Source organism: Arvicola amphibius, chromosome 9, assembly GCF_903992535.2.
Source record: "Arvicola amphibius chromosome 9, mArvAmp1.2, whole genome shotgun sequence".
NCBI lineage: Eukaryota > Metazoa > Chordata > Mammalia > Rodentia > Cricetidae > Arvicola > Arvicola amphibius.
The window spans coordinates 117,267,516-117,330,564 of record NC_052055.2 but is presented as its reverse complement, the minus strand read 5'-3'; the positions used below and the strand labels follow the sequence as shown (position 1 = coordinate 117,330,564).

General features: G+C 49.0%; 2 protein-coding genes across 4 annotated transcripts; both read right to left on the bottom strand.

Moving 5' to 3' along the window:
- Positions 1-23,332: 23,332 nt before the first annotated feature.
- On the bottom strand, positions 23,333-47,469 carry Ube2g2 (ubiquitin conjugating enzyme E2 G2). Of its 3 annotated transcripts, none has more exons than XM_038341745.1 (7): positions 47,337-47,440; positions 41,284-41,395; positions 39,481-39,516; positions 39,343-39,388; positions 27,603-27,721; positions 25,586-25,726; positions 23,333-23,999 (listed from the first exon to the last, which is right to left on the bottom strand). In XM_038341745.1, exons 4-7 carry the CDS (start codon positions 39,381-39,383, stop codon positions 23,887-23,889), a joined length of 414 nt encoding a protein of 137 aa, XP_038197673.1. In that variant the 5' UTR covers positions 39,384-39,388; positions 39,481-39,516; positions 41,284-41,395; positions 47,337-47,440; the 3' UTR covers positions 23,333-23,886. The 3 variants fall into 3 exon arrangements, with proteins under 3 accessions (XP_038197673.1, XP_038197671.1, XP_038197672.1); XM_038341744.1 differs by lacking the exon at positions 41,284-41,395 and adding an exon at positions 25,283-25,419 and having other exon boundaries at positions 23,863-23,999; positions 47,337-47,469; XM_038341743.1 differs by lacking the exon at positions 41,284-41,395 and having other exon boundaries at positions 47,337-47,461.
- A 4,679-nt stretch (positions 47,470-52,148) lies between these two features.
- Positions 52,149-62,790, bottom strand: Sumo3 (small ubiquitin like modifier 3). Its single transcript, XM_038343887.2, has 4 exons — positions 62,618-62,790; positions 59,150-59,278; positions 55,017-55,088; positions 52,149-53,396 (listed from the first exon to the last, which is right to left on the bottom strand). Exons 1-4 carry the CDS (start codon positions 62,636-62,638, stop codon positions 53,286-53,288), a joined length of 333 nt encoding a protein of 110 aa, XP_038199815.1. The 5' UTR covers positions 62,639-62,790; the 3' UTR covers positions 52,149-53,285.
- Positions 62,791-63,049: the final 259 nt, after the last annotated feature.

The following is a 63,049-nucleotide window of genomic DNA, read 5'->3' as shown; positions in this document are numbered from 1 at the left end:
CTAGACTCAACCTGGCGGATAAATCTCTGGGCATATCTGTGAGGGTATGAGGCCTACCCTGCATGTGGGAAGCCGTCTTCTGTGGCTTGGGGTCCTATACTGCATAAACAGGAGAAATCTAAGAGAAACCCAGCGTTCATCATGTGCTGATTCTTGACTGCCAATGTGTATGACCAGCTGCCTCAGTTTCTTGCCAGCATAGCTTCATACCACCATGGACTGCATATTCTAAACTGTAGCCAAGGTGAACTTTCCTTCCTTAAGTTGCATGTGCCTAGTTCGTTATCACAGCAAACAAACAAACAAACAAAAAAACACTAATATACCAGTCATGGTTGATCAAGGCCATGGCAACAACCACGTCATACCTAGTATGGTAACATCCAGAAGGTCTGTGGGCTCACAACTTCAACTTGGAAATTGGGGGGGGGGGGGGGGGGGGGGGGGGTATATGATACAGTGCAGCCCATTTAAACCATGGTCATAACAAAGAAATGCAAAGAAACCATTTAGGGTAGTAGTGGGTGGGTGAGAGCCAGCCATGGCATCTGCCCTGTGTACGGCATCAGGAATCAAATCTGCAACTTGAAAACTGTGGGTTTCACAGCCATACCGTGACAGGGAGGCAGGTCAGTGAGGATGGGGGCCCTGGGCTGACCGCATCTCATCACATCTAGGAATGCCGGTCACTGGCAACCATACGAAAGATACCAGTCACACTGTCCTTTTGGCGGGTGCTCTTGTCTTAGGTGGCGCTGTGAAACTGCAGCCACAATCCATGTCTGTGTTGCTGGCTGGCAATGAGCGCCTGTGTGACTTGTGCAATTTGCTAAAGTGACAATGGCGGGCCACGGAGCACTCGAATCTCATCCCTGCTGACAGATTGGAGGTGCACTGTCAGCCATGAAGCCTTCCCAGTGGTCTGTGACAGCTCCCAGCTGTCATACTCAGCAAATATATTACATCACTTAGCCAAACACTGGCTTTTAAATATAATCGTATTTTTTATTACACAATAATAGACCCATTGTTGAAGCCTCATCTCATACCTGATGTCAAAAAGAAGGAAATGAAAGCTAACCTAAGCTCCTTCCGAGGCTGCCATTTAGTGCCCTGGTACACTGCAGCAAAAATGGTCACCGACACACACATCTGTAAAATGTGGGTGTGACCCTATGCACAATATACATGGAGATATGCTTGCACCCCATGGCCTCTTGCTAGTCACCAACATAACTGACAGGACCGGCAATGTCAACACCAAGAAGCACTTTCTCTGACTCCCGCTGAGGACATTCTACCCAACCCTACTCTACTCTACCCCTTCCCTAAAGGGAGCTGGGGAGGGGAGGGGCCCAGAGCCAGCTGAGTAGGCCTGATGAGCTTACCAAGGTGGCTAGTCCCGACCCCTGCTGCCGGTTGTTCCACTTTCACTGAGGTCAGAGAGTCTCACGGATGTTCCATACCTGGACCCAGCGGTCCAGATGTGCTCAGATTACCAAAACAGCAGGCAGGGGCAGGTGCCATCGCCACCAGACCTAGTCTGGATCTGAGAGGGCAGCTCCACCCAGCTCACCTGCTTCCTCCAACAGCACCATCCAAGCCTATGCCTGCCTCAGGGGAGCCCACAGGATATGTCGAGGCACCCTTCCAAGATCAAGATTGGCACCCTGGCCAGTCCCAGCTGCATGCAGGCCTGAGCCACAAATAGAGGACAGCAAGGAAGAAAGTTGAGTTTCCTGCACAGGGCAAGGAGCATGACCCAACAGCATGGGAGCCATGGGGCAAGAGGGAACAGACACTAAGGACTCAGGCTATGTCCACGGAGACTGAGTTCTTTGATATCTCTGTAGCTCCATGGGCACCTGGCTGATTCTATCATAGGACACATCAAATGTGTCTGGACAATTTCCTGAACACTAAGCAGCCGTCTACTTACACATTGGCTTCCCGGTGACTTCAAGCTGGCTGGTATGGCTATGACAAACCACCACTCACCAGGGACTGGAACACTAGGCGCATTGCTCATAGCCTCCAAGTCCAAGGCTAGATGCAGCAGCAGCAGTCTCTGAGGAGGCCTCGCTTGGGTTCCAGAGAGCTGTGTTCTCTGCACATCCATATGGGACAGAGCACAGCAGCAAACCCTCTGGGGTCTCTTCTAATGGGGCACTAACAACACTCCTGGGGCCCCACCCTCACCAGAGAGTCACCTCCAAAGGTCTCACCCACATTAGGGGTTAGTTTTCGACTCTGTTCACGCAAGCATTTCAGTCCTTAACATTATATCCCACAGTCCCTAAAAATCTATGTCCTAGGAGGCAAAACAAATTCCAAACCCCAAGGTCCAGCATCAGCTCTAAAGTTCAAAGCCTCATCTAAAAAGCCTGAAAAAGGATGTGGGTGAGACTCCTGATGCACTTCCCCCAGGCTGTGTTTCTGGGAAATCAGGCAAGCTGTGGGCTCCCGAAACAGAGGTGGGATAGTAGATGCAAGTCAGGCACTCCATTCCCATCGTCACTGCCACCCTGGGGGAAACCAGTGTGGGACTTCAGGCTGCAGGCTGGCAGGACATAATGAAGAGAGGTGGCAAGGCTGTGACAATGGCAGCGGCAGCAAGGGGACCTGACCAGAGCCTGGGAGTCAGGGCTGTGACAGCCGATTGTGGCTATGTGCAAGCAAGTAGCTGGGCAGCCAGACATGGGTATCCTTCAGGCTCTGCTTTCCCCTGAATGGACAAGTTCTTCCTCTTCACTTTAAGATAGGGAAATTGTGTCTCCAGTCCTATCAATCTTCCAGTCCCATGCATATGACACTGTCTGGGTAGATGACAACCAACTCAATTGTGACCCCATGCCTGGGGTCAGCACAGCAAGCACAGGTTCAGAGACCAGTCCGACTGTGCCCGCAGGGGTGTCAGGGGAGCCAGGGCTCTGGGTGCAGGAGAGGGAAGATGCAAGGCAGTGCCTCGTGGCCAGGAGAAGGAGCCTGGGTTGGGAACAGTGGGTATCAGGCATGCTGATGCAGGGCAGTGTGAGCCGAGCCCTAGGGAAAGCAGACCTGGGCAAAGACAGACGCAGGAGCACACAGGAGGACAAGGCACAAAAGAGACACATTTTCCAGGTAGACGGTGCTGCAGAGGGAGAAATACAGATGTAAACGTAGAAGTCAGGCAGCCCCTACATGTTCCCATTGAAGGAGGGACCAAGGCCAGGGACAGAATCAGGGGCAGGACCACCGCTTTCTTCTGTGTGTCAAAACTTACAGGTGACTATGGACTTGGGTTGGAGGGGGCTAAAAGAAATCAAACTCCAGATGATGCATGTCGAACAACAAAGGCAGAGATATTGCCACTGATGAGGGAAAGAAGCTATCCTCTGAAGTCCCCAGCCCAGCACAGAGGCCTGCCTCCATGAGCCAGAGGTGGCCCCACTGCAGCAAAGCAACCATGAAGAACGGAGGAGCTCTGGATGGGCTTCCTGGAAGTGGGGACGGAATTCCCAAGAAGAGTAATACAGCATGATGGGGCCATCCTTCCCTTGTGGTCCTGGGTCCCTGGTGTTGGACTCAAGCTGCCAGGTTTGGGACAGCCCTTCAGACACAGTAGGCCCAGGTCCACATAGTCCACCTGGGAGCGAGCCTTACCGCCTCTGAGTGTCCACTGGTCAGCTCTACTCCGTGCCATCGTCTTGACCAAACTCTTCATGCAACAGAACACAATGTCACTTCCAGTTTGGGAGTCACTCAGCAGTTATCAAAATGCTCACCCCAGACTCTTCACTCCTCTGAGCTCCACCTCAATCCATCGGCCAGTTCCACGCCAGTGACAGACTTGTCTCAAAAAAAAAAAAAAAAATGGTGGCAGAGTCTAGGAACAACATCTAACCACTACATACACAGGCATCTGCACACACAAGTGTGTGTGTGTGTGTGTGTGTGTGTGTGTGTGAGAGAGAGAGAGAGAGAGAGAACTCATGTGTAGCCTGATTTTTTTACTTAAGATTTTAGAAAAAAAATTATGTGTATGTATGTTTTGTCTATCTGTATGTCTACATGCACACAGTACCCGAGGAGATCAGAAGAAGGCATCAGATCTCCTGAGACTAGAATTACAGACACCTGTGAGCCACCATGTGGATGTTGGGAATTGAACCCCCGTCTTCAGAAAGAGCAGCCAGTGCTTTTCATCACTGAGCCATCTCTCCAGTCATTAAACTCTAATTTTAATTTATATCTCTACCTTAGTTGCAGAAATAATGACAAGTGACAAAACTTTCCAGGGCTGGAGAGATGGCTCAGCAGTTAAGAGCACTGGCTGCTCTTACAGAGGACACTGTTCCGATTCCCAGCACCCACATGATGGTGCACAACCCTCTGTAACCCTAGTCCAGGGAATTTGATGCCATCTTCTGACCTCCCTGGGCAACAGGCATGCATGTTGTACACATACATACATGAAAACAAAACACCTGAATACATTTTAATTATTTTATTTTATTTTATTTTAAAAAGGCTTTCCAGTCCTGAGGGTTCCAGCCCTACTGTCCCAGCCAGCAGACACAGAGACATCTTGTATGGTGGGGGCTGGCTGGTCTCTGGCACGCCAGCCACTCCTGAGTCAGACTGCAGCCCCAGGCAGCTCCTCTACTAAGCGCCAGCAGGTGCTTCTACCTGGTGCCAAGGCTGGAAACTCTGCTGGGACGGAGCCTCCTGAGGCTTTGGGACAGCCCCAGGGGCAGCACCTGGGAGCTCATTAGGAATGCAGATACCCAGGCCCCACCCAGCCCTGGGACCAGAGAGGCCTGGCATCTTTGCTGCAAGAAGTCAGCTGATGCACCCAGCTGGGGGAGCCATGCCAGGACGGAGGCTACATTAGGTCAGCCCTGATGGGATGGAAACATTAGGAATGAAATTAATTATAGTCTTGAATGTGGCCTTGACCCTCAGATACAAGGAGGTGATGGCCTGTAGTCACAGATCTGCTAAAAACAGAAGGTGTTGAGGACAGGGTAAGGTAAGAGATCCCTCCCCAGCCCATGGTTCCCCTGGATCCCTGAGGTTGGTCCTAGGGCCCACCTAGCATCCTGACCACAGTGAAGGAAAATACTGTGACATCCAGCTGGAGAGACTGGGAGCATCTCAGAAACACTGTGCCCTGTCTTCAGGTGTCCTCAGAGGAGACACTAACTGTCCACCCTTGCTAGGACTGCTTGTGACCGGAGCATGCTTCCACAGGCATTTTGCCACAGCCATAGTAATTGACTAACCCAGGATGCTATGCCCGCAGGAGACTTGAAGACGGGCAGCTGCCATGGGAAAGTCAGAGTTTGGGACCATCGCTCTGGAGCAAGTTTGTCATAGGCCTGCAGTGTCAGAACCACAGAGGAACAGACATGTGTCTTTCCACGATGTCAGAATGTATTAACCATGATAAATCTACCAAGTACGGAGCTTTGCTTGGCAGCGATCTGTCAAGTAGTCACAGCAAGTATGCAAACATGGGTTCTTTGATTTCGATCTTAATTACTAAAACTAACTCTCAGCGCACACATTAAACATCCCACGGTAAGAAAATACTCTGACTAGCAGGCTGTGGAGGTGGCTCAGTGGGTAAAGGCACTTGCTGCACAATCCTAACAACCAACTTCAGTTTGTTCCTCAGAACCCATGTAAATGTAGAAGGAAGAGAACAGACCACAAAATTGTCCTTCAATCTCTGCATACATGCACCATGGTCCATGCACACAAAGAGACATACACACACACCAAGCACACATACAAAATAACAATAAATCATGTTCTTGTTCTTAATGCTCTGACCAAAATGCTCTTCCACTTTGGGGAAGGAAAGTGTTTATTTGGTTTGTATTTCTAGGTCACAGTTCATCACTGAGAGGCCAAGGCAAGAACTTAAAGGCAAAAGCCATGGAGGAACACTGCTGGCTCAGTCTCAGGCTCATACTCAAATGGCTTTTTTATATATATATATACACTCCAGAATCACCTGCCCAGGGAATGGTGCCACCCACAGTGGACTATGCCCTCCAATATCAACTAACAAGCAAGACAATATCCCCCAAAGACATGCCCACAAGCTTTTCTGATCTAGACAGCCCCTCAATTGAGACTCCATTCTTAAAATGATTCAAGGCTTGGTCAAGTTGAAAGTTAAAGCTTAACTAGAACAATATCTCTATATCCGCCTCTCTATTCTATGTTTATATCATCTGTCAGTTATAGGCAGATATGGCGATAAAAAAAGAGACCATAGCAGAATCCAAGGAGTTTCAAAATGGCCTTACAGAGGTAAAGTAGGAAGCTGACAGAATGGAGAAGCATCTCTTCAAGGGTCAGTAACCAGCCCTTCTGCAGACCTGCTGCAAGCAGGGCTGAGCTGTGGCGCCGGGGGGTGCGGTGAGGTGGGGGAGAGATACAAGGCAATAGAAGCTGTAGAAGAGACAGGCAAGCCTGGGTCTGAATGGACAGACAAGTGGATAGACAGCAGGTCCAGAGAGACAAGCAGATGGACAGACAAGACAGCAATCTAAGTAGGCTACCTCAACAGAGAGAAACGGGTTGGACTGAAGCCCGTGAGACAGTTAGGTGTTCTCTGCCTGTCTGTCACATTCACAGTCAGGTGACAGGTTGCTGAGGATGTGGCCATTCCATGTTGACCCTTTAGTCTGCTGTGTTTAATAAGTTCGTGGGCCTGGTTTTCCTAATATGCTCTTAGTACAACCATATGCTCCTAGTCATGATTTGCTTTGGTAAATTCAGAGTGACGCTTTTAGGACTAAGGTATTTGTGAGCTATTTGTGCCTCCTCAGCAGTGCTGGACAGATGCTACCATTTGCACGTGCATCCAATTTGCACACTCATCCTCCACCCCCAAAATAGTTAAAAGCTGCCGGTAAAATGGAGTCTCTCAGAACAAAGCAAAACCTGTAAAGACACGGTTTTCATAACCTGGAGTCTCTCAGAGCACACGCGGCCCGATCTCAGTGAAACCCACATGGTGATTGCTTGTGGAGGCTCACAGACCCCCCCCATTTTGACCCAGTAGCCTCCCACAGTCCTGTTGCCCTGGTTGCTTGACGATGCTGAAGCCATGAGCTTCTTTCTCTCTTCTGTGTGTTGGAGGCCAGGAAAGGGCTTCCTGGCAACTCATTCGCTGGTACGGAGTTGGATGAACTGAGATCTCTGGATGGGGCCCCAGTGCTGAACCCTGCAGCCATGCAGGCAGCCCTGAGCTGGATGAAGGCCCAGACCTCCTCCTTAGCCACCCTCCCCAAGCTGGCTCAGATAACAGCCAAATTTGAGGCAAGGTAGACCAGAAAGGATGGCTAGATGTCCCTGATTCTCTTGCCAGGTATTGTCTCTCCCAGTCTCTCTAGACAATAGACATTGGCCTTGACCCCTCGGTCATCCCACACTGGTCCTGTGGCCAACACTGTGCCAGCCTCACCCTGACACCCGCACCCCTGCCCACTAGTCAGTGTGAGCAGTCTCCGCAGACTGGGGGAATGTGCCCTCCACTTCCTCAGACCGCCCGCATTATTTAGGAACAAAACTTCCCCTCGGGCTGGCAGCTGAGTCCTCAAAGGCTGTGCCCAGAGGAGGGTAGACAATTCTTTTCTGCCCGTGGGAGGAAGAATTTTAGTAAATCTTTCACAAATCAGGCATCTTGGTCTCAGTTTGACCCATAGGGAGGCTAAGCGGAGTGGACATTGAAGGTAAATGAATGAACGAATGTCCTCTTTGCTGCTGAGAAGTCGTAGATACCAGGGGTGGGTGGGACCTCTTGAACCCCCTCCCCCAAAGCCTCACAGCAGCCTTGCTGAGCCCCTGCATCCCCGGGATCCCTGTTGGGGTATAGAGGGAGGGGACCTAGCAAGGGAAGTCGGGCTTCTCGGTCACCCAACCCAGCAGGCCATCAGGAGCCAGGCCGGCTTCCAGTGCCAGCAAAGACACTTTCACCCAGTCTAGTCTGTGACATGTCTAATTGCTGGCAACTTGGGAATGCAACAGAGATAGCTTGGCATTGGCCTGGGAATACACCCCACACTTCACCTACGCGCGCGCACACACACACACACACACACACACACACACACAAACACAGAGCATTGTTTGTACAGTGGCACGCGCAGTTCTCTGACTTCTTGTCCCAGGACTGGAGTATGCCACTAAAGCAAATTAATTCTTCCATCCACTGCGGCTGGGCGGGTTTTGTAAACAGGAGACTTAAACTCCAGGTGTGTGCACAGGCAGCCAAGCCAAGGACACACGGAACAGCTGTTGCGAGGGACAAGGAGTGAAATGATGGCAGAGACCAACAGAGATGACCAAATTGCTGGAGTCAGACCAACCTGTGCTGTTCCTTCTGGCTCACACCGGCCCTGGCACAGCAGGCGCTGCATGGGGGTAGAGCCTGGCAGGAAGCCTACCTGGAATTCACCGGAAACTTTAGGTGCCAATTACAGTGAGCATCAAACCCAGGAATGCCCCCATGTGTGCCAGGCCCTCTACAGGGTGAACTCACCCACTCAAACGTTCTCCCTGGAATCTGCCCTGCACCCTGGGGTCACCCTCGGACTCCTGACGCACGTTCTATGCTCTTGGTGAGAGGCGAGTGATTGGGCCTTCAGGTGCAGAGAACAGAACCCACCTGGGGTGGTCCAGTCATGGAGTTGCAGGACACCCCACCCGGTCCAGTAGAGGACATCACAGGGTGAAGACTGCACCACACCCACCAAGGCTTCCCATTGGTGACAAACACCTGGGCTCTAGTCTCAGGGTGCCATCCTAGAAGGTACACCCTAGTGGCTAAGCCATGGATCAGACTTCCCTTGTCCCACCCCCACTGTGCACGATGAGGAAATTGGGAGGCATCTACCAAGGGTCAGACTTCCCTTGTCCCACCCCCACTGTGCACCATGAGGAAATTGGGAGGCATCTACCAAGAGTCAGACTTCCCTTGTCCCACCCCCACTGTGCACCATGAGGAAATTGGGAGGCATCTACCAAGACTAGAGGGAAAGTACTGGGACCCAAACAAGCAAACATAGACAACAGGACTTCCTCTTGACCGCTACCCATCCCCACAGGCTCTAGCCAACAAAGCCGCCACATCCTCCTCTCTCACCCATTGGCAAGTCCTGCCCGATTCACTGAAGCCCTTTCCTAATACTACAGGCTCCACCTTCACCACATCCCAACACCCTAGCTATCAGCCCAGCCACCAGTCTCTGACCTCTACCCACCCCATCCCGCCAACCGCACATCCAAATGAGGGTGTCTGCTGCCCAAAGGATGACATTCCCACTCTCCCCGTGACCCCATAGGACACTAGCCTAACCCTGGTCTGCAGCTTTTCCTGGGAGATGCTGTGCTGGATGGAGGCCTCCTCCCCGATCTGCTTTAGGATCCCTAACCCTCCTGCCCTGCTCAGCTCTCTGCTTCCAAGACTGTCCCCCAGACAGCCCTTCTACCCTCTACCTGTTGTCTCCTCAGTCCCTTTCCTTGGATGATGCCTTCACCTTCCTTTCCTTATTTAAGCCCCCCTACCCCAAATACAAGGGTGTTACCCTTGCACCAAGCACAGTGCCTGGCACCTGGTGAGTGATGAGCTAAAAGAATGAGAAAATGAGGGGCCTTCAACCTTCCTGTTAATTGTTACATGAAGGTGTGAAGAACTCTTGCACACAGCAAGGACTTGGGTATTCACAAGGCCTAACAGTTACAACGGCCTCAACTTTCCCTGCAGCATCACCATGCAGGGGCTGGAACATGTGTGTGTGTGTACATGTGCATGCCGATAAGTGTGTATGTCTGCATGTATGCACGGTGTATGCATGCACATATCTGTAAGTGCATGAGCATGCTTGTGTATGTGCATGTCTGCATGTGTAGGTATGTGCCTATATATCTAAGAGGACTCTCATGAGATATATGCATGTATGGGTGTACATGGACATGTACAAGCCTGCATTGTGTGCATGAGTATAGGTGCAGGAGTGTGTATATATGTGGTATGTGCACGCATGTGTCTATATGTGAAAGAGCATGTGTTGCATGTGTGTGTGCAATGCTACATGTGTGGTACATGCATATAATTGTCTATATATATGAGTGTACATGTACGTGTTTATATGTGTAAGAATATATGTGTGTGCAGATAACCGCATGTGTGTGGGGTATGTGTACATGTCTACGTGTATGAGAGTGTGGTACATACATACATATGTGGTGTGTGTACTTATGTACATATCTATATGTGATCATGCCTATGTGTATGTATACATGACTGCATGTATGTGTACTTATACATGTCCCCATATACATGAGTGTGGGGGGGTGTCTGCATGTGTGAGGTATGTGTGCACAAATGTGGGCTATTTAAGCAGCAGAGCAACAGCCTCATTAGACCCTGGGCCCCATGAGTCACCTCCCCACAGGTAATTAATTCAGGGAGCCCCCAAATGGGAAGATAGGATCTCGCCAGATCAGTCAGTGATTGCATCTCCAGGTGGCTGCAGGGGAGGAAGCTGGACAGGTTCCGAGTGTGACTCCTGGGTTTTCGAGTGTGCAACAGCGAGGTGACGCCAGTGGTGTGGTTGCTAATGAGGCAGCTGGCGACTGGTCTCAACCTGCATCTTGGCCCGTAAAAGATGAAAGCAGAGAAGCTGTGGGGTATTGCACCCCGTGCCTGGCTTCCCCATGTGCTGGGTTTGAGGCCAGGACTGTGTGCTCATCTGGGAAGAGGCTCATGCACCCCCAACTTCAGGGCCTCCTGCAGGACCTGGGACAGCTGTGGGCTGGTAAAGGTGAAGCTGATAAGCAGAGTATGCTACTGAGGGACTGCTCTGTGTCATACAGCCCATGTGACACATTGGGAGTCTCTGCCAGGTCTACCTGACCCGAAATCCCAAGTGTTTATCCAGCTCCCCTGCTACCGCAGCAAGTCTTAAGGATGAGGAATGCTGGCCTCAGGGTAACTGTGGCAAGCCAGGGTCAGTACTTATTAATCTATATTTACCATTGGCACTTCTGCAGTGGCCTCCTGGGGACCTAGGGCACATGGAACTGAATGCCTGTAACCCTGGTAGAAACATGCAGCCTCTGCATGCCAACAGTGCACAGAATCAGAGAAGCACCATGAACAAATGTCCCTCTAACCTGAGCACAGGCCAGCTATCCACTGCCCGTGGATTGGAACATTTGAAATTCGTTAGCATTGTCAAAGCAAGCTGTAAGTGTGACGGAAGACAGAAGGTAAGAACCCACGTAGCACCAGAGTCATCTATGCTTGGTGGGTTGAGGAGCCACCTGCCAGCCTGCAGGGAGTGCAGTAGTTGAGCTGAGTCTCCCCAGGCCTGGCTGGCAGGAGCTAGAGTCTACCCCACAGATGTGGACAGGGCCTCTGCTTCACCTCAGACCCAGACAGAATGAGCTCTAAGGGCAGAGTGGGAAGAGCCAGCAAGCCCTGTGCTGCCTGCAGTCCAAGAGCCAGACAGCCTAGGAATTAGTAAGACCAGGAAACGTCCCAAATGCTAGTGTCTACAGACACCTAGCAGAAATGATTGATACTTGCTTTTATTATTTTCATTATTATTGTTATTATTATTATTATTATTACTATGACTACTACTGCTGCTTTTTGAGACAGAATCTCACTTTGTAGCCCAGGCTGGCCTTAACCTCAATCCTTCTGCCTCAGTTTCCCAAGAACTGGGATTATAGGCATAAGCTACCGCATATGACTGGAAGTAATTTTTAAAATCCTATTGGGGAGCAATAACCTCATCTAAATGCCATTTTGATCTATTTTTGTTTGTTTGTATATTTGTTTATTGGTTTTTGAGACATGGTTTCTCTGTGTAGCTTTGGCTGTCCTGGAACTCACTTTGTAGACCAGGCTGGTCTTGTACTCACAGATATTTACCTGCCTCTGCCTCCCAAATACTGAGATTAAAGGCGTGCACTACCATTGCCCAGCTGCTTCTTTATTTTTGTTTTGTTGTCTGTTTGTTTCGAGACATGGTTTCTTTGTGTAGCCCTATTTGTCCTGGGACTTTCTCTGTAGACCAAGCTGGTCTTAAACTCACAGAGATCCACCTGCCTCTGCCTCATGAGTGTTGGAATTAAAAGCATGTGCCACCACCAACTTTTCAGACAAAATATTCAGCATTCGAAGGCCACCAAGAACACAGGGACACAAAGTCCCATGAACAGAAGCTGAGCTGGCACAGGAAGCAGAATCTCTAAAACATGGCTATGGATTGTCTAGACAGCAGTGCAAAAATCTAGGAAAGCCTGCCATCTGGAGCAGGATTTTAGGAGCTGTGATGTGTGAAATTTATATACTTCAAACAAAAAAAAAATGATGCAGTTAAAATCATGGTAACGACTGGGTGGTGGTGGCACACGCCTTTAATCCCAGCACTCAGGAGACAGAGGCAGGTAGATCTCTGTGAGTTTGAGGCCAGCCTGGTCTACAAGAGCTAGTTTCAGAACAGGCTCCAAAGCTAGAGTAAAACCCTGTCTTGAAAAACCAAAATGAAATAAAATAAAAAGTCATGGCAATGCCATTTGCTCTGTGCTGCTGACACAAAGTCACAAACTCACAGACATGAGATCCTGCAACTCCTCTACATCAGTGGTTCCCAACCTTTCTAATGCTGTGACCCTTTAATACAGCCTTTCATGTTGGAGTGACTCCCCAACCATAAAATTATTTTCGTTGCTACATCATAACTGTAATTTTGCTATTGTTATGAATTATAAAGTAAATTTCTAATAGGTGATCCCTCAAAGGAGTCTCGACCCACAAGTTGAGAATTCTACAGCCTCCAGGCCAGATGCCCAGCACGGGCCTCTCTGCTTTGATCTAGGTCTTGAGAAAGAACCAACCGTTCCCAGGTCCCACGTGATCTTGAGCTCCTTGGCTTGCCGCGTGTCTCCGAATCTCCTAACAAAGGCGAGCCTCCCCATCCCTGTCCCAACCACACCTACAGGGTGCTTTTTGCCAGACCATGTAACCAGATACCAGAGTCCAGGTCAGGATGTGGACATCCTTGGGAGCCACCGTTCTACCTGTTCTAGAACCACCATGGCTGGGTGGATTTAACAGACCTAAGTCAACCCAATAAGAAGTGATACCATTGAGAAAAAGAGGAGACCTGAACAGCTATGTCCAGGAAGGCTCGGGTGACAAAGGAACGGGAATAACAGAAAGAGGGATAAACCCAGAGGACACAGTGAGAGAGTCCTGGAGGGAGGGGGGACACTGAGAGAGTCTTGGCGGGAGGGGACGGAGAAGCAGTTTGAGGGTCTCTCCTCAAACTGTTCAGAAGTATCAATACACAGGTTCAACACCAGCAAAGACAAGCTGGGTAAATCAACAGAAACACAGGAGAGCAGGACAGGGGAGCCGCAGAACTTCGATGGAGGAAGATATTGGTGTCGCCCTTGTTGGGGGAGGGGCCCAGGGGCCCAGTACAGCCACAAGTTCAGCTCTTTGGTCACAGCAAAAGATCTGCCAGCCCAGTGCCCACTGCACATGCGCTCAGGTGCTCTTCAGGGGTTAACACACAAAGACACCCTGAGTCCTGCACCAGAAGGCCCCGCGTACCTCACAGCTGTCCTAGGTGGGCCACTTGTCACTGGTTGAATCCACTCTGTGGGCAGAAAGACAGAAGGACAAGCGTGGCCATGTACTTGAGGAGGGGCTGGTTCTGGAACAGATTTTGGGCTCAGGTGAGAGCAGCAAGTGGATCCCGGAGAGGCCTGAAACATACAAGGGAATTGAGTATTTGAAGAGGATACAACCAGCACAAAGGTCCTGGGGCATGAAATCCTCTAGGGAGGGTGCCAAGAAACTCAAAAGACCCTTCAATCAAAACTCAAATTATGCCGACGTTTTTAAATGTACTGGAGAAGTGGTGGAGGAGGGGGTTATGCGTACTCAAGCTCAGGAAGGCAAGAAGGTTCTTCAACACCAATGGTGAGAATCTGACACTGGATCTTTTCTTTGTTCTATTTTTTCTGTATGTGCTTTTTGCATGGTATATATGTGTCTTAGTTCAGGTTCCTATTGTTTGAGGAGACACCATGACCACAGCAACTCTTATAAAGGAAAACATTTAATTGGGGGTGGCTTACGGTTTGAGGTTTAACCCATTATTATCAGAGCAAGACATGGCGGCCTGCAGGCAGACATGGTGCTGGAGAAGGAGCTGAGGGTTCTACATCTTGGTCCACAGGCAGCAGAAGCAACTGTGGCACCAGGCATAGCTTGAGCACAGGAGACCGCGAAGCCTGCCAACGCCCCCCCCCCACAGTGACACACCTACTCCAACAAGGCCACACCTCCTAACAGTGTCACACCCTATGGGGATCATTTTCTTTCAAACCACCACATTGTGTGTGGTACCACATGTGTGTAAGCTCATCCACCCTTACACAGAAGCTAGCGGAGGCCGTCAGGGGCCCTGCTCTATCACGCTTCATTGCACTCCCTTGAGTCAGAGACTCTCGCTGAACTCAGAGCAAGGCTGGCTGATGGCCAGCAAACCCTAGCAATCCCCTTCCCCACACAGTGCTGCTGTTACAGGCATGCACAGACACAGCATGCTTTTTATATGGGTACTGAGGATTTGAACTCAGGTCCTCATGCTTATGAAGAAAGCTCATGGTAAGATCTACCCAGCCCCTAATCTTTCCAAAATGATCACAACCTAATGTTTGCACTAAGGTTTGAATAATTTTATTTTTTCATAATGGCCATGGATATGTTTCAGGTGAAAGCCAACAGGGATGGAGAGGGGGCAGTGAGACTCAGCAGAACATGGGACATGTGCTCAGGAGCTGACCCATAAGCAGCATGGGGATCCCCATCTGATGGTGTGTCCAGACTACCAACATAAGGAATTAGAGATCTATCCACAGCAACAGCTGAGCCCACTGGTCTTGAACAGGATGGGGGTGCAGAGAGCCTGAGGATGCAAGTGCCCTGGAGAAAGCCATGAGGAAGATGAAGCCCAAGGGAGAGACGACCAAACAGATTCCCAAGGGTGCTTCACACCTAAGAGGCAGCGGGGGCAGGCATCCAAGGAAGAGGCAACAAAATCACAGGGGAGAACTAGTCTACAGTGAGGTCACAGACCTCTATATGAGGGCAGGGCTGGTGGGGGACTGGACACAATCAGAAACAAACATCCCACAAAGCAGCAGCAACCCATCCCTGCCAGGCCCTCCAAACACCGCCTGCAGGTAGCTGACAGAAACACCATGGCCTTGGATAGACTGTAGGTGTGCTGGCTCCGGCCCTCAGGGTTGATAGAATAGACGGCTGGTCACAGAGACAAATCTGCAGGGCTCCGCTCTCTGGTTTGCAGTTTCAAGGGTGCTGACAATGGCTTCAGCCCCCAAGGACAGCTGGCTGCTGTTGGCTGACAGGGTAACCTCCCATATCATGGGCACTGAAGCGGACCACGCCAAGTCCCTGAGGATGACCCTGTCCCCTGATGTGCAGTACAGGGACCCCATAGCTCCCCTGGAGGATGTTCACCTGGTAGTCAAACATGTGTAGGCTGGTAGATCACAGGTGATTCATGCGGCTAATTTATTTATGACAATCAGGCTAAATTTAGGTTAATTACTTTTTAATCATTGTCTTGAGGGTACATGAAAATACTTGAAGCTAGCCCACGAACACGGAGCTGCTGGGTAAGCAAAACACTATCTGATAGACCAGCTGCCAGCCCTGCTGGGAGAGGCTTGGGGAGGGTGGTTCAGGGGCTGGAGGCTGTGAGCTTACACATCAGGAGGGCTCAGCTGCCATAACTCCATGGTCTGCAAGCTGAGGGCCACCACATTGTATGGACTGCTGCCCTGTGTTGGCCACCCAGGCTGGCCCAAGGTCGCTCCTTCTCGATTTCCCCACCTACCCTGTTGGTTCCCCCAGAACAGTACAATGAACTTTCCAGAAGATAAAATTGGAACTCTGGCTGGCAGGGCCCTCCCCAAGCCTACTCTTGGGATCCTTTTCTACTTCCAGAAGTCTCTGCTCCCTACCACAGAAGTCCACCTGCTCCTTTGCTAAAATGCAGTTTTCTGACGCCGGGCAGTGGTGGCGCACGCCTTTAATCCCAGAGGCAGAGGCAGAAGGATCTCTGTGAGTTCGAGACCAGCTTGGTCTACAAGAAAGAGCTAGTTCCAGGATAGGCTCCAAAGCTACAGAGAAACCCTGTCTCGAAAAACAAAAACAAAAAACCAAACAAACAAAAAAGATGCAGAGTTTTCTGCATTACCTAGCCTGCTACGCTCTCCAGGACACCCTGTTCATTTGGTCACCATATTGTTGGCAGGTCCTCCAATAGGCAGGGCACCTGGCTAAGGCAGTAAGGCAGACACCCCCTCCTTCTGAATGTTTCTGATGCCACGTCAGCCCTACTGCCCTACTACTGCCCTAGGGCTCCCCTTGTGAACTCCAGTAGTCAGTAATCACTGAAAACCCATGTTCTAAAGGACTGGGGCTCCTGGGCGGCCTTGTTCCCAGGGACAGTGCATACCCAGTAGCCACCCTCAGCTTCAGCTCAGGCATGGAGGCTCCTATTCCCCTGACCCGTTAAAGACTGGTGCTAAGTCTACTTATGCAAACAAGGCTGCAAGCCCCAGTGAAACCTAGAACCGAGCACAGCTGGAACAGGTGCCACAGCCATCTGCTAAGGCAAAGACCTGAAGTCAAAAGGAACAGGGTTCATTTTCACAGCCCCTTCCTACAGCTCCATCTTGCCACCACAAGGGCCCAGGTTGGAGGAATGTTTCCCACCTGACAGGCTGAGTGTCATCATCAGCTCAATGCCCCAAGCAAGGCCTCCTTCATATCTGCAAAGGCCAAGGTCTGACCTCAGCTCTGTGTTTTCTCACACTATAAAACACAACATAATCATGTTGGTTTCACAAGGGGATACATAAAAAAGACAAACGGCAGTTACTCCTGGATTATACCAGTCCTGGAAGTCCACATCTGGGTGCACATAGGCTTGCGTCCGCAGGAAGCTAAGGACTGATGCAGACAGCACAGCTGGAAGAATGCGACAAGAGAATGTCCCAAGAACTAAAGCTCCTTGAGCAGGGAGATTCCCACAGCTGGCCTTTGGGCAGGGGGAGGAGAGCAGGCCCTATGCCTAGAGTTGGAGACCAGAGCCAGACAGCTGAAGCCATGCACAGGGCAGCCTCAGAAGCTCGGAGATAGGGCCCCCTGACCCAGGTTAGGGCTGTCTGCACTCACCCCACCTGAGTGTGTGGGAAATGATGGGGAGATGCTGCTCTGGACACAAGGGGAGCAAACAGATGTAGGGGTTCCTGCTGAGCAAGTATGGAAACTCCTACAGGCACCAGCTGAGGACACAGATGGAAGAGGGGATGGTGGTCCCTTAGGAGGGGTCTGGCTGTGTCCATGTGACCAAACCTGAGTTAGGTCCTGGCAGGAGCAATCATGAGGAAACTCCAGCTACAGGGATCTAAGAAGCACTGATATTTCTCAGCTCCAACCTGAGAGCCCGAAACAAGAGGTTCTGATTCAGGATGACTGACTCAAGGTTTTTTTGATTGGTTGATTGGTTTTGGTTTTTCGAGACAGGGTTTCTCTGTAGCTTTGGAGCCTGTCCTGGAACTAACTCTCTCTGTATACCAGGCTGTCCTAGAACTCACAGAGACCCACTTGTCTCTGCCTCCTGAGTGCCTTCTGGATTAAAGGTGTGTACCATTACCACCCAACCTGGCTCAACTCTTGGTGGTCAGCTGAATGAAAACTAGACATTCCAGTCACAAGTTTAACACGCAAATAAAGAACTGCTCAATTTGGGCCAAGGATGGGGAAACCAGCAGAGATAAAAAAAAAAAAAAGAAAGAAAGAAAGAAAAAAAAAAAGAGCCAGTCCCCAAACGACCCTGATGTTGGATTTGTCAAAGACCCTGATGCAGAAATTGCATATAAGTGAAGAAAGGGAAATACAAGATTAAAAAGAAACATGGGAACTAGGGGCAGCTTTGAGCTCGGGAAGTAGCTCAGTGACTTGTTTATTTAGTGTGCACAAGGCCCCAGGTTCAACCCCCACCACTGTAAAAAGAAAGAAACAAAAATACACAAAGTGTCAGGTCACAACCGAGGGAATCCCAGCCACATCCGCCACATCCCGATGCCACCTGCAGTCCATGGTTCATTAGAAGCTCTCTCCTTGCAAACTGATTGATAGAAACTAACATATCTGCTGGGTGGTGGTAGCGCACGCCTTTAATCCCAGAACTCAGGAGGCAGAAGTAGGCAGATCTCTGTGAGTTCGAGGCCAGCCTGGTTTACAGAGTGAGCTCCAGGATAACCAGGGCAACACAGAGAAACCCTGTTTCTAAAGCAAAGAAAAAAAAAAAAATCAAAAAACAAAAAGAAAAAAAGAAATAAAGAAAAAGAAAAGAAATAAACTAATATATCTTAAGGGGGGAAAGAAAATTAATTATGCCTGGGGACAGTTATCTGCTCTGACTCACACGCAGCTGGTGTCCTTGACAGATGGGCAATGAGAAGAACATACAGAAGTTAAGACTTCACACCCAAACCTCAGGAGGCGTCCGATAAATACAAGGACACAGTCAAACTGCAGAGAACCAAGCAGAGAAAATCCTAAAAGCAAACAGAGCTACGCAGCTCTGTGTGAAGAGACAGAAACCAGAAGCCAGGGTAAGATGTCGGAATCTCTAAAAGAAAAAGACATCTATCTATATATCACATCATGAACCGTGAGTGTGAACATGTGGAATACATGTGCAACCATACGGTCAGGGGGAGATGTGAGCATACGCAGGTCCATGAGCACGCGTGTGTGTTTGTGCTGGCATGTGGACATGCAATTGTGTGAAGTCTGTCACTGTGTAGATTGTGACCACTTGCAAGTGTGGAAACCCAGCTAGCCTGGAAAAGCGAAGGGAGGAAGCCGCATCACAGGAGCTCCCGGACCCCGCTAGGCCTCACTGTCTCCAAAGCACTTGAGTCTCACGCAAAGCCTAGCTCTGGCTCTCCTGGAGCAACAAATCAGGTGACCCTGAGCGAGCACAGATGAGGCCTGCTATGGGGGTGCTGCACCTGGACGTGACTAGGCTGCACCTGGCCCGTACACAGAAGCCAGCAGTACACGCATGCCCCCATGTCAGCAGACACCACCACGTGGGGAAGGACAGCCTTGGGGGTTAGGATGGTTGAGATACATACAGAACTGGGGCTGGATTAGGGACAAGAACTCGAAGAATGGTACAGGCACTGGCCAAGCTGACTTCAGACTTCTGACTGGAATTCCATCCCCCCTGCCCCACCCCCGCCCCAATGCACTATCAACCTTAACTAGGCCTCGACAGTCGACAGCCACGTTCGGTAGTTAAGGACCAGTTTCAGGTTCCCTTGTGAAGCTTCTCAGATTTTGGCAAAAGCCCACTTGCACGGACCGTCACAGAACAGCCACACAGTGGGCAACGGCTGGGGAGGAAAGCCTACAGCTGAAGAGGCAGAGGCTTTAGCCACCACTCTGACTCACTGGGGACCTAGCTCCAAGGCTCAGAGAGGACAGGTCCTGGAGGCTCTGTAGACATGCTCAGGAGTGACATTCTTAGGCCATGTCTGTCTTGGTCCAAACCCATTGTTTACCATGGTTGGGGTCGTGCCACACCCACATCCCAGCAGCCCCTGGAGGAGGAAAGAGCTACAGGCTCCCACAGTGGACTCCAAATACGCTATGGGGGAGGGGTAAGAGGAGGAGACATTTAACAGAGCACCTGTTGGCCCTGTTCAGTCACATCTCTGCCTTTTTCCTCTTGTGGGCCAGGCCCTGGGGGCCCAGGCTGAGGGTAACAGGACTCCATTGCTTCCTCCGGATTCCACCTCCACAGTGGAATTGGTACGTGCAGCAGGGTCCATGGAGTAGCCCAGGTATATGAGGAGGATGGGGACACAAGAGACAAAGCAAGCTGCCCAAAACAGGTTCTCATCCTGGGACATTCGACCAACATCCCCACAGCACGGGTTCACATAGCAGTGCTTTCTCACTCATGTGCTCACGTGCCACACTTGGGGAGTCAGTGCTCAGAGGACCCACATTGATGCTTAGCGAGGAGAGCCCGGGCTGGGTTAAGAACCCACTGATGGGGCATCTGGGATCGGGTAGCAGCCTTGTTGCTGCCAGCTGCTCTACTAGCTGGGAACCAGTCCAAGAGGGAGAACCCATGAGGAGCCTGAGTCGGCTGGGCTGTCAGGGCTGCTGTCGTTTCATGTGGTTCCAGCTCGCGAGTGTGATCCCAGATTTCAAAGGTTCATCAGCAAAGGAGGGCCCTGCATGTCTGCCTCCACCCAAGCCAGCTCCAGTGTCAGGTCCTCTGCCAGAAAGCTAAAGGCACATGCACACAACACACGCAACGAGAGGAGCTGCCGTTACACTTTCTCCACCAGCCAGCCCTCAGCAACAGAGCAGTTCTGGAGCCGCGGAGAATGCCACCCTACCCCCAAGCACAGCTGGGCCGTGCCCATGGTGGGTTGTTCGGGTTATTCCAGAAGTTCCATTGGCCCCACCTCTGCGGGGCTTTTGGACAGGCCTGAGGGGGATACACAGGAACTTCACTGCTGACTGCTGCCAAGCCTCAGGTGGCCTGGGGATGGAATGCCATGAGATCCCCTTACGCCCCTGGAGACAACACACAGGCCCACTGCCACCCAGGGTGTTCAGAGAATAAGACAATGGAAAGCTTAGGCACAGAATGGGCCCAGAAAGTCCTGAGCCAGGAGATGGTCCTTGATCAGAGGAGATGGGCACTCAGGGCAAGAACAGCTGCTTTAATAGAGAAAGCCAGCTGCTAGCCCCTTCCCAGCAGACCAGGCACTGAGTGGTCACTGAGTACTGGGTGGAGCAGCCTTCACCCCCATTTCCAGACTGGAAAACAAAGGCTCAGAAAGGCTGCCATCCAGCAGCTGGAGTCTAAGCCAGGTCAAGTGCCAGAGCCACCCCAACGATCCCACACTGGGCCAGCAGCATGGGACTTGACATCTCAGCCAGTCACTGAAAAGCAACTTCTCTCATACGGGGTGAGCTTGCAGGGTTTTCTTCCTCTTAACATATGCTGCCCCCTCCTGACACCAGATAGCCAGCATAGGCCAACAGTGGGGGCAAGGGCTCTGGGTGGGTGGATGAGTGAACACTTCCTAGGTTCCTGCTTCTGTAAGGAGGCTCACAGTATGTGAATCTTTGATCAGTGTGAACCCTGCCCAGGGTCAGGCACAGCTCACAGGTGCCTCTGGTCCTACAAACTCAGCCAGAACCACACCTAACACCACTCTATCTGACGGGTTGCCATCCTGCCAGCATGAAGGGCTGGCCTTCTAAGAAAGAGTCCAGGCCACCAGACTACCTCACCCAAGCCATGCTAACTCATGTGCCCCACCCCACCCCATCGGACAAGATTTCCACAACTGTATCTTATAGGCGGCTCTGGTGCATGGATGTGGGCATCAATAGCCCAGCTATGCCCCGAGATCAGGCTGTGCCTGTGACAGGTTGAACCAAGTCACCAAGTCACATCTCCAGACATCACTCTGGAAGAAGACATGGCTGCTGTTGGTGACCCTGCCTGGGAAGCTGAGCAGGAATAACTGAAACCACTGGGAGGTGTGGGGGGTGCAGGGATGCAGGGGAGAAGGGACTATGGGACCCAGGAAAGGAATGGCAGCATCATGTGGAGTCAAACCCAGGCCCGATCAGTGGCTGGGAGCTACCTCCCCAGGTAGAAAGGCTGCAAGCCTCTACCCACAGCAGCATTCTCCCAGGAAGAGAGTGAAGGGAAACTGAGGCTGACCCTTAGCAGGCTCTACCAGAGGACTACGGTTTGTTAACTAACTTGATTTTTGAGGCAGTTCAACATCGACTGTACCTCTGCAGCACTGCTTCAAGAGTACGCTACAACGCCAGGCGCAGTGACGAGTGCCTTTAATCCCAGTGTTTAGGAGGCAGAGGCAGGCAGATCTAGTCATGTCCAGCCAGGGCTACACAGGGAGAGCCTGGGATGATACGGCAAGGATAAGCTATGTGAACCTGCAGCACAGTACCGTCGGCTATCTGCTAGTGGCCACCTGGACCCCTCACTCACAGACTGCTCCAGTTATGAAACCCCACACCTCCAATTCATAGGCTCCTGAATCCTGCCACAGATCCGAGCAGAGAACCTCCAGTCCTGGAGAGACCAAAGAGGAGGAAAGAGATGGGAGACAGAAGGAAACAGGAGCCTGCAGAGAGCACCTGGTACCCACAGAGTTGCCTCCAACCAACTCCAGAAGGGGACCCAGGCTCAGGCTCCCAAAGAGTCTATGAGAACAGCAGAGGAAAACGCTGTGGGGGTGGCATATACACTTTTATTTAACAGCAGTTAAAGTCCACCACAGAAGAGGGACACCAGAGGATTCTTTTTTTCATTTAATAAATACAAATGAATAAAAATACTTTTGTTTTGTAAAGAGAATGCCTGTCTTCCCCCACTTGCCAGGGAGGCCAAAGGGTGGGGACATGCCCTGGGGCCACTCTGCATGTGTTCATGTTCACAGGCCACTTCTTTTCAGAGAGGGCTTCATCTCTGTGGCCTACAAATACTATTTCGGTACAATTCCCTTCTCCTGGACTCCCAACACCAGACTCTGCTGCATCTCAAACAGAAACGGCCTCCCTTGGGAGAAAGAAAGCATGAGGTCCTCACAGGTCCCCAGTGGGAGCCCCAGAGCTGGGCACTACTAACACCATGAGACATGCACAGTGCCAGCCACTGCTGGGACCACACGTGGGCGGGGAAAAGAGGATCGTGTGCAGGGAGAACTGCGCACCCACAGATGAGCGGCACTTTAAAAATAGAAACTCATTGTAAATATAACCTGTTTAGAAAAGGCCAACATCCGCCCATACTGAAGATGTTATTGCTTGTGGGGCCTGCTCGGGCACTGCTGCTCAGCATGGTCCTGCTGTGTGAGACCCTCCACCCCGGCCTGCACCACAGGCATTCCCCAGCTCGTCTAGTTCAAAATGTGCACCTCTGCTGAGCACCTAGTGGCAGATTCCCTTCCAACCCTGACAGTGAAGAACAGTTTGATCCTAGAGCTAAACCTGGTGCAACCGCATGTATATCTACAGAACCCCCCCCCCCCGCGGCGAGAACCCCACTAAAGCCCTGGCGGTCCCCGCCTGCTCTCAAGTGCACCAGTAACTCAGACATGGATACAACTGGAAGAACAGCAGTCCTGGTGACCACTGGTGACCACTGTCCCCTCTTCTCATAAACCCATTTACAAAACAGCCCCTGAAGGGGGCTACGGTGACATGTGATACACACAGCAAGCCTCTGTCACCATGCCAAAGGCAGCCTAGGCTTGTAAGTGCAAAGTGTCAAAAGAAGCTCAGAATGCCTCCTGGGACACCTAGGAACTGAGAGGCAGGGACAGCAGGCTCCACTGCTTTCTCCAAGGCCCCATGTCCTCAGAAGAAGCAGCATTGGTATCCCCAGTCCCTGGTAGATGACAGAGGCAGGTCCTCAGCACTGCAGGAAGGAGCAGAGCTGAGCACCCCGTGGCTGGGAGAGGTAGTGAGGACGGCCTGGACCCCTCTCTGAGGCGCAGCAGGAGGAGTCCTTAGCAACGCAGCCACTGTCATTATTCCAGTCATGATTTAGGGGAGCTGCCTGTCTGGGATGGAAAGGAAGGAAGAATAGGTGCCGTGGCTCCACAGTTGCCTGTGTTGGTGTCGGCACGGCAGCACTGTGGCGAGTGTTCTGGAGGACAGCGCTGACTGCTCGTCGTGCGCAGGGTGTGGCCTTAGAGCCCCAGAGACTTCTGTACGATCTGCTTGGCGATTTTGTAGAACTGCTCACGGTCATCCCGCCACATCTTGGAGGCATCTACATTCGCTCCACTCTCGTCATTGGGCTCTGAAAAGACAGGCAACTGAGAATGAAAGGGCGGGCACTCACCACAGCCTCCTTCATCCAGACCACGGCCTCCCTCATCCAGACCACGGCCTCCCTCATCCAGACCACGGCCTCCCTCATCCAGACCACGGGCCTGGACCTTTCCTGGACCGTTCCAGGAGCCAAGCGAACTTCCAACATGAACCAGGGCCTTGTGCCTGAGGAGGGGAGGCGGGAGATTGGCACAAGTAGGGCACTGAGTCTCAGGTCGGCAGGCCCCTCACCACCAGCAATCTGTAGACGCTCCCTCAGGGGACAGGAACCCCCTTCTTGTTGTGGGACAATGGTCTGTACCCTGTCACTTGTATTTTAAATAAACGCTGATTGGCCAGTAGCCAGGCAGGAAGTACAGGTGGGGCAACAAGAATTCTGAGAAGAAGAAAAGTTTCAGTCTGCAGTCTTCCACCCAGAGAGAGAGGAAGCCAGACACAGAGCAAGCAAGATGTGACTGCCTCACCAAAAAAGGTACCAAGCCACAAGCCTAACACAGACAAGAATTATGGGCTTATATAAGTTATAAGAGTTAATAAGAAGCCTGAGCTAGCCAGGCAGTGGTGGCACATGCCTTTAATCCCAGCACTTGGGAGACAGAGGCAGGCAGATCTCTGTGAGTTCGAGACCAGCCTAGTCTACAAGGGCCAGTTCCAGGACAGGCTCCAAAAGCTACAGAGAAACCCTGTCTCGAAAAACCAAAAAGGAAAAAAGAAAAAAAGAAAAAAGAAGCCTGAGCTAATAGGCCAATCATTTTATAATTAATGTAGACCTCTGTGTGTTTACTTGGGACTGAATGACTACAGGACCAGGTGGGACAGGAACCCCACCCCCACCCTGGTCAACCCGGTCAACACCTTTTCCCACACACCCCAACTTCCCTTGACTGAATCCTATTGCTTTGAACCTCCCTGGACCCTAGTAAGCAATACAAGCCTTCATACACCAAGGGAAGTCTGAAAGCCTGCACTCTCCAGCCCCTCTAAATCCACCCATTCTCTTGGCCAGGAGTATACAAATGTTTAAATATCAGACTGAGCAGTCAAAAGCATTGCTCCTATCCCAATCCCTGCACCCACCAGCTCCACACAGATGGTCTTTCTAAGGCAAAACTGCAGGATGGAGCAACCAATGCAACTCCCAGGGCTGCCCACTAGGCTTAGTCCCAGAGCTCCTGTCCCTGTCAGCTGCTCCTCAGTCCCAAATGCCTTTCCTTCCCATCTCCCTTGTCAACTCCTAGTGTCCCAACTTACCGCAGAGAGGCCTAGAGAAGTGTTTCTGCAGTCAGGTTACCACACTGGGCGGTAACTGTCAATGGGTTTGCGAGTTCCTTGAAAGTACGGGGACCTCTCATTGGGAAATCTGTTGTCCTGAGCATTATACCCCTGTACTATGGCACACAGAGGAGTCCCAATAAATGAAAATGCCAAAGATCAGAGAACAGCAAACTGTCAACAATCCAGCAAGTCCTATATAGTCTGTAATCATGGAAGTATGCTCACACTTGGAAAAGTACAGGCCTGCTACAGTAACAGAAAACAGAATTCACAGCTCACCTGCCAGCATGCTCACCACCGAAAGCAGGATCTTCTCTACACTTTGCACAGGGCTCCACCGCTCAGCACTGCTCTCATAGCCCATGGGATCATCGCCTGGGGCATGCAAGATGGAGATGCAGACTCTCCCGTCAGGATAGACTGTAAAAAGGCAGAGGCAGCCACATGAGCCCAGATATGGTGCCACTGTGCTGGGGAGGCTTTGCAGACAGAAGCCTAGCTATTCGTACAGCAGTGACAGGACACTTCCTAGTGGCACAAATCCCAGAAAGGCCTACCAGCAGTAGGCCAGACCTATTGGGGATTGACAAGGGGGCTTAGGACCAGGTCTACCTAGCATTAACCAGTCACAACTAGCTGGATTCCACCTTGCTATGGATTTCTATGAGCATTCCCATCAAAAGAGGTGAAAGGTGAGTGGACAAAAATTCCAAGATGCAAGTACCCAGAAGCCAAGACTCTTCACAGGCCTCTGCAGAGCAGGATTTAGACATTCCTAGCTCAACTGACAGGACCCCCTCCACGCCCCCATCTATGTCCATGTGGCTAGAGTAGAGGCAAGGCAACTGAATTACTTAAGTGCAGAGAAGATGTGGACATTTAGCAACACACCCACTTCAAAATTATTTTTACAAAATAAAAAAAAAACATCTATTTGGGTTGGAGAGGCAGTTCAGTGGTTAAGAGCATTGACTGCTTTTCCAAAGGACCAGGGTTCCTCAGAACCATCCTTGACTCTAATTTCAGAGAATCTGACTCAAGTCTTCTGGCTTCTGTGGGTGCCATGAACATGTTACACAGACATACATGCAGGCAAAATACCCAAATACATAAAATTGAAATAAACTTAAAAACAAACAAACAAACAAAAAAACTGGTGTCAAACAGGTATTATTTTTTTTTTTTTACAAAATAGAATATCCTACTTGAATTTCTGCTCCAGGATCAGATCTTTAAGATCGGGATTATTTGTGGCAATAAAAATCATTTACAAGAAGGAACATGGCTCTCAAAGCCACCACTCAAAATACAGCACATTGCCCCCTTTCTCTTATGTAAGCTGGGCACAGGAACACATGCGTGGAATCTAGTACCTAGGAGACGTAGTCAGGAGAATCAGGAGTTCAAGATCATCCTGTGCAATGTGATCCCTATAGCAAGCACCTCACCCCTCAAATCTCTTATATATAATACCAGAAATGAAGTAAATAAATAAATAATCTGAATCAGAATAGTTACTGGCAGTAATATTGTGAAATAAAGTAAATAAATAAATAATCCCAATCAGAATAGTTACTGGCAGTAATATTGTGCCCCTTACCACACATACTCACACAAATTGTTTTCTGAAGACTAAACTCTGACCATTATTGGGTACTGGCTTACTTCCCAGTCAACAATAAGCTTGAATGCATCACCATGTCACCTCTATGAATTCTTAAGGCTTCTTCAGTGTCTGCATCCCGTCTAACTAGAGCATTCCCTTAGCACTGCTATAGGAAGACTAGTCTGGCTCCAACTTCTTGTTTTGCTGTGTATGTGTCTGTGTACCACAAGAGAAGCCTGCAGAGGGCATCAGATTCCCTGGAGCCTTGGCTGTGAGCTGGGAATCAAATCTGAGTTCCCGACAAGAGCAGCAAGTGCTTTCAACCACTAAGCCATCTCTCTAGCCCAATGTTCTACCATTAAAAATGATTGTGACAAAGGCCAATGCAGGCTACAAAGCTCTCAAGGCCTGAAAGCTGTAGTAAGCCCATCAACGTAGGATGGCTAGACTGAACAGCTAGTGTTAACTTCAAACGTTTTTTGCTTCTCTACATTAAGCTGACCTTCAAAATGGAAATGCTGGTGTTCACACCATAACTGATTTGCTAGTTTGGAACCTACCAGCCATTTAGAAATGTACGTACAGAAACGTGGTATTGGCGTGTTGCATCCCATGTGCCTGCAGGAGCCCTGCCTCCTGCTAACACAGCACCATTCTGTTGCCCTGTTAACCACATTCAGACGCACTTACTGTTGGGATGGAACATCTCACAGGTGAATCTCATCTTCGGAGGACTCAAGGGGTAGTCAAGTGGGAAACTCAGGATGGCAGGAAAAACACCAAACTCAAAGCAAGTGTCTTCGGGGCCCCTAAAAATGAGGAAATAAACACAACCACAAAGCCTGCCATGACTCAGAAGTGGGAGAAGGATACCATCACTGCTTAAAAAAGAACATGGAGAACCTAAACAAACTGCCGCTCTTCTGAGAGCTGTTTCAGCTGTTTGGGACCTGAGGCGTAAACATAAGGCTAAGCATAGGCAGCAGAGCGTCGCATAATAATTGCACCACAGAGAAACTCAAGCACACTGCAGTCCTAGTTAGGTGACTGTTGGCAGAGGTCCAGCTCCTGTGAGGATCAAGGTGTGAATTGTGGCACAGAATAATCAGGAGTCTCTATACACAGAGATGAGGAGTAAGGAATGTATTTCAAAGGATATTTTCAATTTTCCAATGTGATGTGATTTTGTACCCATCAAACAAAAAGGGCACACATGTGATCCTCCACTAATGCTCAACAGAAAAGAAGCCTAGGCCACAGCAAACCCACCTGGCCCTAAGACTCCAACTTGCGCCCAGTCAACTCTTAGTATGTAAATAGCAGAATTAGAGCAAGCCATTATAGGAGTCCTGTTCAAATCCTAGAGCCTTGGATGAGGACTGAGACCTGAAGGCAGGGAAACAGGAGAGGGGTACTGCCAAAGACCAACTCCTCCTTCCAAAGCTCACTAATACAACCTGTATCAACAGTTCCAAAGACTGTGGACATTCTCCACTACATAAACTTAGTAAGGCAGAAGTGCTGGCTGACAGCTTCCAATGCTAGCATGGGAGAGGTCACCTTGGAACAGCCAGCACACCAGTAAAAAACAAGTCCTGTACTATTCATACCCTGTCTCAAATAACTAACTAACTAACTAAATAACTAACTAACTAACTAACTAACTAAATAAATAAATAAATAAATAAATAAATAAATAAAACACAAACTTAGCTGGATGTAGTGGTGCCTAATGTCTAGTGCAATCTGGTCCACATAAGATTTTGTCTCAAAACAACAACAAAAAGAACAAAGGGTGGGGTGGGGAGGGTGGCTTGGCAGTTAACACGTATTGCTCTTCCAAAGGACCCAAGTTTGATTCTCTGCACCTCACTGGGCAGCTTGCCATCACCAGGAATTTCAGCTACAGGGGGATCCAACTCCTCTGGCTTCTGGGGGCACTTGTATTTATGACTCGAGCACCCTCACACACATAAAAGTAAGAAAAATAAATCTGGGGGAGCAAACCAGGGGTGGGTAGAACGCTCAGGATATAAAGAGCCTGCTGTGTGAGCCTGAGACCCAGGACACAGGCTCCAGAGCTCAGGTAAACAGGCAGGTGCGTCACACCTGCCTTCGGTGCCTTTGACCCAAGCACTGGGGAGATGAGCTGGGGGATCCCCTAGGCTCACTGGTCAGCTAGCCTCACCAAATCAGCAAATCCCAGGTCAATGAAAGACCCCTGTCTCAAAACACAAGCTTTCCTGATGAACATTTGAAGTTGCTCTCTTGCCTCCACATGTATGTGGCACAGATATGCATCTGCATACACACATATATACACGGACACATATTGTTCCCACAGATAAAACACAACAAAAAACAATACGAATATGTTTAAAGTTTTGATAGCGTTCTTTTTAGATACACAGTGATACACAGATCTGTACAATACCAGCTGCACTATTTTAGCTCCACAATTAAGAGAGCAAGGGAAAAAACCCTTTAATTTCATGTGCAGTCACACCCAGGGCTTCGAAAGAACAATGCAGTGTCTTGTTAAGCCAAGTTTTTCCTTCAGTGACAAGCCTTGACTCTGGAAAGCGATCCTGTGCTACTTCAAAAACAAGAGTGAAGAGCTCTTCTCCTTGGAGGGATGACATGCTGCCTGACAGTCCCCTGGGGTCCTGGCACCAGGCCAGGGCAGAGGAAGCAGCAGCACAGTCACCTTCACAGGATGTGGTCCAGCTGAGTTTTCCTCTCTCATGTTGCAGGGGCCTGGATGGACCCCTGAGGACCCTTCTCTCCTGAGTCAGATCTGTCTAGCACTATGGAGGTGGTTGCCACCTTTCAGCAATCCCCATCCTTCTCAGTTAAGGGGGTCAAGGGAATTACTGCTATTTTACTAGTAGCAAAGCTGGGAGATGCACAATGGAGTCCTTAAAACTGCAGTCAGAAGGTCAGACAAACAAAGACACCATCTCAGAAGTAATCCTGCTAGCCAGGCGTGGTGGTGCATGCTATTAGCCCAGCACTCAGGAGGCAGAGGCAGGCGGATCTCTGATCTATGTGGAGAGTTCCAGGCCAGTCAAGGATACATAACAGAGAAACCCTGTCTCAAAAGGAGAGAGACAGATACAGACAGACAGACAAGACTGAGACAGAAGGTAGCCTGTAGGGCCTCACTATGGCTGGCACCTCTGAGTCTAGAGTGAGAAAAAACTGGGTAGTGCCCTTGGAATGAGTTGCATGGCATTTGCTCAATGCTTTGATAACAGGTCTTTGTTTCTCATAATAGGGCTTTCTTTAAAAAAAAAAAAAAAAGTCTACTGGGTTGTTTGTAGCATTAAAGCATGACCCAACATTTCCTCAAGTGCGCCCACATCTTAAATAGCAAAGCTGTTTGCGCATACCCAGGCTTACTGCTGGTTTAAACTGAGGTTTCTTTCTCTTTTCCAGCATGCCTGCCACTTGAACAGATATGCAGGTGGCAAACTGTGCAGGGACATGCCAGCCAAAGGTGGGAAATGCCATAGAAAAGCTTCCTGCCCAGGACAGAGAAACAGAACCAACAGCTTTTGGACAAGTTTCATTCCACGCTTCTGGGAGTAAAGACTCTCACCTCGCAGACAGGAAAGGACACCCAGTGGTGCCTACAAACAACTTCCATCTACTGACTGCAAAGACTGGCCTAACTTACAATTCCCCAGCATACCGTTAGAGTGTGTGCTGTAACTGCTGCCCTTAGGGAATGCCTTCTTAAAGGCCTCCCTGGCTTCTTGTCTGCAAGAGACTAAACTGGAAGAATGACCAATGACTGTCATTCCTGCCCTGGATGACTGCCTAGCCCAGCCTGTCCTCCAAAGCTGACTCAGACCACATCAGCAACACACCTGTAAACACGGAACTCCACCGGAAGCTTGTCTTTCATTTTTGGATGCTGCAAGGTGGAGAAGCCTAAGGAGGAGAAGCCTGTGCCTGGACAGCAGAGGGTCAGAGCAGCCTCCTTCCGGATGCTGTAGCTGCTCAGCCCCACCTGCCACTCATCCAAGGGCCGGAGAATGTTAGAGAAGCAGCTCTGCTGTTCTCTTTATGAAGGGTCTTGACAGATGGTAGATTGTCTTACACTATAACAGGTGTTAAAATAAAAGACTACCCCTCTCTCTGGAACTCAGAACCAGGGATGAATTACTAAAGATTGCTAATCTCCACAGTACGGCTGGCTAGATACACAGCATACAAAAAAGGTGGGAAAACCCACAAACAACCTCCCCCACCGCCCACAGACCCTGCAGGAGTGTTCCACTCCACAGCTCAACAAAGGCTTCTCCAGCTGCTCCACCTCCGCAGGGCCCAGACCATATGAGGGAAGAGGGCTGCATGCACGACACACCTGGCCACACGCTGCGCTGATGTGAGTCGCTGGCTAGGCAGCAGGGATCATCAGAGACTGTGTGCTGCCACCTAGTTGGCAATAGACACCACAGTAGGAAGCTGTGAGTAGGAAAAAGGTACACAGGTACCTTTGCTGTCCCAGCAACTTGGATAGACAGGGACACCCTGATTCTTTTGTGGAAGTCAAAAGATCCCTCCATTGTCAGAAGCCGGGTAGTAACAGAGTTTGTTCAACATTGTAACTTCAGGTCAACTCTGTCCAAAGGAGACACAGCCACACCCTAACGTTTTGCGAGAGACATTGCTAAAACCCATAAACGCACCCTCACTCTGAAGGGAGCTAAGAACTGCAGGTTGCATTCTAACACACAGACCACCTGTCTAACAAGTGCTAACCTTACTCATGTTTAAAAATTGCCAAATACAGAAAAATGTAAGCAAAAAAAGCTAGCAGCACTTCCTCCTTCAGCATCGAGGTTCTGCAGGCCTTCCTGCGTGTGTACATACACACACTCTGGCAACAAAAGGGGATCATGTTAAGAGTTAAAATTATACCATGCTGTATGAGTGATGGGAATGACATCCTCATGGCTGAGATTGTGAAAAGCCTAAATAAACAAACGCCCCACACTACAGAGCGGAGCACAATGTTATTCAGATGGCCACACACAAACAGATCTGAGGACTCCACAACCCCAGCAGGAATACTGCAGAAAATAACATGTGCATGGAGAGTCATGGCACCTGGAACAGGCAGAAGTCTAACAGAAAGAACAAGGCTAAAGGACACATATTTGCCAACTGTAAAACCACAGCTACAACAACCAGATCGTGTGGTGCATGGCAGAAGGACAGGCACAGATCAGTGAACTAGGAAGTCTAAAACTAAGGCCCTGAATCATGGTTTATATTGATTTTTGACAAAGATGCCACGATTACTGAATGGGCAAATTCAAGAAAAGGTTCTGAGGCAAGTGGAGGCCACAGGCAGAGTGAAGGTTGACTCCTACACTTCATTCCTTATAGAAAACTAACTGGAAAGGATCCAAGGTGGAAGTGTAGAGAGCTAGAAGCTACTGGGACAGTTGGCACTGCTTGTCAACCTGACAAAATCTATAATCACCTAGCATCACCTCTGGTCTGCTTCCCAGTGAGGGACTATCTGGATTAGTTTAGCTGAGATGGGAGACCTACCCTAACTGCCAAATAAATAAAAGAGGGAGTCAAGAGCACTTGTTGCTCTTCCAGGACCCAGGTTCAATTCCCAGCACCCACATAGTGGCTAACAATTGCCCTAACTCTAGTCAAGAGTACCAAGTTGAATCAAGTGAGCCCTGGCTTCAACTGTACCACATATGGTACACATGCATACATGCAGTCAAAACACTCATACATATAAACAAATCTTCAAAAGGGGAGTGGTTAGACATGAGCGTTCATCACTCTGCCTCCTGACCATGGGTTCAATGTGACCAGCTGTTACATTCCTGCTGCCACAACCTGCCACCATAATGGACTATACCCTCAAACTGCGAGTCAAAAATAAACTCTCTCTGCTCCTTGGCACCTTCTCTCTGCTGCCCTGGCTGTCCTAGAACTCACTCTGTAGACCAGACTGGCCTCAAACTCAGAGCTCCGCCTGTCTCAGCCTCCTGAGTGCTGGGAGTAAAGGTGTGCGCCTTCTCTCTTACATTGCTTTTGTCGGGGCGTTTGATCACAGCAATGGAAGAGTAATACAATCATTGAACTTCCTTTGCTTCTATATGGTGTTAAAGCACGGTTCATTACAGAAAGCAGCTAAAGCAGCTAGAAAGGCCGTTCACTGACTAAAAGCACTTGCTAGTCTTGCAGAGGACTGAGCTCAGTTCTAAGAGTCCACGCTGGGCAGCTCATCACTCTCTGTAACACCAGCTCCAGAGAACCTGAAGTGTCCCCCAGGATCCTGGACTCAAAGTGTGGTCACAAGAACCTGACTTTGCAAACTCTGTTTTAAAGAAGGGGCTTCATCTTAAGCCATATAATGAGCAAGGGGCCAATCTCAGCTCCAGAAATCTGTGTGATAGCAGAATTTGAACAGATATCTTAAAATAGCCAATTAAGGAGCTAAGGAGTAGGGCCATAAAATTTAACAAGGTCCAGATGTTCTTGGGAGGCATCCTGTCCTTGATGACACCTTGTCAGTTATTAATGGCTCTTTGTTAGGTTTTCATGCCCAAAAACTGACCAATGGTTTCAGAAACTACCTTACCCCCTATGCCCTCCTTACCCAATCCCAAGTCAACAGGGCATGAACGCCCCTGATTATAGCATTTCCCTTTAAAAGTTCTACCCTCGGGGCTGGAGAGATGGCTCAGAGCTTAAGAGCATTGCCTGCTCTTCCAAAGGTCCTGAGTTCAATTCCCAGCAACCACATGGTGGCTCACAACCATCCGTACTGGGGTCTGGTGCCCTCTTCTGACCTGCAGACATACACACAGACAGAATATTGTACACATAATAAATAAATAAATATTTTTTAAAAAAAGTTCTACCCTCCCAGGGTTCCCTGCCATACTTTCTGCATCCGCCATGCATGGGCGCTGGAAAAGTGTTGGTCCAAACTTGAGCTTGAATATTAAAAACCCTTACGTAATTTGTATCGGAAATCTGACTCTGTGGATTCATTTGGGGACAGAAACTCGGGCACAACAGTGGTACACAGAAGTGACTGGGTCACCAGGCTGTTACTGCATGAACTGCGTTTTGGTGTCAGCTGAATAGGCTGTTAGAGGGTGGGGCTTGTTTGGAGGAAATGGGTCACGGGGTGCTTTTCAAGGGTGTGTCTTGTCCCTGGCTAGTCCTCTCCTCCCTTCCTGCTTCCTGGTCACCCTGAGATGAGCAGCTTCCTCCAGCACAGCTCTCATCAACGTGACAGTCTACTTCACCTCAACTCCAAACACAGTGAGCCCCGGGACCATAAACTGCGGACTAAATGACTCTCCTCCTCCTTAGCTGCTTTCTCGGTACTTAGTCACCATGACAGCATAGCCAACGACATAGCTGCATCTGCACATGAGGGCCCAGTTACCAAAGCCCTCAGTGCTTGTTCCAAGCACAGATCAAAAGAGGCCTTGAAGAAAGTCAGCAGTGTCAGGCTTCCATGAGGCAAGCAGAGTCCAAAACTACCAGGGACAGAGGAGGCCGTAGAAACCAGCAAGATTCTGAGGGAGGAAAGGCCCCCAGTCAGTCAGCTCTCTGCCAAAACAGCAGGGTGAGACAGAGGCACAGGAGGACAGTTAATCCCTCGATAGATGTTTTAAGAACATTTGTAAACGGCCTCTTGTTTGTGAAGGGTCTGGAACAGGACCAAAACCCACAAAGTCACTACATCTTGAAGCAGGGGAATTCCACACTAATGCAAAAGCCTTATTCAAACACAAACGTGCTCTCCTGAAAATCAGTTGTAATTACTTTTTAAGACAGGTTTTCAAAATATTTGTTTAACTTTATACTGTTTATCTAAAATTAGTAATAGTTAACTCAACAGACTTTTAACAATGCGCTTTTTAAAATCCATACTAGAGAGCTCAACTGTTCTCTAATGAGCTTCTAAGCACATCTACTGTGAACACACATGAGCCAAGAACTTCTAAATGTCCCAGGATCATCGGTGCTCTGACCTCTGCAGCCTCCTAACAACTGCTGCTCTACAGCTGGCGTGCTGCCGTGAGGGCATGTGAGCAAGCGCAGGTGTGTCTGTGTTGACACAGGACATGGCAGATGAAACAAACAGGTCACACATCAGTTCACACACATGATCACCTGCTTCTTTAAAAAGCAAACAATGCCTGGGGAAATGGCTGGAGGCCCAGAGTTTGATCCCCAGCACTGTAAAGTAAGTGAAACCAAAGTAAACAGACTCCACCTGACATGCCCCCCAGCAATGACCTAGCTAGGGGCAGCAATGGCCACAGGCCTGTATCACCTCACCTAAAAGCAACAGAATCCTCCATCTGACATGGCTTCACCAACATCTAATGTTAACAATCAGCAAGTTCCAGAAATGACTCCTAAGTTTTAAATAACTTGCATTATAGGATACTGTTAATTTTTGTTTGTTTTTGGTTATTGTTTGGTTGGTTTTTCAAGACAGGGTTTCTCTCTATACAGCCCTGGCTCCCCTGGAACTCACACAGTAGACTGTAGTTGGTACTTTTACTCTTTGGGGGCCGCCACCCAGCTTCCAAATAAATGCACAGAGGCTTATTCTTACTTATTCTTAAGCCCGCCCTTAGCTTGGCTTGTTTCTAGCCAGCTCTTCTAACTTAAATATCCCATTGCTCTTTAACTACCTCTTGTCTGGGCTTTTTACCTTTCTTTATTCTATATATCTTTCTTTCCTTCTTACTCCCTAGTTGGCTATGTTTCTGTGTGTCTGTGTGTCTGGCCCATGGCATCCTCCTCTCCTCCTTTTCTCACTTCTCCCTCTTTTTTCCTCTTCTAGACTTCTATTTATTTATTCTCTCTGTCTGGCAGCCCAGCCCATTTCTGCTATTGATCATTTGGCTCTTTATTAGACCAATCAGGTGTTTTAGACAGGCAAAGTAACAGTTTTATAGAGTTACACAAATGCAACATAAAAGAATGCAACACATCTTTGCATCATTAAACAAATGTTCCGTATAAACAAATGTAACACATCTTAAACTAAATTCCACAACAGTAGACCAGGCAGCTCTTGAACTCAAGAGATCTACCTATCTCTGCCTCCTGAGTGCTGGAATTAAAGGCGTGTGCCATCACCATACAGGCCAATTTCTCCACTTTACCAGTTCTTGTTATTACTGTTACAGCCCAAGGTTTCCAGAGTCCACCAGAGACTTGGAACAGATCCCTCAAGTACACAAGGCTCTAGTGTACCACGGTGCACACAGACTCCAGAAAATTTACAAAAATGTGACACAGCTCAAGCAATTAAGGTCTGACAAGCATCACGTCTGCTGGTCTTTCTCTAGATAGTGTTTATGGATGACTTAAATAAAATCAAAACCCCTCACTTTCACTCAGATTTCATGCACAGCCTAATCTTCACAGGCAAAAATTACCAGTCATTTTCCTAGGCCAACTTGTAGATCTTTAGGAACTAATGTGGTAGGCCTATAGCAGCTCAGCAAGCTGAGGAAAAGGATCAAAAGTTCAAGGCCTTTCCTGAACCACAAGAGTGAGTTCAAGACCAACCTTGTGAATTTAGCAAAACCCTGTCTCAAAATTAAAGATAAAAAGGCTTGGTTATAGGTGTTCTTGGTTATAGGTGATGCCGTGTTCTGATAGCATGTTCAGGGCTCTGAGCACTGGGGGTGGGATGGACACACTGATGGGACACAGCCCCAATGTGCTATAAGCACAGGCACAAACGAATCCTGCCTTGCTCAGAGCTCACACCAGGTAGGGTGGCCAAACTTCTCTCCCCACCCTGCCCCCCAGAGTGCTTCTCAACCAACAAAGTCCAACCTGAAACACTAGTTAACTGGAAATGATTATTGACTGAGAGACTGATTACAGGGTGTGGCTTTCTCAGTTTAACCTAACTTTATTTTCTCGCACATCTAAAGTAGGAAAAAGAATGCTAAACAGGCTGAGTATGGACCAGAGAAGAGAACACTCTAGCTAGACTCAGGGCCCCTCTGCTGCTCTAACATGACTAAAAGTTAAATATCACAAAATCGAGACGGGGCATAGGAGCCACAAGCTCACTTTGGTATAAGCTGCATCGTACTCAGGACCAGGAACAGTGGACGGCCTGCAAGCCAGAGAAGGCAAACAGAAAAATGAGAACCAGAAGTGGGGTGGGAAGGAGAAGGAGGAAGAAACAGAGGCCCTGGTTTTTCAGGTCTAATGTTGCTCTGGGAGGTCCCTTTGGTCACCTACTACTTTAAGGACCTTTTTCCTACTAGAAAAGCCACCCACACTATTGGACGCAAATCCATCACAACTACTGCAAATTATGGGATATAAATATTGAAGGGACACTAGCCCACACAAGAATGTGGCTCTGGCAGGCCCTGTCCTTCTCCCCACTTCCCTCAGCCTTGCTAAAAACCATTATATTACATTCCTAAGGCAAGCTAGACCCAAAGGTCTATTCCCTTATTTGGCCACTTCCTCTTCCTAAGGCTGACTACCAAGGTCCAGCTATCAAAGTATTGAAGTCTAGCATCAAAAGCCCCTAATTTAGTTTGGCTCACCTAATTAACATGCCCAATTAAAATGAAGCACCTCATCCTGACCTGGGGTTTCCCCTTGTACCTTCATAAACTGCCATCTTCCTATGCACCATATCTATCTCCTCTCTATCCAGACGCAGTCCCTTGTCCTCTGGGACAAATACCATGCCCCTCATTTGTTGGGGACTATTATTTTCAGGTGTGTGACTTTTGTTTACGCTGCATTTGTTTAATTCTGTGAAGCTGTTACTGTGGCTGTCTAAAACACCTGATGGTCCTAATAAAGAGGTGACCGGCCAATAGCAAGGCAGGGGCAAGGATAGGCGGGGTTATCAGGCAGAGAGGATAAATAGAAGGAGACCGAGGCACAAGAGAAGGAGGGGACATCCGGCCAGTCACCCAGCAAGCCAAGGAGAAAGCAGTAGAGAAAGGTATACAGAAATAGACAAAGATAAGCCCAGAGGCAAAAGGTATTCGGGATAATATAAGTTAAGAAAAGCTGGCAAGAAACAAGCCAAACTAAGGCTGGGCATTCGAAACTAAGAATAAGCCTCTGTGTGTGATTTATTTGGGAACTGGGTGGTGGGGCCCCAAAAGAACCTAAAAAGCCAAAAGAGCAAAAAATTAACACAACACTCATTTCCTTTCCCTTCTCTCTCATCCTCTAAGCTCCTGTTTTTGTCTCTTATCCCCTGCCCTCTGTCCCCCTGGGAAAATAAATCTTTGTGCTGAGAACCTGGTCTTGGGGGCCCTGAGCTGATACTGTTCCTTTCAGATATATATTGATAAATACACACATACATTGTTTTGTTTAGCTTCTGACCATGGTTTCTGGTTTCTAAGTCATTCTTTCGGGTCAGGCCTTCAGCATTTATACAAACTGCCCAAGCCAGATCGTAAAGAAATTCCCTGACTTAACTTTCCCCATGACAGGTGCTAAGACCCTCCTCCTTCCAGAAGGGTCTAGGTTTGAGAAAGTAATGCATAAAGGGAGGTCAAGAAAGCTGACTAGACAGGTCCAGCTGGGCTTCCATGCAGGTTATCAGAGTTATATATGCCATCAGGGAAAGAAGACAGTGGCATTACAGGATGGGGCTGGAGCCTGTGGCCAGCCCATGTGTGGCAGCTCACAGGAGGAACAAGAACTCACCATGTGCTATGAAGTACCTGTGCTCGCAACTGTCTATAACTCTAGTTCCAGAGAATCTGACACCCCTTTTTAACCGTCACAGGCACCAGGCATACATGTAGACAAAACACTCATACTTCAAAAACCAAACCCAAAAGGACTCTGTAAGAGACTGAGTGAAGTGTCTCGCTTTCAGGGGCTGCTATAATGTTGAGTCACATGAACCCCGACGGCTAGCTAGTCAGAAGCTCCAGACACTCAGACTTAAGACGAGGCCTAAAGAGAGGCTGTCCTGGGGACAGAAACCTCAGCCTGGGGACCTGGCACTCTCCAGATAGACGGTGTCATGACCGCACTGCATCAGAGCACCCTGGATGCTGCTCTGGTGGGGAGAAACCCCACAGCTAGGGCACACGGAAACTTTCTGTGTGTCTATGGTGTGAAAGCAAAGAGCTAAGTAAGGGAATGCTGCTTTCTAAGAAGATTGTTTCTCCCTAAGAAGTTTCAAGATGGCATAAAAAATTGCAATCTTGAAACTATCCAGAGCTAATATTCAGAACTAAATGTTTTTTTATTGGTGCTGAAAGAACACCGCCCTCTCGTTTGGATCCGTGTTCACCTGGATTCTGCCCAGAGAACAAGGCCTGCCTGGACCCACTCAACACATCAGAGTAGAGACTCTTGGGCCTGGTTTCCAGTACAGCATGAAAAATAATTAACTTACATGATCAATGCCTCCCATTCAAAAAAATTCTCTTCATTCATGGGGCCTACAGGGAAAGAAAAAAAATTCCACATCTTAATTAGAAGGCCACTTTGACAACTGAAAGAAAATCATAATGAAGTCACTTGAGGTCCTTACCTGCCACAATTCCTTCTGGAGGATTCAGGGTTAATTCTGTAAAGTTAAAGAGCAGAGCCATTACCAGACAGAATATGTTACACTGTCACTTAGCAAAGCACTTTCATGAGTCATATGAACCAGATTACAGCATACATGTCTTCCAAGAGGGCAGCTCTCTGCTCCCAAATAAATGCCCAGCACCGAAACCAACTCTGGCTCTGAGTAGTCCTTTACATCAGTAAGAAGTAAAAACAATGGGGTACAGACTGTACCCCGTCATGCTCCTGCCAGCTCCTCTGACAAACACAATCTAAAATGGGCTATTTCCTAATTAAATGGCATTTCCTATCATTTAAGAGCACAAACCTTCCTGAAGGTGACAGAGCAGAAGGAGGAGACCAAGCTGAGGTGGCAGGGAGAGGCATAATCAAATCTATCACTCTCCAGGTCAGTGTTCTTGGCCACCACCCTGCAGAAGTGCAGGTGCCCACCATGAAGATGACAATGGAAGACAGGCCTACTCCAGAGTCCCAGCCACTTAAGGCCAGGAGCTGAAGACGACCAGATGACCAGCTCTGCCACCATGTGGCATGTCAATTCTTGGCATCATGGTTTTTTATCTAGGTCATGTTCCAGTCTGGGGTGTGTCCCTAAGAGTCAAGTGTTGAAAGCAGGTTAGCAGTACTGGGGTGGGGAAGACCTTAGGAGGTAGGGTCATGTGTGACACTGGCTACATACATGACTCTGGGGTGGTTACAGAAGCGGCTTGCTGCTCTCTAGCTTCCTGTGCCAGGCGTGATCACATTGTCACATACAATCCCGCACTCAAACCACTACAGTCACCACAATGTTGGCCACCCATTGTCACCCCACAGACCCTTGTACTCTGCACTCCAAAGATGTGAGCTAAAAAAAATTTAAGCCAGAGTGTCTGTCACCTGTAAAACCTGGACTGGCCTGGAACTCACTATGTTCCCGGCTGGCCTCAAACTTGCAGCGACCCTCTGGCCTCTGCCTTGCAAGAAAGATTTGTGTGTGTGCACCACTGTGCCCAAATGAACATTTCTGCCTAATAAAGTCACTCACATTAGCTATTTCTGTGGTAATGACCTACAGATGAATACAACCTATCTTAACAGACACCAAACCTGCGACGCACTTGAAAAACAGTGAATGGAAGGAGGACAAGTCACACAGTAAGGAACCCAGCAGAGTACACTCTACCAACTGAGGGCCAACGCAATCAAGACGCCCGACAGCAAGCATACAGAAGGCCTGAAGAGCCACATGATGACCTCTAAAACACAGAAATTAGTAACCCTGCTAAATAAGATTAAGGCAAAAACGGCCAGAAACAAAGAATGGAAACGATCATCCAAAGAAATCTAAAGCCAATAAGAAATGGTGAGATGCTCAAAGTTGCTATGAGGTCAACATCCATATGTGTGGTTATAAAGTGGGTTTCTTAGGAGAGAACACATGGCCACAGAGACATGAAAACACTAACAGAACCACACTTGACAAGTGGGGCTGTCTTGGTCTTCACAAAATAAACTTAACTCCACTTTAACGCTTCAGGGCACGGAACACTTCTTACTGCCCACCCTGCTGCCCTTGCCATATACTACACCCAGGAAGTGAGGAGAGGGGAGAGGAAGAGAAAGGGGAGAGGAGGAGGGAGAGCATGTCCAACACAGCACAAGCACACCTGTCATGGACACATTCACAGGACAGACACCACAGCAGACATTGTTGCCAAAGCTTTCTTTGGTTAGGGCTGTACACAATCTCAAAGGTGATTCGAGGTCCCATAGCACAAACCTCTCCAGTCCACCAGGGACACATCATGCAGGCTTTATTCATGTAACGGTAAGCAATCCATTCCCCAGGGTTGACGTGGCCTCGTTTCCCACAGGCTGAACTGTAGAAAAACCTGCAAAGGCAAAACAGCGCTAGACCATCTTGGGGGCCTCTATCTATCACTCCAGAAAAGGAAAAGGGGGATAAGTTGGAAAATACACAACAGAGGACACTATTAAGAAAAGGTTGGGCCGCTGACGGTTCTGTCTGCCAAGTCTGGTGACTTGGGTTTGAAGCCCAGGACCCACATGACAGAAAGAGACTGATCCACCAGCTGTCCTCTGACATCCACATGAATGTCATATTATGTGCACAGCCACACCCCCAACACACACAAGTAAATGTAACTAAAAACACTGGTAGGGAAACGTGAATAAGGGACTAGAAAGAGGGCTCAGTGGCTAAGAGAACTCACTGCTCATACAGGGACCCAGCACCTACATGGCGGCTAACAACTGTCAGTAATCCCAGTTTCAGGGGATTTAACAGCCTCGTCTAGTCTCTGTAGCACTGTATATATGCAGTGCACTTTAATACATGCAGGCAAATGCTTATAAACACAAAGTAGCAATAAAGATTTTTGTTTACAGTGAAAAAGAGAGACAGAAGATAATAAGGAGAGGCCAGGCAAGAAGGAACAAGAGGCTGGGCTGCCAGATGTGCACACACTTAAAGGAGGTAAGAAGACAGACGAAGAGGCCAAGTAGCAGGACGGATAGAGGGAGCACTTCCCAACAACACAGTCTACAGTCTCCCTCTTTATCTCTATCACAGGAACAGATCGGGATAAAGTACAGAACCAGCTTGCCAAGGCTTTACACGCCCCGTCATCTGAAATCTAGTCGTCACCCCTGATGAAACAAAAACACTTAAAAAGAGGCTGCTAAAATACGGGGCTGAGGAAGAGGCACAATGCATGGAACAAAGGTCACCTAGCGCAAACCACAGCAGAGCTGTATTCTTTGTAGGAGTTTCCTCAGAACCTTCCTGAGACACCACTTTTCCCTTAGAGAGACGGGGAGGTCAAGCCTGCGGCTGAAGACCAGCAATGCTGTAGACCCAGGCTCTGCGCAGCCAGCACCATCCCATCCACTTCGCTATCCAGCAGTGACACCTGCTGGTCAGGGATGAATTGCAGTCAACGACAACACAGGAAACCACAGTTCCATGTTTACTGATAAACATAAATTCTAGAAGAGAAACAATTACTAACCATATCAGAAAACGTCAAAGACTATTCCTTGAAAATGGTAATTTGTTTTAAAAAAAGAAGTAGCCACTACACAAACAAAATACAAATTTGTTCAATAATTCCGTTTCTAGAAGCCTATCACACTGATACACTGGGAAGAACAAGAAAGACGGCTGCAGAGGCTACTCTTTCAAGAAACTGAGGAAGCACAAAAGCCCCAAAGTCTACAGTGGAAAACCAGGGAAAGCCAGGGGTCACATTGGCATGTTCTACACACTGCACAGGACATGCTGAACAGAGACAACCAGTTCAAGTGGGGTCACTGGGCCAGGTCCTAATCCAACCTGCCTGAGTCCTCGCCAAGGCCAGGTAGACAGGCCTGTTCCGCACCCTAACTCTGGAGGTCTTGCCTTCAGAGCTGCAAGAAAATCAGATTCTCTTGCCTCCACTAGTCTAAGGCACAGCACAGCAAACTAGCACAGCTGGAACACTCCCAGATAATATGTAAAGGAACCCTGACTTCTCCCATGGATTACAGGTATTAACTGTGAAACACCTAGAAGAAATCCTAACAGAAAACCTCAACAGTTTCTCAGACACAAAAGCAAGAATGTTTTAAAAGTCAATGTATTATGTTATCACTGCTTTTTTTTTTTTTAATCTGCTGTTTAAAAGCCAGGATTAGGAGCTGAGAAATGGCTATGCAGTTCAGAGCACTTGCTGCCCTTTCTGAAGACTAGAAGCAGTGCCCAGCACCAACGTCCCATCTCCAAGGGAATCCCACGCCCTCTTCTGGCCTCCATGGGGTCTGCACACACATGCACATACACACAGATTTACATGTAAATAAAAATAAACTAAACCTAAAGTTTTAAAATAAAGGAACCACTGGACTGAGGAAATGACACGTGGAGTCAAGCCAAAGAGGGAAAATATTGGCAAGGCAAATATCCAATAAAAGGTAATGTTAAAGAAGTGTACAAGCTAAGGAAACAACACAATTTAAAAATAAACATTTCATCGAAAAAGGCAGATGGTCGGTAACTTGCAATGACTCAACACTGTCAGTTATGAGAAAATTTCAAGTTGAGACACTAACATAAGCAGAACAGGAAGGAGAAAAAATTAAAAACTCTACAGAGCTGTGGAGTATCTGTGCAGTGAGAACAGTGGCATCAAACAACTGGACAGTGCCTTCTAAACTAAACAGGCATTTATGCAAGAGAAACGAAGACAAGCACACGATGTTCACAGCAGTTTCATCACAGCCAAAAACTGGGGACATCCCAGTGATCATCAGGAAGCAAATGTTTAAACAGAGTAGCCTGGCCATGCAATGGATTACCACTTGACATTAAAAGGGAACTGCACGAGGCTAGAGAAATGATTCAGCAGGTTAGGAGCACTAGCTGCTCTTACAGAGGACCGGGGTTCAGTTCCCAACACCCACAACTGTCTCTATGTAACTCCAGTTCCAGGAGATCTAACTCCCTCTTCTGGCTTCTGCAGACACGAGGCAAGCACATGGTACACAGACATGCATATAGGCAAAAGACTATACACATAGAATACAAACAAAACCTTTAAAAAGGAAAAGGAACAATCACTGCTCCCTATCTGAATATCTACAGATATTCAGGGTCAACAGAGATATCTGAAAATATCAAAATATCAGTGGAAACTCCCAGAAACAAGTCATACATTTTAGATAGCTATTCAGAAAACCACAGAGAAATCTCACTCCACCCTGGCAAGCCCTGTCAGGATTTTAAAGCAACAGCTGGAACTACCTGCCCTGCGTCATCACTTGCTGCTAGAAGAGTAAGGGGACACTGCACCAAAGCCAGCAGCATGGATAACCCTCGACAAAACTGTGCCCAGTGCAGAGAAGTACCAACACTACAGCAGTGAAAGCAGAGTGGCACTGTCCGGGAGGACAGACGGGTCGTAGGGCAGGGCATTCTGAGGACGCTAGGATTCACAGCTCAGCAGTGTCAGGAGGACAGACGGGTCGTAGGGCAGGGCATTCTGAGGACACTAGGATTCACAGCTCATGTGATGCAATGAACACACAGGAGCAAGAAAGAATGCCTGCCAGCTATAGACATTTCACCAAAAAAGGCAGAGCTGGCCCGTGTACATGAAGGGTGGCTGCCACCTCACTCATAATCACTGATATACCAACTAAAGCCACAGGATACCATGCTATGCCTACCAGACAAGATGAAGTCCCAGAAGCTAAAGACTACGTGAAAAGCAGAAGCAGCGAGACTCAGCTGTGGGGGACCACAACATGCACTGGAAAAGCAAACAGTTTAGCATATCGTGAAACGGGCTGGTCATTCAAATGCTCCATGAGTCTGAATTATGCTCCAATGCAAACCCGCACACGGGCACCAAGAGCTTTTCAAAACTGCTCGCGACTGCAGGACTTACAAAAATCAAACTGCAAATTAAGCGTCTACCAGTAGCAGAACAGATGGATTCTGGTTTATTCATAAAAAGCAATCCACTCAGCAAGGAGAGTGAACTGCCACCACAAGCTCCAAGAGAAAGGACACTGACACACAATGCTGGGCAAGGGGTTCCAAGGCAAAAACAAGCAAACAAAACATATACTGTATACTTTCTACTAAGTTCACAGACAAAAGGAAACTATACATTATCTGGAGATAGAGCGGCAAATATGAAGAAAAGGAAAAGAATGGTAATTCAGGATGCTGGGGAGAAATCATGAAGACTCTAAGTCGCTGTTGGTGCTCTATTTTGCAAGCATGGGATCACGGACACCAAGTTACTCAGCTGGCCATTACTATAACAAAATGCCTGAGATAACCGCCTAAAGAGGAAAGTTTGGCTCACAGTTTTGGGAATTCCAGTGCTGCTGTCTGAGTGTCTGCTTGTGAAAAGGCAGCACACCACAGCAAGCAGCACCAGGCATGGCCAGGAGACAGAGAGGAGAGGAGGGCTGTCACTGAGAGCAGATCCTTAAAGGGAGCATAGGGAGCCCAGCCTTTCCGCTTTTCTTTGTGTTCTGGCTTCTAGGTAAACAGCTTTGCTCTGCTTCATGCCCCTACTATGATGCACTGCCTTGCATTTGAGCCCAGGCATGACTCATGGGTAGACACACTTACTGCCAAGTGTGACAACTTGAGCTCAAGCTTCCCAGGAGCCACAAAGAAGGGGAAAACCGACTCCTGCCAGTTGTCCTGACTTCTGCACACGCCCAGGCACTGGCCTGCTCACACACATAAATACATAATAACTGAAATTTCAAACACTCTCAAGTCTGTCCAGAATTGGGAACGGAGACACCATCTGGAAACGGGGTCTCAGCAGATGTACCAGACCAGACTTAGCATACTGACTAGGCTGGGCTCTAAACCAATGCCTGCTGACTTCTCAAGTGGGATATCTGAACATCCATACACCCAGAAAAGATGGCCCCAGGGAGATCCATGAGAAGGAGTTATACTGACATAGTTCAGAAACCCATGGAAGCCCGCACCGGAAGCCAAGGGGCAGGCACACTAGTTCAACCATGGCCACTCCTGTTGAGTCTACCTAACACTGGAGTACACTGTCTTAAACACAACAAACCAGATGCTAAGCCATAAAAGAGGGGACACACTTAGAGGGGGATTATCGAATTTCACAGACACAGGTGAAAAAAAAAAAACAAAAACAAAGTCCTCACTTCTCATGCTTGGTACTGATGGATGCATTGTCTGTTACTGTTGTCAGTCTTAAACAATATCCATTGATGACCTCATGGTTTCCATGCGTCAGTGGGTCTGGACCCAGCCAAGACAGCTGGGGCAGTTTTCAGGGCTGCAACCCAAGTCCATTCAAGTCGCTGGCACAACTAGTTCCATATGGCTGTAACACTGGTCCCAGACTGGCTGTCAGCCGAGGCCACCTTAGAGCTCCCTACCCTGTCTCCTCTCGCAAGCGGCCACCGCAGGTGGAGCCCTCTCCCTTGTAAACCCCCTAACCTCTTCTCCAGTTTTCCCATTTTAGGGTCCACCCTTTTATGGGAATTCTTTCCCACTCCCAAACTTAGATGATCCGTGACCTTAACTGCAAACTAAATGACAATAGGGTTGAAATAATCTTTGAGGCTTTTGCAAGGACAGAAGATGGGGAATAAAATTTTCTCTAATGTGATTACCCTTGTGTTCAACAAGCACAGCCGAGAACGAACTTGGTGGAACTTAAGACCCCTGTTCCAGAACCTAATTGCTGCCTACCTCCTTTTTATTTATTTATTTTTATAAAAGAGATGATGTTTTTAGGCATGGAAACGGGGCTGAAAAAGTAAAACAGCTAAACACAGATCCGGAGAAAACGAAATGGTCTTCTCAAGTCCCCGAACCCATGTCTGAGAAACTTTGGTTTGCTCCAGCAGGACAGCAACTCTTGCCTGCAGCGTGGCCGGAGGTTTGTTTAAATCTTTATTTTGCTCACTTTCAACTTTTTCCCCAAACTCTCCTCTACCTCATGGCCACCTTAAGGGACAACCCGGTCCTTGCTGAGCACCGCCCCGCGACGTGCGTCTCCAGTCGGGAGGACGGATGCGCAAACCCCCAGGGACCAGGGACCAGGGACCAGGTCCGGGTCGCAGGGCCATGACCGCGCTGGCAGAGCCCGCATCTGCGCCCAGGGCCTGCCCCGCGGCAGCCGGCCGGGGCGCGCAGGCGACAGCACAGCCCGGCCTTCCGCACGCGGGCTCCTTCGGGCCGGCCCAGCATGCTCACGCCCCGCCGGGTCCGACGGTAGGCTGCCGGGAAGAGGACGGGAAGGCGGGAGCCGCCCGACTCACGTTTGTACTCGGCCATCAGCCTCTTCAGCGCCGTCCCAGCCATACTGCGGAACCTGCCTTCAGGAGCCTCGCCACATCCGCGCCGGTCCCGCCCGCCTGCTCCGACGTCCACGGCTACTTCCGGGGCGCTGCCTCGGGCCAGAAGTGCGTCCGGGGCGCGCGCGGGTGACGTGGCGTGCCGACGTGGTGCGAGGCCGGGGCCCGAGGAGGTTCTCCTGGCGCTGGCGGCTTCAGGGCTTGGACGAACGGAGCGCAGGTTCCAGAACCTTCTCGGCCGGCCTCACCCTCGGCGCCGCCGCCCCGGCTGGGCTTTGGAGCCTCCCACGCCGCGTGGCCGCGCTTCGCGCGCAGCTCATCCTGTGGTCCCTCTCTTAAGCATCCTGCTAGGGTCAGGATGCCCCGCGGAGTGTTCCCGAGTGAGACATGGTTCCTCGCACTTGGCACGCTCTTCATAAGTGTCTGTGAAACTTGAGGCCAGCAAAATTTCCCTCCCACACACACATTACGTACATCTGACTGTCCTAGAACTCACGCTGTAGACCAGGCTGGCCTCGAACTCACAGAGTGGATGCCTGCCTCTGCCTCTCGTGCTGGGATTAAGGCCCGAGCCACTATGCCTGGCTTTCCAAGTGACCACGGTGATTTGAGAAAATGACACTCCCTTGGATTCACAAAGGGAGAATAAAGTCCCCATCCCGGGCTATGTCCCATCCTTTCTGTAAACAAACCTGGAATCTGTTCTCATCACACAGGGCTCCCAGGTAGATAGATGTTCGGCATCTCTTTGGTTGCACAACTGCTTTCCCTTAAGGGGTACAGCTGAAGACACGGGCTCTCCCAGAACAACGGGGCTCCTAGGATGTGAAACTTTGGAACATCTTCCTGCTGGGACTCGAAGTACCGATTTTTGCTGTACCTCCTCACGCATCCACTGACCTCAAAGATTTGAGGCATTAGGTTCATGTCATTTAACATCTAAAAAAAATACCGAAGGATCTGCCACTCCAAATACATAGCATAAACACACACACACACACACACACACACACACATGCCGCCTCCGGGCCACACTGCTCCTCCTGATGTTGGGTGTGGGAGAAACACAAGCTATTCTCTTCTTATACATCCAAATGAATGGCAGCCGTGATTCCCTGGGACAGTTGATATGTGAAATGTGCCCCAACAGTCCGGATATTTGAACACTGGTCACGGTTTGGGAAGACCAGAACCTTTAGCAGATGAGGCCTAGCAGGAGCCAGTGGGTCGTTTGGGGATGGAAATGGATCTTGAGATTTAGAGCCCAGCTTGACTTCTAGCCCTCTCTGCTTCCTGTTCCGCTGAGGTGTGAGTAAGCAGCTGTCAGGCACTGCTGCTGCCTTGGAGCCACCGGCTTCCCCGCCAGGACTGCCTGTATTCTCAAACCCTGAGACAGAATCAACTTCCCTTAAGTGGCTTCTTGTTGGGTTCTGATCACAGTAGCAAGGAAACGAATGAAAAAGTAGTGCCATGAAATGGTGCTGATAAACCCAACCTGGGGTTCAGTTCTTCGAACCTAGTTTTAAGGAGAAAAGTGGGAGATTCAGAGCTGTGAGCTAGACCAGCCCTAGCAGGCTGTAAGCACACCTAGAAGGACCATCCTGGTGAAATCCAGATCAGGAGGCTGAGAAACAGGTACTAAAGACTGCTCACAAAGTTTTATTTCAGAGGGGAACAAGAGGACCGTATCAGAAACTCGGCTGGCAACTGTTCATGTCACATCCAGTGACAGGACAAGGTTTCCTCCATCTTGTATCATGCTGAGGCCAGTTCACATTGAACTAGAATCTGATCTCCTTGATAGGGAGCCTCGTGGACAATTACTCAAGATGTCCCAGGTACCTTAGCTTTGTTAGAGCATGTGCAGAACCCCCTCCTCCAGCTACCTTAGCTTCGTTAGAGCCTGTGCAGAACCTCCTCCTCCTCCAGCTACCTTAGCTTCGTTAGAGCCTGTGCAGAACCTCCTCCTCCTCCAGCTACCTTAGCTTCGTTAGAGCCTGTGCAGAACCTCCAGCTACCTGCTTTTTTTTTTTTAATATTTATTTCTTTATTATGTATACAACATTCTGCCTCCGTGTATGCCCGCACGCCAGAAGAGGGCACCAGACCTCTTTACAGATGGTTGTGAGCCACCATGTGGTTGCTGGGAATTGAACTCAGGATCTTTGGAAGAGCAGGCAGTGCTCTTAACCTCTGAGCCATCTCTCCAGCCCCCAGCTACCTGCTTTTAAACTGCTTGCTCACACAGAACTCCCTCTGTTGCTGCTGACTGAGATACCTGGATGTAGTTTTGGTCTTTAAAAACACCTTACTCCACTCGGGAGGCATAGGTGGACCTCTGTGAGTTCAAGGCCATCCTTGTCTACAAAGTGAGTTTCAAGACAGCCAGAGCTGTTACACAGAAAAATCCTGTCTCAAAAAATCAGGAAAACAAAAACCTTACTCTAAACCAGTGGTTCTCAACTTTCCTAACACTGCAACCCTTTAATACAGTTCCTCATGTTGTAGTGACCCCGACCATAAAATTACCTTCGTTGCTACTTCATTTACTATAACGTTGCTACTGTTATGAATCATGAATATCTGATATGCAGGATATTTGATATGCAACCCCTGTGAAAGGGTTGTTCAACCCCCAAAGGGGTCACAGTTCACAGGTCAAGAACCACTGCTCTAAACACTTGGTGCTACATCTGAGTCCCAAATACCTGTGTAGTCCCAGCAGGATGGAACAGAGACCTTCAGTTGGCTATAGACTGAACGGTCTTCCCTGGTGGACTCCCCGTAACAGTCTAGCTGTGTTTTCCCTGCATCCTGAAAACTTGAGCGAGGCTGACTTTCGAAGGCAATGGGCTACCTTGCTAGGCAGAGGAACTTTCATGGCCGCCTAGTGTCCAGGCTGTGGCACAGTTATTGATCGCTGCATCTGTCCAGATTTACAATGAGGACAAGCAGAAAGTGGTGCGGAGAAATGTGGAGAACGTTGTTTGGTGGGTAGAGATTGGGCCAAGCTGAGGGCAGGGCAGATCTGGGTAAAGTGGCTGTAGCTGTTGAAGGAATCTAGTGCCACTGAAAGTGTCTGAGACCTTGCACTGAGATAACAGGCAAGGTTCCAAGGCAATGCCTTCCAGGATGGAAAACGGCACCCAGGGAAATAGGTGTTTCCCCAGGTTCAGCCACAGGAGCACACACAAGTGCAGCAAGCATGGTCTGAATGTGCCAGGCTTCACCTGGAGCTGGCAATCAAATTTGGTGATGCCATCCACATTTGTAAGATGTAAGAAATAGAAAATTTTGTACCAGGACTGCAGAAATCAGCTGAAATAAAGCAGTGGATGGCAGTATCAGACTCGGTACAGCGGCTGAGAAGCCACTGTGTGACACAGAGAAGGTGGAGGCTGTACTGTAATAGAGGCCTGGATACTAGAGATGCCAGCAAGATGGGACGTTAGATGCCCACTGAGGAAAGTTGCAGGCACCAAGTACTGGCCCGACACCGAGACCACAAACGCCACAGGCGACAGAACAGTGCAATGGGACTATCCGAGGCCACTAGGGCCCAATAATGCCAAGAACCTCTGACACCAGACATGGGGCAGCAGGATTTGGTTTCTGCCCTGCTGGGTTTCATTAATCTTGTTTTGGCTTAATCTTTCTTTGCTACGCTCCAATTCCTCCTTTTGTTTACTCTGTGCTATTGTATGTTGGAAGTAACTTGTTTATTTTACAGGGGCTCGTGATTCAGAAATTGACTTGAGTCTCAGAGCAAACTTTGAACTTAGACTTGAAACTGTGGGAGTTGTTAAAGATTGGAGAGACACACTACTCAGAGATAGATTAAATGCATTTTGTATTATGAGATAAATAATTTTAAGTCCCAAGTAGGATATTATAAAGTGGTGTATTTGGGTGTTTAGTTGACAAGGAGTGGATTTGTAAGATAGTTAACTTGTCAAAAAGAAACACCTAGAACATTAATGAAGTTCACCCTTGAGTATGCCTAAAGGGTTGTGGGGGGTTTTGGGAAGGGGTAGCCACGACACAACTCACCCTAAATAAGGGCCACACTATTTCAAGGGCTAGAGTCTGGACTAAATAAAAGCTAAGACAGTGGGGGCCAAGAACCAATGCTCAGTTCTCTGCTTCCTGATCCACCCTGCTTCCTCCCTTAGGTTGCTTTTTGCCAAGCATTTTGTGACAGTATTGAGAAAGTAACTAACACAGATCTAAGACACGGCCCTCCCTCCCCTTGGAGCTCTTCTACGGCATCTTAGCCAGTCCTTCCTCTGTGCCACCTAGGGAGCTAGAAAATGGCTGACTCTGTACTATGCTCTAATCTACACACTCCTGCTGCTGGCTGAATTAAGCGCTTGGTGTTTCTGCTCAGCTGGCAGACTAAAGTAGCATGGGCGGTGACAACCCTGGTTTTGTTTCACCTCAGTCCCTCACAGCCAAATGGGCATAAATTCAGTTTCAAAGCAGATTAGTAGGTCATCAACTTCACAAATTAACGACCTATTCAGACAGCAAAAAGACCGAGACACCCCAATGCTAACGCCCTGCCTCTGAAGCCCACCTTGTCTTCACACAGGAGACCTAGGGCAGGCAACACGGAGCAGCATGGGGCTCATGCTGCAGAGAGAGCTGTCAGGACCTACAAGTGTCCAGCACCTGGCTTCTCTGTGTCTGAAGGGCCTCACTGGACAGACTGTCAATAGTGAGCTGTGACACACGCAGTCTCCAAATACAGTGTTTAAGGTAAGCAAAGAGACAGAATACCAAACTATATTTACTGTTTACAGTAGTAAAGGACGACAAATAATGTACAAACTGGATAAACACAACAGAGCCAACAGACATCCCACCCAAGCCCACGCAGCAAAACAGGAAACAACAACATTTTCCTCAGGATTTTAAGCAAGCGAGAGATGGTAGGTCAGTGTCAGGTGACTATGAAAGGCAGAGATGGCCATCAAGCAGCAATGGATCCTTACACAAGGATGACAGGCAGGACGATCCACATTTAACCGGTATAGACCCCACAATGCAGGACTGAAGTCACCCACTGATGCATCATTTGAATACACATCTGGAAAGCCGCAGAGCATAATCCATGAGAATGAGGTCACCTTTCCCGGGCTTTCTTTTGCATCCACAGTTTAAAGCAGGCCTTACACAGCATCACTGTAAGCTTGATACTTAACCAATTACCTCTTACACAGAAACCATAATTATGCATTGGAACCAAGTACTAGAAAATAATCTGAGGCCACATTCAATTTCCAAATGAGATATGGCAGTTACTTTCTTCTACATTAGAACAAGGAAAGAGAGTGAGTCCCACCTTACCAACCCTGCCCATGTACCCATTACCAGATGCCAAGTAGAAAGGGGGCCATGTCGGGAGAAGTTGGGTCACAGTTCTTAAGGATTCCTTCCAATGGTCTTTTCCCTTTAACTTACCATGTTTGACAAACCTCAAGCTGATAGTATTTCAACGTTTTAATATTCTATACCTACAACAAATAGGTGCAATTCTGTCCCTCTCTCCCGTCTCAACATCCCATAGGCAAGCCCACTGGGTAATGGGACCACAAGCTCTCTCCTTGACTAGGGCAAATCAATCTAAAAGCAACCACAGTTCTGGGGGTCAGAGTCAGGTGGCAGGCTGAGTCCACACCCAGCTCCAAGTTTTGGGGAAAAATATTTTAGGGATGGGAGGAAGCAGAAATGAAAACATAAACAAATCCCAAAACCTTGCTCTCATTTCCCCTAAAGGCAACGCGCTACACAACACTTTCATCCCTGCATGATGTCTGTAGTCCGCTCCAAGCACATCAGAAAAGGAGAACCAGTCAGGGACTCTGGCTTCTGCTGACGCTTCTGTGATTGGTGTGGCTGCATGGTCACCATTCAATAGCAGATGTCAGGACAATGATCGGGTGTGGGGACGGTCCCTCGGGAAGCTGTTCCTCCTGTCTGCTGCTGGAATACGTCAATGGTGTCCTCATCCTCCATCTCCAGCTATCCAAGTTGCCAAAGCAGGCCCAGGGAGAGGGGACAGGAAATGTCAGAGGTGAATACACAGTGATACCATGCTCCAAACAGCTTCCGTGACACTAGGCACAGCCCAGTCCCCTTGGCTGGAGTGCAGCATGCACGAAGGTGGGGGTCACAGTAATTACTTATCTACTGACTTCTGACAAGATTCACAGAAGAATAATCACAGCTAAGGACGGAGAGAAAAATGGGGTCATTAAAAATAGACTCGCCGGGCGTGGTGGAGCACACTTTTAATCCCAGCATTCAGGAGGCAGAGGCAGAGAGTTCCAGGACAGCCAGGGCTACACAGAGAAATCCTGTCTCAGGAAAATGTCAGCATTTTAAGGTTTTTGTTTGTTTTCTGTGTTTCAAGACAGGGTGTCTCTGTGTAATAGTTCTGATTGTCCTGGAATTAGCTCTTGTGGATCACAATGGCCTCGAACTCACAGAGATCCGCCTGTCTCTGCCTCCTGAGTGCTGGGATTAAAGGCATGGCTACCACCGCCTGGCTATTTTCTACACTTTTTAAGAAGGGAGCACTCGCATGAACTTGAATTACCAGGTCTGGTGATAAGCATCTCACCCACTAAGCCATCTTGCCAGTCAGAGCTTGTAGATAAACATTTTATATTTAAAAAAAAAAAAAGGCCTATTATTTATTTATTTTTTGTTTATGTGTCTGTGTGTAGTTGTGACCTTGTGTGCCCCACATGCATGGAGGGCTCTGTAGAGCAGAGGGTGTCAGCTTCCCTGGCACAGGAGGTACAGACAGCAGTGAGCTGCTGTGTGGGTGCTGGGAATTAAACCCAGGTCCTCTAGAAGAGCAGCCAGTGCTCTTAACCCCTAAACTTCCTCTCCAGCCCTACCAAAAAAAATTTGAGCTGTTCCTTTTTTTTTTTTTTTTTTTTTTTTTTTTTTGAGACATGGCTCTCTGTATAGCCCTGGATGTCTTGGAACTTATTCTGTAGCTTAAATTCAGAGACCTGCCTGCCTCTACCTCTTGAGTGCTACGATTAAAGGCAGGCATCATTACCGCCTATTATTATTAACAACAATAACAATATAATAATAAAATGCCCAGAAGAGGGTATCAGATTCCCTGGCCCACAGTGATGAGCAGTTGTAAGCTGCTGTGTGGGTGCTGGAATCAAGCCCTGGTCTTCTGAAAGCGCAGCCTGTGTTCTTAACTGATGAGCTATCTCTGAGAGTCCCCACAAAAATATCTTTTAATTAAAAATTTTAAAAATAAGACAGAATATCTAGGTTCTGACTCCAGTTCAAACTCCAATAAAGACCAAGTGGTTGGCACTAAGCCGTGAGGACCACAGGAGCTGTGCACCCCACAGCACCCTGCATGTGGGTTCATTAGTGACTGCCATGGCCCTGAGGGTGGAGGGTGTGGGTGCTACACTTGGGCTCTAGCTCAAAACAGCAAAGATATGTTTGGCAGTGCCACTTCTTCATTTAGAAACTAATCTCAAAAATTCAAAATTTGAAATCCAATAATTAAGGTCACTGCAGAAACATGCCATTTTGTTTGCACCTATCCTGTTCCCAAAACGCAGACCCTAGCGGACCCTGGCTCACAGGGCTACTTCATACCTGGGCTGGGGTGTCTGTTTCATTGATTGGTTGTCCATCAAACCGGAATCGAATCTGCCTCATTGACAAGCCCTGGGGAAAAGGAAGGGAATGTGTAAGATGTTCCCAGGCAACACAGATTAACCTGAAGCTATCCAGAACCAGCAACATCAGCATTCTATATGTACACGAGCCAGCTGAGTAGAAATAGCCCTGGTGGCCCACATCTACAGTATGTGCTGCCCCAAACTGACCCATTCTGATACCTGGCTTGCCCTAATTCTGCCCCTCACTTCCTCCCAGAAGCTAAACTAAGTTCCTCCCAGAACTTGTGTTTCCTCCTCTGGAAAGGTCCCAGAAACGGGTCAGGTGACCATGAGGGCCATGACCAGGAAGGCTGTGAGGAGCAGAAACAAAGGGCGTTTTCCATCCTGAAAGGCGGCAGCGTTTGCCTCAGCCTGTCTGAGGTGAACACCACCTGACAGAAACACTTCTCTAACTCGCAGCTCCACTGTCCCTGAAACAGGACAGATGGGATAAATTGTGACTATTTCCTCAATCCTGATGCCTCCCAGAAACGGTATGAATGAAAAAGCAAGGCCTTGGGGAAGAGCCGGTGGGCAGGGGTTCTCTGCTGGATGGAGTCTGAAGCCACAAGCCTAAGGACATTGGAGTCTCAAGTGTGCTAGAGCCAGGGATGGTGAGACTAGGAACGTTCTCACCCTCCCCATCCCCACCCCGGACCAGGGAAGCTGGTGCTCTTTTGAAAGTTCACATGCAGAGGCTAAAGAGATGGCTCAGAGGTCAAGAGCACTTGGTCTTGCAGAGGACCAGATTCAATTCCCAGCACCCATATGGAAGCTTAGAATCCCCTGTAATTCCACTTCTGGGGACCTGATGCCCTCTTTTGCCCTTTGTAAATACCTGTCATGCATATGGTGCACAGACATACATGCAGGCAAAAACACCCATACACAAAAAATGTTTTAAAGATGAGAAAAGCATGTCAGCTCACAACTGTCTATAACTCTAGTTCCAGGTGATCTGACACCTTCACACCAATGCACATAAAACAAAGTTAAATAAATGATTAAAGATAAGAATAAAGATGAGAAAAGAAAGTTCACACATAAATCTCCAAGAGTTCAAAGTTCCCAACAACCCTCAGAGGCCATGTAACTGTCTCTCCCACATCAATCAGCAGGACTTTCTAGAAACGAGAACTCGGAGCTCCGTCAAGACCACAGGTGCTTGGTGGAACCTGAACATATTCTTTCCCAGGAAACCTAGTGCTTTTCAGATCAGCATAGGGGACTCTCCAGAGTGCCACCCTGTGGACGTGTGGCCTCCGCCACAGTCACCCAAACACACAGCACCATCTCTGCAGTGGCTCGCTGCTTCACTCTTAAATACAAGCAGAAACCGGGGGATGTTTAAAGAGAGAATCAAGTATGTGAGACCAGGCCCGGGGAAGAAAGCACTGTATGTGTTACAGAAAAGGCCTGCCTCCCAGTGAGAAATCACTTCACACACTCAGGGGTAAGGGGAAGCTCTTTAATAAGATAGCACGTGTCTGGCTCTGGCTAATACCCAAAGAAGAGGCCGCAAATAGATTTTTACTAACTTATATATACCCGAGGCTTAGGAATTCCACATACGATGTCATCCTTAAATGTCTTTCAGGTCCCAGTCCCAGGTTCCACTTTGAACAATATAAACAGATCGGGGACTCAGGTCTGGCCATTTAGGCAGAGGTGAGGTTTACACAGCAAAGGGATTGCATATAGCCAGAATTATTTTAAGTACAGTAGTGAGGTTGACTTTCAAACAGTTGTTACCTTGTTGAGTCTTGTCCACCTGACAGATTATGCATTTCTCAATGAGAGAACTGGGGGCTTTACGGCAGGCTAAGACTCCTGGTTGTGACCCTGCTCTGCCTCTTGTGTGCACTGTTAGAAGCATGCTATTTGATATGAAGCTGGCTCTACAACTGGCTGTGAGGCAGAGCGGTCTCTTCTGCTGTGGGACTAGAGCCTAATGGTCAATCTGATAAATAAACATTTCCATCCTAGCATCCTAAATTTTTCTTATCTCTAACTGGGTTAGAATATTACTTATCTTTGGAATATTTTGTAGGCAATGGTCCTTGAGCTGAATTCTCCTTTGTATGACTTCATGTCTCCTAAGCAAACCTATTAGTAAAGCCTTTCTTTATAACATCAATTCTCTATTATTTTGAGTTTCTTCAATATAGTGAAGCAAAAAAAGGTAGGGAATGGAGTAGTTAAAACACATGTATACGTAAAGCTTCAAGGAAGGTTAAAAACACACTTATGTGTGCACATGCTCACACACACACAACCAAGAAAACACTAGAAAGGTGCTACTTACTAGTGGGGAGAAGAAAAAACACAAAACAGGAAAAGACAGAACTTGGGGAAACTAGAACTCATGCTGAGCAAGAATGGCCTGTAGAGTGGGAAGGCAAAGAAGGAGAAATCTCAAATGGGACAGCAATAGTAAATCCAGTACAGAAGGAGGGAACCGGTCAGACCAGCGTGGAGGATGGCTGACTGCAGGCCTGTGTACTCCCAACATGCAGCGGAGCAGAGCAGACATCTGCCTGCACAGTAGAGGACAGTTAGAGTCCTCTTTCCGTTCACCTACGGAAAGGGCCCAGAAAGCACCTCCCCAGAGGGCTAAGGATCACTCCAGAGCCCCTGCTGAGATCCCATGGCAGAGAACCAGAAAGGCCCCAGCGTTCCAAAATGCAGGAAGCTGACAGTGAGTTATGGTAACTTCCAAGACAACGCAGCTCAGCCTAGAACACGACATGCAGCCAGACATGCAAGTCCCTGTCAGATACAAGAGATGATGTTCCACACAAAAAGGAGGAGTTAACACAAAAAAGATGCAGGAGGGAGACAGGAATTTTCCAGAATGACTCTCACAAAGCTGTGGATGGCAGCATGCAGACACCCTCTCTCCAAAGCAGTAGTTCGGGGGTGGGGGAGTGGCAGGAGGCTACAAAACATTGAGGTAGCTGACCTAGTGTGCCCAAATGTGGGGTCTTAGCAGGCGAAGACTGGAGTGCAGCAGACTGAGCATAGCACAACAAGGAAGAGCACTGCACACTGGCGCAGTCCAAAGTGGCACACAGCACATGCAGCCGGCTCGGCAGGGAGGGCACAAGGGGACACAGTGTCATCGGAAAGTTCTGTCTCACCTTTCACAGGTGTGAAAAGTACCTAAGGTCAAACCTAAAAGCCAGGAGAGCAAGCGCACTATCTGCAGGGCTCGCGAGCAAGAAGGGAGAAAGCATGGCACCGCCTTGCAGGGACATCAGGGCAGCAAAATAAAAGGGCAGCCAACAGCTGTGTTTGCAAGCACTTAAGGGCAACCTGGAACCACCATGTGAGATGCGACTGCCCACACCAAAGGGCAGGATCCCTACGAGAGCTACCAGATGGCAGGGCTCAGAGGAATCGGCACGTAGGTCTATGTGCAGCAAGCCAGGCAGTCACTGAGGCAGACAATGGAGAAGCAAGGCCAGGAGTCCAACGACTCCCAGTTGGGCTGGAGCGTACCCACCAGCCAAAAGGTCCTTAGTAAGAACGAACTGGATGGATGGATCCAAGCCTAATATGTGCAAGGGCCTTAAGTTCACAATGACACTGACAACAGCAAGCTGGCCACTGTTGGGGACAAAGGTCAGTCAGCGTGCTATTTTGAAATGGTAACGAAGGGACAAGAGCAAATGTTTCCTCACTTTCCTAAGTAAGATAGAAAATCAAATTGCCAATGAGTAGGGCATACACAGATTAACTGAATGGATATCAGATGGAGGAACCGGAACCAGCACTGATCCTCTCTCTGAGCACACCACAGGGCATTCCACCAGACCCATGTGCAGGCTGATGGACTGCATAACCACCATGATGGTGTCTATCAGGAAGCCAATCCCCCCACTGGAGTCTACTTAAGCCTTAAACTCCACCTTTCCATTTGCAGGAACCCAGGGAAAAGACACACTATAAGGGACAAGCAGATAGCAAGACCCAGGGTAGCAAGGGCAAGCCCGCAACACAAGCAGCCCCTGCAGGACTCCTTCAGGGAGGGAGGTCCCGACTCAGCATGCATGGGGCTCTGCCTACCTGCCTCTCGCAGTAGGCCTTCATCAGCTTGCTCAGTGGTGTGTGCCTCTTGATCTTGAACTGCACCACTGAGCCATCCTGTCCGGCCACTTTCAGGTTGATGTGGTCATTCTCTGTCTTCACTCCCTCCTGTAAGACACAGGAATTGGGTCTCAAAGGCCAGTTCAGAATCCCTGGGTGTAAATCATGCCCTTAGGTAATGGTGGTTGTTTCAAGTCGTTAAAACCAACCTGTTTCTTAACATTCCCTCAGCAGCTCAGAGTTACTCGTGTAACTGTCTTATTTTTACACAGAATTTATTTTTAACCTAGATTTGTTACACACTGTCAGAGAAACAGCAGTGCAAAGCCAGTGTCCTCACAGACTACCAATTCAAAGACAAAAATCTACTCGTTAAATCTAATAAGCCAAAGGAAATCCATGTTTGTTTTAAAAATGACTTATGAGGCTGTAAAAATACACATTTGCAAGCTATACATGACTTTATACGACTGAGAAGAAAAGCCAACATAAAACCAAGAGTGGAGGACCAGAGGGACACTAGGAGACCCTGAAGGATCCGCTGGAGTTAGCAGGGTGAAGGCTGTGGCCCCCGTGGACCCTCTGGTCTCAGACTGCTCTTCTGGGCTAGGTGTGGCTCCACGGAAGCCATGTGCTCAGCCTGCACAGAGCTCTGGGCTCCATCCCCCATATTGAGTGAGAAATTCCTATTGCATAGCCATAGCTTTTATATAATCACGATACACACAAGCTGCTGGGCAAAGTCCAAGTCAGTGCTTCTTGTTGGCTGGAAACACACTTTGAACAAATACGTTTAAGTTATGGGCCAGCTACAGAGCCAGCTCTGAGGCTATTCAGTCTGGAAAGGAATTACTTTTGTTGTTCAGGGCATGCTTGGCACAGATATATCAAAGCCCACAAGGTTTTTTTTTTTTTTTTTTTTTTTTTGGTTTTTCGAGACAGGGTTTCTCTGCAGCTTTTTTAGAGCCTGTCCTGGAACTAGCTCTTGTAGACCAGGCTGGCCTCGAACTCACAGAGATCCGCCTGCCTCTGCCTCCCGAGTGCTGGGATTAAAGGCGTGCGCCACCACCGCCCGGCTCTTTTTTTTTTCTTTTCTTTTTCTTTTTTTTTTTTTTTTTTTTTTTTTTGGCACAAGAAGTTTTTAACCTTTGTTTTTTGAATGTGTATGATTATTTTGCCTGCGTGTATGTCTGTGCATCCCATGTCGGCAGTGCCCATAGAAGCCAGAAGAGGGCGTCATACCCTCTAGGACCAGAGTAATGGATGTTTGTTAGCAATCATGTGGGTGCTGGGAATTGAACTGGGGTCCTGTGAAAGAGCAGCCAGTGTTCCTAACTGCTGAGCCAGCTTCCAGCCTTGGGAACCATTTATGTTTTAAGGACACACTTGCAAACCACGTCTTCTCCCTATCCTCACACCAGCTGTTTCCCACAGCTCAACCGAGTAACTCCACTGAAGCGCCCTACTTCCCTTGAATGTCCTCAGCCACCTTTTTATTCCTGGAGCAAGGGATAGGACAGTGTCAGGAAGGAGCCTGCCCTGTGCTGGGTCCTAATGGCCTTGGCTAAGACGGCTTTCTAGTCTGAGAAATGGTTCCCAGTTGAGAGGAGCCTGCAAGGACCTGAGAGAACAGCTGGGGCGCTATTCTCCCTCACAGGACACCAGTGACACAGTAGCACTGCTCAGAGAGAACTTGGCTCCTGCTCCAAAGTATAGGTAGGATCCACCATGAGAAAGAGTGAACAACTCCAGGGCCCAAGATGCACTGCCTTCTAGCAGATGGGAAAAAAACAAAAACAAAAAAAAAACAGTATGCTGTGTTCAAAGAGAGGCAGCAACCAGAACTTAAATAAACAGAAATACCAATAGGGAGGAGGAAAAAGCCTAAGGCACTGCTCCCCTCTAACAGCAGGAAGGCTGGTGCAGTCCAGGAGCTAATTAGCAAGTAAACTCAGAAGAAAAATGAGGTGACATGGTGGTGGTGCACGCCTTTAATCCCAGCACTTGGGAGGCAGAGGTAGGCGGATCTAAATTCGAGGCCAGCCTGGTCTACAGAGCAAGTTCCAGCAGGATCCAAAGCTACAGAGAAACCCAGACTCGGAAAAAAAAAAAAAAAAAAAGAAAAAGAAAGAAAGAAAAGAAAAGAAAAATGAGGCTTAGCACAATGACTGTGAACACCTGTGCAGTGTGAGCTACACAGGGAGACCATCTCAAACCAAAACAAAGGCTGGCCAGGTGTGTCAGCCGGCCTCTAATCTCACCTCAGCACGCAGGAGGCAGAGGCTGGAGGATCTCTGTGAATTCAAGGCCATCCTGGTCTACTTAGCACCAGGCCAGCCAGGGCTACATAGACATCTTGTCTTTTTTTTTTTTTTTTAAGGGGGTTGGGATACAGGGAGGACAAAGTAACTCACTGGCAGAGCACCTCCCTAGTGTACAAAAGTCCCTGGGTTAGATCACCCAAGCTGCAAAATATGAATCAAAATACAACCCTCTGCCTCCACTAACCTAGAGAGACAAAAGGTGTGGTCTTTCCAACACCACACCAGGGGCACTCACTTCCTGCCTAACTTCATAACGAGGAAACCAACAAGAAGATATAAAGTGTTTACTCGTGACCCATCACTAACAGGTCAGCGTCCGTGATGGGGCAGATAGCACCCAAGGCTGAATCAGAATTAAAGGTTAAGGGTCCTGCAGGCACGATGCTGTGGCGTTCAGCTGCTTTAAAGTGGGATACCATAGCATTCCTGGGGCTTGCCCTGCTCCTGGGGTCTCCCATCTGAACTAAGAGAGTGGTCACCTCCAGGTCCAGGCCGGGGAACAGCACAGAATGCCTGGCTCCAACCAACGTCTATCTCCCAGCAGGACAGGTGAGGGTGAAAAACTGTTTAATTAAGATTGGGCAACCCTGGCCTTTCCACGCACCAACTGCCGACACGAAGGGGCTTGCCCCGCGGGACCGCAAAGGAGTGGGAGAGCACTCAGTCCAGCCAACAGTGAGAAGGTCGCAGAGGCCAGCTGGACTCCTGCACCGGGGCAGCTCTCGGGGCGCCCACAGAGCCTCACGCGTGGACCTACGCACACGGCGCAAGAGAGGATGGCCACGGCTAGGGGTCAGGACCCAGAGAGGGAGACCTGCACAGCAAGTACCAGCACCCCGCGAGATGTCCAAGTTCCGCGTTCTTGCACTGCGGGGCGTGGTTAGACTTGAGGCGTGGCTAAAGCGGGGGCGGAGCCCTGGCGTGGCGGGAGGCAGACTGGGGGCGGGGCTAAGGGGCGGAGCCAGGGTGAAGCTCGGGGCGGGGTGCGATGTCGGTGGGGGAGGGGCGCGGATTGTTGGTGGGGGAGGGGCGCGGAGGCCCGGGTGCGGGCCCGCGGGCCCTGTTTGCGCGCGGCCCGGCTTGCGTCCTGCGGACTCTGCAGCGCCTTGCCTTCCAGGCTTACCTTGGGCTTCTCTTCCGACATGGTTGCGCGTCGGCGTCGGCGGCAGCGGCGGGAAGCGCAGAGGGAACCGGTGGCACTGGAGCAGGCGAGTCACGCTCTCTGCCCCGCCGCTCTCCCGCCGCAACTGTCGCGGGGCCGCGCTTTATCCCCAAATCCTGGAGCGCCGGTTGGCCGCGCAGCGTCACGTGGCTGCGCGCGTGCACGATGCGCGTGCCCTGAGCCTCGGGTGCGCGCTGGCCGGCCGCGATTCCGGACGGTTGTGAATGCGTCACGGGGCGGGTCAGGCACCCGGGCGCGCGCAGAGCCCCGGGGACGCGCGACTCAAGGTCCTGGGTACGGAGACCCCTGATATGGGTACAAGACTGTGGGGCCACGCAGGGCGCGAGGACTAGGAGGCGTGGGAGGACTGGGGGCGTGTGTGCTAGGACAGGA

Bases quoted from the DNA above. Each gene is read 5' to 3' on its own strand.
- Ube2g2 (XM_038341743.1), bottom strand. From the start codon at position 47,379: ATGGCTGGGACGGCGCTGAAGAGGCTGATGGCCGAGTACAAAC. The intron at 39,389-39,480 runs GTAAGGACCTCA...CTTTCCCTGTAG, and splicing joins TCCAGAAGGAATTGTGGCAG to GCCCCATGAATGAAGAGAAT. The intron at 27,722-39,342 runs GTAAGTTAATTA...CCTCATTTTTAG, and splicing joins GAATGGGAGGCATTGATCAT to GGGCCCCGAAGACACTTGCT.
- Sumo3 (XM_038343887.2), bottom strand. From the start codon at position 62,638: ATGTCGGAAGAGAAGCCCAAG. The intron at 59,279-62,617 runs GTAAGCCTGGAA...TGTGTCTTACAG, and splicing joins TGTCGGAAGAGAAGCCCAAG to GAGGGAGTGAAGACAGAGAA. The intron at 55,089-59,149 runs GTAGGCAGAGCC...CCTTTTCCCCAG, and splicing joins AGGCCTACTGCGAGAGGCAG to GGCTTGTCAATGAGGCAGAT.